General features: G+C 52.7%; 4 protein-coding genes, 2 long non-coding RNA genes and 1 pseudogene across 17 annotated transcripts; 4 read left to right on the top strand and 3 right to left on the bottom strand.

The window, feature by feature from the left end:
• The first annotated feature begins 5865 nt into the window (after positions 1 to 5865).
• On the top strand, positions 5866 to 11111 carry LOC127482598 (FXYD domain-containing ion transport regulator 6). Of its 2 annotated transcripts, none has more exons than XM_051837718.2 (7): positions 5866 to 6030; positions 6570 to 6608; positions 6712 to 6786; positions 7274 to 7310; positions 7988 to 8037; positions 8451 to 8501; positions 9932 to 11111. In XM_051837718.2, the coding sequence occupies exons 1-6, from the start codon at positions 5907 to 5909 to the stop codon at positions 8477 to 8479; spliced, it is 354 nt and encodes a 117-aa protein (XP_051693678.1). In that variant the 5' UTR covers positions 5866 to 5906; the 3' UTR covers positions 8480 to 8501; positions 9932 to 11111. The 2 variants fall into 2 exon arrangements, with proteins under 2 accessions (XP_051693678.1, XP_051693680.1); XM_051837720.2 differs by having other exon boundaries at positions 5882 to 6030; positions 6573 to 6608.
• A 4039-nt stretch (positions 11112 to 15150) lies between these two features.
• Positions 15151 to 24274, top strand: LOC103349229 (sodium/potassium-transporting ATPase subunit gamma). 4 transcript variants are annotated; one of them, XM_089313515.1, is made up of 6 exons: positions 15151 to 15380; positions 22437 to 22475; positions 22653 to 22727; positions 23722 to 23758; positions 23900 to 23930; positions 24111 to 24274. In XM_089313515.1, exons 1-5 carry the CDS (start codon positions 15233 to 15235, stop codon positions 23922 to 23924), a joined length of 324 nt encoding a protein of 107 aa, XP_089169641.1. In that variant the 5' UTR covers positions 15151 to 15232; the 3' UTR covers positions 23925 to 23930; positions 24111 to 24274. The 4 variants fall into 4 exon arrangements, with proteins under 4 accessions (XP_089169641.1, XP_089169632.1, XP_008258930.1 ...); XM_089313506.1 differs by having other exon boundaries at positions 15215 to 15380; positions 24137 to 24274; XM_008260708.5 differs by lacking the exon at positions 15151 to 15380 and adding an exon at positions 17678 to 17889 and having other exon boundaries at positions 24137 to 24274.
• On the bottom strand, positions 19071 to 23734 carry LOC149128556 (uncharacterized). Its single transcript, XR_016220998.1, has 3 exons — positions 23493 to 23734; positions 19509 to 19650; positions 19071 to 19389 (listed from the first exon to the last, which is right to left on the bottom strand). It is a non-coding gene; the product is annotated as an uncharacterized LOC149128556 (long non-coding RNA).
• Positions 24275 to 43087, bottom strand: LOC138847219 (ubiquitin conjugation factor E4 A). 3 transcript variants are annotated; one of them, XM_070065253.2, is made up of 5 exons: positions 42944 to 43087; positions 35357 to 35518; positions 32432 to 32605; positions 31727 to 31839; positions 24275 to 24346 (listed from the first exon to the last, which is right to left on the bottom strand). In XM_070065253.2, exons 2-5 carry the CDS (start codon positions 35475 to 35477, stop codon positions 24335 to 24337), a joined length of 420 nt encoding a protein of 139 aa, XP_069921354.1. In that variant the 5' UTR covers positions 35478 to 35518; positions 42944 to 43087; the 3' UTR covers positions 24275 to 24334. The 3 variants fall into 3 exon arrangements, 2 of the variants coding, with proteins under 2 accessions (XP_069921354.1, XP_069921356.1); XR_016220969.1 differs by lacking the exon at positions 24275 to 24346 and having other exon boundaries at positions 31143 to 31839; positions 42944 to 43078; XM_070065255.2 differs by lacking the exons at positions 24275 to 24346; positions 31727 to 31839 and adding an exon at positions 31143 to 31705 and having other exon boundaries at positions 42944 to 43078.
• LOC127488157 (uncharacterized) lies at positions 43055 to 44464 on the top strand. The gene is made up of 2 exons (XR_007915609.3): positions 43055 to 43240; positions 44132 to 44464. It is a non-coding gene; the product is annotated as an uncharacterized LOC127488157 (long non-coding RNA).
• A 3112-nt stretch (positions 44465 to 47576) lies between these two features.
• On the bottom strand, positions 47577 to 59196 carry LOC100355340 (T-cell surface glycoprotein CD3 gamma chain). 5 transcript variants are annotated; one of them, XR_016220961.1, is made up of 8 exons: positions 59083 to 59196; positions 53214 to 53237; positions 52585 to 52812; positions 51506 to 51637; positions 50824 to 50867; positions 50345 to 50426; positions 49250 to 49381; positions 47577 to 47843 (listed from the first exon to the last, which is right to left on the bottom strand). XR_016220961.1 is itself a non-coding variant. In XM_002722697.6 (7 exons), the coding sequence occupies exons 1-6, from the start codon at positions 59135 to 59137 to the stop codon at positions 50361 to 50363; spliced, it is 549 nt and encodes a 182-aa protein (XP_002722743.1). In that variant the 5' UTR covers positions 59138 to 59196; the 3' UTR covers positions 49143 to 49381; positions 50345 to 50360. The 5 variants fall into 5 exon arrangements, 4 of the variants coding, with proteins under 4 accessions (XP_002722743.1, XP_017194159.1, XP_008248667.1 ...); XM_002722697.6 differs by lacking the exon at positions 47577 to 47843 and having other exon boundaries at positions 49143 to 49381; XM_008250445.5 differs by lacking the exons at positions 47577 to 47843; positions 49250 to 49381 and adding an exon at positions 49542 to 49764.
• Positions 59197 to 61116: 1920 nt separating this feature from the next.
• Positions 61117 to 64267, top strand: LOC100355748 (T-cell surface glycoprotein CD3 delta chain-like; annotated as a pseudogene). Its single transcript, XR_016220970.1, has 4 exons — positions 61117 to 61314; positions 62796 to 63014; positions 63873 to 63916; positions 64121 to 64267. The product of XR_016220970.1 is annotated as a T-cell surface glycoprotein CD3 delta chain-like (transcript).
• The last annotated feature ends 2350 nt before the right edge of the window (positions 64268 to 66617 follow it).

The following is a 66617-nucleotide window of genomic DNA, read 5'->3' as shown; positions in this document are numbered from 1 at the left end:
CTACATGGAGCTTCTCTCCCCATTTGCTGGCAAACCCTGCCCGCCTCTCCTTGGCAGCCGAGGCTGTGTCTTCGTTCCTGGTTAGCCCCTGCAGACCCAGAGTAGCATGGCCTGTTCTGGGAATTTGGTGTTTGTGGAATTGACTTGAACCTGGGCGGCTCTGGAGGTGACTGGGGGTGGGGAGCCTGAGGGGTGGGTACAGCAGTGATGTCAGCTGCTGGCCACTGTGCCACATGGAATCCTCGACTTGTGTCTTTCCTGCTTCCTCTGCATGATAACCCTTCCCCTGGCTAGAGCTGGACAGGAGGCCACTGTGGGAAGCCTGGCCCTGTTCACCCTGCCCACTGTCACCTTGGGCCCAGTACTCACAGGAAGGCCCCTCAGGTTTGAAGGCCTATAATGTGCAGTTCGCCCCCTTCCAGGTCCTGAGCCCAGCCTCCCCACTGGCTGAGCTTGGAGTAGGTGTAATTTGGAGGTGGGGCTTGGTCTGGAAAGTAGCAGAAAGTGTGACCCCCACCCCCACCCCAGACTCACACACACAGACACACATATTGGGTGAAACAAAGATTTTACAAGCAGCAAGGGCTCAAGATGTATGTGATTTAATACTTTGTTTTTTTTTTTTAAAGATTTATTTGTATTTATTTGAAAGACAGAGGTAGAGAGAGAGAGAGAGAGAGAGAGAGAGGTCTTCCATCCACTGGTCCACACCGGAGTTGTACTGATCCGAAGCCAGAAGCTTCCTCTAGGTCTCCCATGTGGGTGCAGGGGCCCAAGGACTTGGGCCATCTCTACTGCTTTCCCAGGTCGTAGCAGAGAACTGGATCGGAAGAAGAGCAGCTGGGACTAGAACCAGCACCCATATGGGATGCCGGTGCTTCAGGCCAGGGCTTTAACCTGCTGTGCCACAGTGCCGGCCCCTGATTTAATACTTTGAATAATGCATTTAAGACATTCTGACTGCCTGAAGCCTTGGAGGGATTTTCCAGCAGAAAATCTCTGATCCCAGACTTGGTTTTTGAGAAGAAGGGAGAGCGACCCAGTGATGGCTCACAGCTCCTCGCCTCACAGCACACATGGCCTACACACTGGAAAAAGCCAAAAAGCCGAACCTGGATACCCCCCGGGCCAAACTGGACTGTGGGACGAGTAACCAGGGTGAAGCCAGAGTAGGCCTTGCAGTGGGTTCTGGAGACAGTCCGTGTCGGAGGGGAAGCCAAACCCGAGACCCCGAGCTAAGCCCAGCGCCCTTGAGATGGGCTGAAGTGCTCTCAAGTTGGTATCTGCCACTCTCGTTCTCCATAAAAGCTCAAAATAAATGCTCTCTGGGGGAAAGCATCCCGTTGTAAGATCAGAAGAGGGAGAAAGAATAAGGGGAAAAATCAACAAGAGCAAGAGTAAAATGAGCAGAAGAAAAGCTGGGTGGTGGAGGGGGGGCAGAAACCAAACCAAATCTATCACCAGCGATAGTTAACTGAGTGATTTGGAGTAAATTTGCCAATTAATTAACAGGGATTATCTGGTTGAGTTTGAAAAATCAGCCCTTTGCTAGTTATAAAATGATCACACACCAAAGAGCACAGGAAAGTAGGAAGTGAAATGGAATTTAAGACCAAGAGTCCCTGTGTCCTCCTAAGGGACCCGACCCACCCACAGAACAATAGAACAGGATTTTTTTTTTTAAAGATTTATTTATTTATTTGAAAGGCGGAGTTACAGAGAGGCAGAGGCAGAGAGAGAGAGAGAGAGGGAGGTCTTCCATCTGCTGGTTCACTCCCCAGTTGGCCACAATGGCCAAAGCTGTGCTGATCCAAAGCCAGGAGCCAGGAGCTTCTTCTGGGTCTCCCACATGGATGCAGGGACCCAAGGACTTGGGCCATTTTTCACTGCTTTCCCAGGCCATAATGGAGAGCCGGATCAGAAGTGGGGTATCTGGGACTCCAAACAGCACCCATATGGGATGCCAAACAGTACCGATATGGGATGCCGGCACTACATGCGACGGCTTTACCTATACACCACAACACTGGCCCCAAGTAGAGCAGTTTTGTTAACTCTTATATTACAGTAAGAACCACAGGAATAAAGCTAAAAACTTCTCATTGTGATAAATTTTAAACCACATAACAATTTGTAATTGGTTAATCAAAAAATGAAAAAAAAAAAGAATGCTAAAATACAGGCAATGTAATGGGCATATAAGAGCTTCTTCCCCAAAATGAAGGAGTCCTGAACATGCATGAAATCGGTTTTTGAAATACCTGACCAGGTAGTAAGTCCTGGAGCAGAACATTTCCAGGCATCTGTAGGCCACACATCGTGTTCTCTGAGTATAGTGCACTTGAGTTAGAAGTTGGTAAGAAAAGCAGACTAAAAATCAGGTGAGAAATGGAACGGAAGTTTAATGTGCTGAGAACTGAAGGGCCAGGAAGCCGCGTTTTACAGAGGCTATGGCGGAGGGAAAGTGGCCCTCAGTAGGGAGTTTCATGTGGAGTAGCAGGTAAGGTTAACACCTGCAGTGCCGGCATCCCACATGGGCACCGGTTCGAGTCCCGGCTGCTTCACTTCCGATCCAGCTCTCTGCTATGGCCTGGGAAAGCAGCAGAAGATGGCCCAAGTCCTGGGACCCCTGCACCTGCATGGGAGAGCCAGAGGAAGCTCCTGGTTCCGGGCTTTAGATCAGCTCAGCTCTGGCTGTTGTGGCCATCTGGGGAGTGAACCAGTGGATGGAAGACCTCTCTCTCTGGCTCTACCGCTCTAACTCTTTCAAAAATAAATAAATAAATAAATAAATATTAAAAAAAAAAAAACGGGAGTTTTATAATGGTCTCAGGTGCTTATGTGAGAGAAGACACACAGCTGAGTGCCGGCGGACTGGGTTCCCTGCACGGGCAGGCAGACACACACTGCAGACCACAGCAGGAACCCGGGCAGGGGGCAAGGGCAGAATTCAGAGAACTTCCAGTCAGCATCAACAGAACCAAGAGATGCTTTGAAAAGACTGCGAAGGCTCCGGTGAGACTGAGCCGGGAGGAAGGGAGCCGTCAATCACATGAGGGAAGAAAATGGAGATAGCGACAGACCCAGCAGAAACCAAAGGACAGCAAGAAAATGCTAGAAACCACGCTGTGGCATTGCATCTGAAAACAAAAATCTTTTAATAAGAATGGTAGTGCAGGTGCGCCTTGTGGAGCAGCCATGAAGGTGCCCCTCGGAATGCCCTAGCCCATGGAGTGCCGGAGCTCAAGCCCTGTGTCTGTTCCCAGTCCAGTCTCCTGCTACTGCGCACCCGGGAGGCAGCGGGTAATGGCTGGGAGTCCTTAGGTTCCTGCCACCCAGACAGAGCTCCTGGCTGCGGACTCCTTCCTGCTGCAGGCATTTGGGGAGTGAGCCGGAAGATGGAAGCTTGCTCTCTCGCTCTCTCTCTCTCTCTCTCTCTCTCTGTTTCTCTCTGTCACTCTGCCTTTCAAATCAACAGATACACCTAAACAAATTAGAATTCATGAAAAGCTTCACATAGATACCTAAAGAGTGCCACAGCCAGTAATGAATTGAACAGGAGATTTGAAGTCTCCCTACAAGCCCAGGTGGCTCTGCAGGTCAGTTTTAGCAAACATTCAAGCACAGGTGATTCCGAGGGAATGCCAAGAGCACAGAGGCTCGTTCTGCGAGGCCAGCACTGCCACACCAGACCAGGCAGGGCCACTGCAGTGAGACTGAAATTGCAGCCCAGTCGCACAGGTGCACATAGATGCAAAAACCCGAAACAGAATACCAGCAAACCAAATCCATCTGTCACTGAAAAGATACTACCTTGTTGTTGACCTGGGAAATGCTAGGAGGGGGTAACATTCTATACGAGGAATTTACTTCATTGATAGATCAAAGGAGGAGAGTTAACTCATTCATAAGTAACATAAAACAGAAACACCTTGGAAAGCCTGGTAGAGTGGAACTTTCAAAACATTAAAAGAACTCCATTTAAAACCAGCGATAAGATGGTGTGTGCGTGCGTGAGTCTGCTTGTGTGAGTGTGTGTCCCCATCATCATCATTTCTGCCCTTCCCTGGGATTCCAGCCAGTGCACTCAGGTAACAACAGGATAAAGAAGAAACAGTACTGCCTCCTGTACAGATGGCGTGTCTCAGGAGAAAACCCAGACAGCTGTGGGAGCAGTAGTCAAAACAGTGAGAGTTTAACACAGTTATTGGATTCAAGATCAATATACAAAAATCAACCATTTTTCTCTATACCTGCAAAACAAGGTAACATTTTAATTAGCAATAAAATCTGGAAGGATTCCAGGAATGAATCTAACTGAAGATGTGAGACTTCTGTCAAAGCACATATAAAGCATTATTAGAAAACAATGAAAACGACGTAAACCAATGAAAAGATTTATTATTTGTAGGAGACTCAAGATCAGAAATATGCCAGTTATCCCCAAGTTGTTCTGTAGACAGACCTGATGCTCTTCTTCATCTTCTTTTTGGATTACTTATTTACTTATTTGAAAGGCAGAGTTACAGAGAGAGAGGAGAGGCAGAGAGAGAGAGGTCTTCTGTCTGCTGGTTCACTCCCCAAATGACCGTAACAGCTAGAGCTGGGCCAATCCATAGCCAGGAGCCAGGAGCTTCTGCTGGGTCTCCCACGTGAGTGCAGGGGCCCAAGCACTCAGGCCATCCTCTGCTGCTTTCCCAGGTGCATTAGCAGGGACCTGGATGGATGGGAAGTGGAGCAGCCAGGACAGAACCGGTGCCCACAGGAGATGCTGACACTGCGGGTGGCGGCTTTACCTGCTACGTCACAGCACCAGCCTCCACGTGTACCGTTTTACACACAACATGTAATGCAATCTTTGGAAGAAGTATGAATATGAAATGAGACAGTTTAGAAGGGGCATTTCTGTCTTTTAATGAAGACTTTGAATCTCTTTTGGGTTCAAAGTTGGGCTTTGCCGAGGCCCTGGATGCGGTTGCTCTGACCCCTGGTGGCCGAGAGCTGCAGTGCAGCTGGGTTTGCTTGCTCCGGGACAGGCACAGGAGGTGCCTGTGTGAGACAAGGGGTGGGAGGTCCCGGCCACCCCCGGTCTCACTCCCATGGAAAGGAGCACACGCCCTGGGCTTTCTTGATTCAGGTTCCTTTGCCTTCTCTGGCTCTTTACCTCTTTAAGCCCAGCAGTGGGTATGGGGCTGTACTGAAATTTATCCCTGGGTGGAACTAGCTGGCCCTGCTCTCTGCCTCTGTCCATCCTGGGGCCACACCCCAGAGACCAGGACTCCGTGAGCTCCTGAGCAGGGCCTCAGCATGTTCTTGGGCAGGAGGGCGTGACACGGACATGCACACTGCCTGTGTCCAGGGAAGACCTCCTTCTGGGGGGAGTGTGGGTGAGGAGCCACCCAGGGCAGGTGCAGCATCTCAGGGTTCCCGTGGGGCATCCAGTCAGCAGCCTGCCCACCCACCCAGCAGGCTGGCCCTCGGGCCGCTGGCTTACCTGCCCCTTTTAATCTGATTCCCACGAGAATTTCTGATGTGTGGGGTGGGGTGGTGCTGGCTGTGGGAATTAGGCCAGGAAGCCCCCATCAGAATACTAGAGATGCCCAAGAAGGGTGGACTGGGGGAGGAACTCGGATGAGATTTCCCCAAAGTCCTTTTACCACTCCAGCCCAGAGACCACGTGGCCTGGTTGGGAGTGGGCTGAGGATCCGGGCCCTGCACCTGCTGTGGCGGGAGTCCACGGGCCTCTTGGCCTGTGACACACGGTAATCACCGAGCCTGCTGAGTGCGCTAACGGATTAATACAGAGCTCTCTGCAGCAGCTGATAAAGGTCAGCTCTCCACTCAGGTTGCTTGGCCTTGCGCCTGTAGTGAGTGCTGAGGCAGGAACCGCTGGGCAGGGCAGACTGATGGCCGCGGTGGGGCTCTCCTCCCCAGGGACTCCTGTGATCCTCCCTCTGTCTGCAGACGCCATGGAGGTGGTGCTGATCTTCCTGTGTAGCCTGCTGGCCCCCCGCTTGGTCCTGGCCAGTGGTAAGTGCCCCCCACTGCGCCCCCAGACTTGGAGGCGTAGGTTCTTCCTGTCTGGTCAGGTCCCCTCCCATTAGTCGGCAGAGAAAGTCCTGGAAGGAGACAGCAGGTCATGGCCGAATCCCATTGCCCGTCTCCCCACAGCGGGGCCCGCAGGGTCTGCCATCGCGCTTTCCATGCCCTGTACTTCTGGCTTTGAGCTCTGGGGGTCAGAGCTGCATGTTGGTTTCTACGCCCTTCCTATCCAGTGTGCTGTTTGTTGCCATGACGCCTTCCTTGGTCAGTTTCCCCATCTGTCACCAGAGGAGAGCAGTGCCTGCCTCCAGGGGGTGATGTTAGAATGAGAAGGAGCAAGGACTTCACTGGCCTCTGAGCCCTCCAGGCCCTGGCCCCCTGGCTGAGCCTCACTTACCGGCAGGTCTGCCCCTCCCTGCCCTGCAGGGGAACCCCTGTGGGGCCCGAGATGTGCGAGCCCTGGTCAGACCCTTGGGAACCAGGACAGGCGCCGGCTGCCTCCTGACAGCGTCTCTCTGTGTTCGCAGCAGCTGAGCAGGAGAAGGAGAAGGACCCTTTCCATTATGGTGAGCAGTGACACCAGCCCTGGGTGCTGGGAGAGGGCGGCTGTGTCACAGGGCCTGCCCGGTCCTGGCCCCACTCCGTCTCTCACCTCCATTCCCTCCGCAGACTACCAGACCCTGAGGATCGGGGGATTGGTGTTTGCCGTCGTCCTTTTCTCCGTGGGGATCCTGCTTATCCTAAGTAAGTGTGTCCCTCTGTCCCCCGGGGCTGCCATGCGTGGATGCTGCACACGAGCCTGGCCGTCTTCCCTGCGCCCAGTGCAGTGCTGGGCGCGTAGTCAGTGCTCAGCAAAGCAGCGAGGCAGGGATGCGGGAGGGGAGACCCCGCAGAGGGGGAGGGGCAGAGAGGCTCTCCCGGTGCCGGGGCTGGCCGTCACAGGAGGCGGGAGACAGATGCTGTGTTCCTTGATGTGAGCCTGGTCTGCACGGAGCTCCTGCCAGCGGTGCCGCCGTCCCATCTGTTGAGTGTGCTGCCTTGGGCTCAGAAGGCCCCACCCCTCCTGGCAGGGCTGCTGCACACAGGTGTGCGTGCAATGCACCCCACCCCCCAGATCCAGGGGGCGCTTCCACCTGTACGGGCTCAGGGTAGCCTGGCCAGGGCTGAGCCAGCAGCATGAGCTGGGACTCACGCCACGAGCCTAACCTGGGACGCTTTGCTTGCCTTTCAGGTCGCAGGTGCAAGTGCAGTTTCGCTCAGAAGCCCCGGTGAGGATGCTGTGACGGTGGACGTGGGCGGGGAGGGGCTCGTGCGTGGCCCCAGAGGGGTGTGCCAGGGACCCTTGTCTCACAAAGGCCCTGTGTGCATAGTGGAAGTTGGAGGCTCGTCAGGGGACCTTGGGGGAAGAGGAGAGGTTGAAACGTGAAGTTAGCACATCCCTCCCTCTCCTGATGGCAAGAACGTGCAGAGCCTTGGCCGGAGCCCTCCAGACAGTTGGACCTGCTGGGAAGAGAAGGAGACCCCGTGGCCTCTCCGGGGCCCCTCCATGCAGGACCTGAGATGCTGTCCCTACTTGTCCCCTCTTCTGAAGCCCTTTTAACTGAGGGGACTCTCGGCCTCCCTCTCCACCCCCACACAGGGGTCGCACTCCACTAATCCGGAACAGAAACCAGGGGTGCCCCTGGACCCCTGAAGCCCAGGGCCTGCATCAGGACACCCCCAAGGCCCCACGTGGCCGTCCCCAGTGCCTCTGGGGCTGACACACAGGGCGCCTGCAAATTTCCTGTCCCGACTGCTCTGTGTGTCCCGGGCACCTGTGGTACAGAGCACGTGGACTGCTCAGAGCCGCTGCAGGAGACCCATCCCACGCGGCCCTGGCCAGCAGGGGGCAGCTGTGAGTTCTCCCTGGAGACCTGTGACGGGGCTGTGTGTCTTCCTCCCACAGGGCCCCCGGGGACGAGGAAGCCCAGGTGGAGAACCTCATCACCGCCAATGGTAACTGTCCCCGACCCCCCTCCCAGGTGGAAGAGAGGGGGCTGCAGGGGCCCCGCGGGAGGCCAGGGAACTACCCGGCACCAGCTGGGGCCGCCCTTGAACTATAGCCAGCCAGGCCTTGCCGTGCCAGGTGGGGGCTGCCTGGGGCTTGTACAGTGCCTCTCGCTGCCACTGCCACCACCACCACCACCACCACCACCACCACCATGCTGCTTATAGCCCTGGGAGGGAGGCCATGGGGCCCTCGTTTTCCAACCCAGGGGTTCAGGGAGCATGCCCGAGCTCCTGGGAGCAGCAGCCACAGGGCAAGGACCTTGCGTGTCCCCTTCAGACTGTCCGGAGGCAGGCACGGGCAGGACAGCCACAGGGGTGGGGTCCCCACTCACTGCAGCCCCTTCTGGTTTTCTCGGCAGCGACAGAGCCCCAGAAGGCAGAGAACTGAGGTGCAGCCCTCCGGCGGGGAGGTGAGCCGCTCATGGGGGTCTGGGCGGGGGAGGCCGGCGCAGGGAACGGGGCTGGCTGCTGCAGCGGACACAGCTCTTCTAGTCCACCTGGTCTGCGGTGCCTTCAGGAGTCGAAAGGGACAGCGAGCATCCTGCCTGCACACCGTGGGCATCAGAAATGGGGCCTCCAACCGTGCCCGAGGGTCAGCCCCGCAGGCCTCGTCCCAGCCTCCACGTGGGCACGGCCTGGCGAGGAGTTGGGGTTTGCACAGTGCCACTGGTGTCAAAGTAGCCTCGATGACATCATCATGAGTCACAAAGACCATTTCTGGAGAGCCACTTAAAAAAAATGTGTAAAATTTCCAACCCTGTGCAGAACTAGCTCCAAGAGAAGTAGCGCCCCCTCCTATCCTGGTGCTACCAGTCGCTAAGATTGCAGGGTCCTGTCTTTAGGATCAGTTTCCAGTGTGTGCTCAGGGGACACAGAAGTCACCACAGGTCCCTGCATCCCGGTGTCCAGAGTGCAGCCCCTCCCAGGCCCTCGCCAGCCTGCCAGAAGCAGCAGAGTAGGACAGCTGGGGTTGGGCCCATTCTGTGGCTGCAGAAACTGAGGCCAGTGGGCATAGCTACACAGACCGGATGTGACAGGCCCGGCTTGGAGCTCAGGTCCCTGGCTGGCTGTCGGTGGGTGCCATTTCCACAATGGCCCCTGTCCTGCCTGTCCCACATGGGGACCCCCTGGGCCATGCCAGAGCATCGGGCTTCCATCAGCTCACTTTGGCCTCTCCTTCCTCTACAAGTGAGGTATGAGAGCCCCCAGCCTCCACCACCCTGCTGCCTGGGGATCTGGTGCCTGACACACAGGTTCTCCTGGGATCCTAAGGGCCCAGTGTGCTTGAGTGGCACCTGGACCCATTCCCTAGTGCCTCTGTGTCCCCCTGAACAGCCCGCAGGTGGGCTCAGGACGTCCATCTTCTGGGTGGGGCTCTGCAAGGTAGTGGTGGCCCCGGCTGGAGAGGGCCACTGGTCCCCGTCTAGGAGGTGGGCGTCCTGCTGGGTAGTGTGGTGTCCTGTGCACTGCCGCTCCCCTGGCCAGCCAGGCTGTGCCTCCATGGCAATGGCATGGAAAGGCTCCAGGCAGGCAGCCTCCAAATGAGCGGGCTTCTCCTTGAGTTTTATTTCTCCCATGTGTCAGCACTGGGGGCACTTGCTGAGTGTGTCTTGGGTTCACGGCTGCCGGGCCCTGGCCGGCCTGGGAGCCCCCTTCCCCTGAGGCCCCTGCTGTCTCGGGCCCCTGCCTCGCTTCTCTGCAGCCCAGGCGTGTCCTTCGTGCTTAGCCGGGGACCTGGGGCTTTGAAAGGCCTCGCTCAGGGCGGGGAGGGGAACAGATCAGGAGCTCCCGCGGGAGCCGCAGCTGGGCTGTGACTGAAGTTCCCTCGCTCCCTCCCCAGCCTCCGGAACCTGCAGGCAGCTGCCCGGACTGCGACGTTGACACTCGAGAGAAGCAGCCACTCCGGTAGCAGACCTTTTCCCCTGGAGAAGCCGAGAACTTGTGTGTGCCCTGCTCCCCAGTCCCCTCTAACGTCTCCCTAATGATGCAGCCTCCGCCCGCGGTCCCGGCCCCCTCCCGTGACGTGTCCATGTGTCCATGTGTGTTTGCTGCCTGTGGTCTCGTGGCTACTTGTTTGTGGGTGACACCGTGTTAGTGAACTGTGGACTCGCTCCCCTGGGCAGGAGCTGTGCTCTGGCACTGCCGGCTCCTCCCTGCTCCTACTGCCCCCCCAGCACCTCCCACTCTTCCCGGTCTTCCCCCACCAGAGACCAGCCCTTGTCTTGATTGGGGGGTGGGGGGCAAGGTCAGAGTCGGAGCCTGGGCCAGAGACCCCAGCTGTTGCGGGAGCCGGGAAGGCTTGGCCTCACCCTCACCGTCACCCTTCATGGTTCTCTGCTCCTTTCACAAGTACCTGGCTCCTGTCCCGCCCCCGCCCCCCCCCCCACGCACACGCACAGGCTCACACATGCCAGGTCTGGTCTGAAGGTCACTCAGCCGTCGCAGATTCAGAGCGAGCAGCCCGAGAGCCTGGTGCAGCCTTCAGGCAGCCTCACACGGCCATCTTCCTCTGGGGGGCTTCCACCAGGAGCACCCAAGGATGCCAGGCCCAGGGCTTCCAGCCTGTCCCCCTGCATGTCTTAGCAATAACCCCATGGGCTCTGGGGCCCCCTGCGTCCTGCTTCCCAGACCTCCACCTGCAGCCCGGCTCGTCCCTGATGTTGGGTCTCCAGCAGGAGATGCTGAGGGTCTCCTGCCCTGTTGAGGACGCTGCTGGGGTGGGCAGCAGCGGGTGGGGAGGTGCCGGGGTGGGCGGTGGGTTTGGCTACTCTGACTGCATCTCTTCTCTGCCCGGCCATAGCCGGAGCGGTGAGGGCTGAGGGAGACCCTGGGCTCCGTGCAGCCCTGCTGCAGAGGGCTCAGCTGCACGGTGCAGGTCCCAGGAATGGAAATGCAGAGTGGATCCCGGTGCCCTCGTGGAGCCCCCACACCATGCCGCCGCGCCCAGGGCTGCCCCTCTGTCTTGTGCTCTCTCCTCGCGATAACATCAGAAACAGGAATAAAATATCACTTGTTTCCTAGCGGCTCTGGGGCGCTTTGCTTTCTGTACAAGAACTTAACCATCAGGAAGGCCTGTGAGCTTAAAGGGCCAAACCGTGGCCGTCCTTGGCCAGGGGAGGAAGTGAGGTCCAAGGAGGTAGCCGGGCAGGTGCGTGTTCATCTCCGCTGCTTTGGCAGACTCTCCCACCCCCACCCCGCCCACTTCTCTCCCTGTCCCTTCTCTGCCCTCCTCCCGCTGCCCTACTGGCCCTCACCCCCCACACCCCAGCCTGGGTCCCCACAGTGGCGGGGCTCCATCCCATCACAGCGCTGGTGCGCTCTGCACCTCAGAGAAAGGAAGTCACTGTGGCTTCTGCGAGGGTCAGTGGCCTGGTTAAAGCTTCTGACTTTTATTTCTGCTCAGGTCTGGGGCTGCAACCAAAGGCCTTGTGAAAGATGGATGTGGGTGGTCGCTTGGGTTATGCTCAAAGCCCTTACCAGTCAGGTGCCCCCTCCTCTGGGAAGCCTTCCTGGCCTTAGGTGCAGTGAGTCCCCTGTATTCTGGTAGCACTTGGTCCCTGGCTGTCTGCACAGTCGGTGCTCTGTGCCTGGATCCACACTGTAGGGAGCGGCCGGATCATGTCCCTGTGCAAATCGGCCTTTGTGGCACTGGAAAGGGGGGCTCTGGGGTTACCTAGGACATCTTCCCAAGGACAGTGCTAAAATTTTAAAATTTAAGTGTCAACTTTACTTGCTTGAGAGGCAGAAGGTCAGAGAGAGGAAAGGCAGTGGGGGAGAGCTCCTGTTGACCAGTTTACTCTCCAGAGACCCTCAACCCAGGCTTCCCACACAATTGGCAGGTTCCAGTCCCTGGAACCATTCACTGCTGCCTCCCAGGGTCTGCATTAGCAGGAAGCTGGGGCCAGGGCCAGGGATGGAACCCGGGTACTCTGATGTGGGACACAGGTGGCCTATGCCTGACACGGCACCCCACCCCACACACAGACACACACACACACAAGACATTTCAGTTGAGTTTCTGAAAAAGTACTGTTAGGCCGCATTGTGGTGCAGTGGATTCAGTTCAAGTCCCGGCTGTTCTGCTTCCAAATCCATCTCCCTGTTAATGTGCCTGGCACTGCAGAAGGTTATAGCCCATGTACTTGGGTGCCTGCCACCCACATGGGAGACCTGGATGGAGCTCCTGGCTTCTGACTTCTGCCTGGCCCAGCCCCAGTCACTGGGGCCGTTGGGGGAGTGAACTGGCAGATGGAAGATCTCTCTCACTGTCTCTGTTCCTCTGAGTTTCAAATAGACGGGTAGATAAAGCTGGAGGGGGCCCAGCTTCCTCCTTCCGGAGCACTGGTGTTCACATGCAGGGAGGAGTGGTCCCATGACCCGGGCGGTCCTACCCAGAGCACAGCTGTCCCTGCAGGGCACTGACCCGCGCCACATTCTCCAGGCAGGCTCCGGTGGGAGGTGAGTGGCCTGGGAACAGGACACATGGAGGTCAAAATAGGGAATAGCAGCAGCAACAAAAGGAATTAGAGCAGCGATGTCTATGAAGCACTCACTGTGTGAGCATGAGACACTGTGCTAACCCCGGGAGGGCGTGGCCGTGTCTGCTTCCCCAGCCTCCAGGCATGGTCCCATGTTCCTACTGGTGATCTGGCTGAGAGGGAAAGCTGCCGTGTCCCCGAGGGAATGCCCTGGTCTCTGCAACCTCCCGTGTCCTGCCCCTTTCGCCTCCCAGCGACACCCCCTGTTCCTGCAGGTCCTGGGTCTGCAAAGGCTGCTGCAAGAAGGCAGTCTGCCTTCTGGGTCCTGGGCACCGTGGCCCGGCTCCCCCTGGGGTTTCGCAGGTTATAGGTTAGAGCTCGGCCGGTTGTTCTTGGAAGAGAGAGGCAGAGCACAAGCAGCTAGGGGGATGCCAGGCTGGAGCCACGCCAAGGTCACTGGTCCCCTCCTCTGCCTGCCCCAGGACCGCAGGCCGGCGGGGTGGCTGGGCAGAGCCGGGGTAAGAGAGCTCGCCAGCTCCGTCTGGTTCACCCCACCTTGTCCCTGGCTGCTTTGCCTCACCAAGGACAGGTGTGTCGGCCTGAGCTGGGGGAGGAGCTTTGGAAATACCTGTCTCCAGGCCACAGAGAGGAGGACTGGCCCCCTCTCGCCATTAGTGTGATTCATGGCTGTCACAGCTAAGCTGCGGGGGGCAGAATTAGCCAGCTCAGGCCAACTGCTTGTTGATTCTGTGGGGCCAGCCTCAGCCCCGTGGCAGGTTGCACAATAGTAGGGCACCTGCCAGGGCAGGTGATGCTGTGATCGGATGTCCGGAGGACTTGGGGTGGGAGGGGCAGGCGGCGAGGCCCCCTGCACAGCCAGAAGAGTGGGTTCCTGCCCTGAGCCAGGCAGGAGGTGCAGGGCACCTCCTGAGTCCCATGGTGTCTCTAGCTGTGAGAGCATGGGCAGACCCAAGCTTCTCTGTCAGTTTCCCTAGGGTGGGCTGGGCTTCCTGCCACCTAAGCCTCAGTCTCCCCAAGTGGAGAAGGGCCATTCGTCCATCTCTTCCCCATTACCTCGTGGGGTCAAAGGAGTAGAAGGGCCGGAAAGCACTGGAAGGCGTGTGTGCTGGGACTGTCACTGGTGTCGGGGCTGCCACGTGTGCCCTGCCTCATGTTGGGGAGCAGGGCCCCCTTTCATCTGTAGGTCTGGGTGCGCGTTCTCACTTGTCCACCACTCGCCGTTTCATCCTCTGTGAAGCCGGTGTCCCGACACCCGCCTGGCTGAGTGGGGCGGGGGTGGAGCAGACACTCAGGGGTACCCAGAGCTGTGATGTGCACACCACTGTGGTCAGGAGAGGAGACCATGCCAGGCTGGGAGCAGACGTGACCTGGGCCGAGGCCTCACGGAGGCCAGGGTGGGCTCGGCAAGCTGTGAAGAACACGAGTGGTTGCAAAGCCACCCGTGAGCCATGTGAGCCACCTCAGAGGAGTCCAGAAGCCTGGGGGGCGGGGAGCAGGGAGAGGTGGCTTGCCCCTGGAGGCCTTCCTGGAGGCAGGGAGCCTCCAGATGCTCTCTGGAGGCAGGAGGAGTGTGGGTACCAGGAGACGAACAGTCCCTGCTCCAGTTCAGGCTCAGCCGGAAATTCTGGGAGAAGCCAAAAATGTATTTCTCCCAGGGGACTATGGGAGAAGTGGGTCCAATGGGTTTGTCCTTGTCACCAGCTGGTGACCTTGACTCCGAGTACATTGGCCCTTGGCAGTTCCCAGGACCTCCGTGCCCCACACTCGGGCTGTCTTAAAGCCAGCACTTGAGGAATGGACCTCCGGGGCCCACCTCCTCCCAGCCGTGCTGTATAAGACCCCAGGGCCCTGGCATCTGGAGCCGCAGCCGGAGCCAGTGCTGTTCGGGGTCCAGGACCTGTGGGTGGCGCAGATGGCATCCCGAAGGACTACCTGCCCTGCCCGGTGGCCACGGTTCCAGGCTTCTGAGGGCTGGAGTCAGGCTGTCTCGGGGCTTCTGGCTTCTGCCTCATCGAAGCCCCCTTCCAGCCGCAAACCAACACCAGGAAGAGCTGACTTGGAGCCTGGAGTTCAAGGCCATGGCTGATGTGCAGAGACCAGGGCTGGTGTGGAGAGCGCTGTCTGGGCGGCTGAGAGTACAGGCAGGCCTCTGCGCTGTGGCTGCCAGCACCGGGGGCGCAAAGGTAGCTGGAAGTCTCTGCGAGGGCCCTCCTTACCCCACCAGCCTGCCAGAGACCACCTCAGGTTTCTGCTCTGAGTCTAACGGGGCAGACAGAGGCCTGTGTGGGGACGCTGAAGCACAGTAGCTGAGGGCACTGCCTGCTGGGACAGTGCTGAAAGGTGGAAGACCCCAAACCCAGAGCAGGAGCACGTTGATGCCCCCTTTGGCTCCAGCCTGGAACAGACAGGCAAGGGGGCTGGACGTGGCAGACGGGGGGCTCTCCTGCCTACATCCCTTCTGGGACAGCAGAGTGATGTTCCCATGCCTGTCGGCTCCACGTGGCAGGGAAGATGCAGAGCAGGAACTGGGGCCAGACACGCCGGGGTAGCTGCGCTGCTTGGGTCTGTTTGGGGAGGAGAGGGAGGTGGTGGCAGAGACCCGAGGCTCCTGGACGGGAGGCGCTCCCAGGAGTCTGCTGTGGATGGTGCCCCGCTGGGGCCTGAGCCAGGGGAAGGGGTTGTGTCTCCCGGGCTGGTTCAGGCCGAGAAGAACGAAGCTGCCACTCATCAAGACCCCTTTGGCCTTGCACTTCACAAACATCATCCCTACTCCTACAGCGACCCCCCAAGGTAGGTGTTAAAGATGGAAGCAGGCGGCGACCTCCGGGGCCATGCAGTCCCAGAGCCAGGGTGCAAAGTGGCTTACTCCAGGTGGCCTGGCCCCTGGCACCCCTGCTGGAGGAGGGAGGGGCCACCCTGGAGCTGTCCTGGGGGACATGGCAGCCACAGGTCAGGCCTCTGAGGGAGGGTGGGACAGCTCCTTGCCCCAGTGCCAGCCAGGCCCTGTCACTGACCTCAGTCCGCTGGGGTGGGGCGGGGGACAAGGAAGATGACTGAGGAAAGCCAGGGACATAAGCTAGGTAAAGGGACGGGACCACAACTTTGAAGCCCTGGAAAGGACAAATGGGCAGCAGGCTTGGGAGGGGCCCTGGACGGAGGCAGGGGTGGGAACAGGAGTAGTGAGAGAACCCCCCCAAGAAGGGTCTGGGGGCAGCGGGGGTGCTGACCCCCTGATGCCCCTGAGACACGGTGACTTGTGTGCCCAGGCCGGTGGCGACACAAGAGGGCGGCCCTGGACCAGCTGGGCCTGCCTGTGCCCCAGCTGGACCGCTGTACCTCCCTGGGGCTGATAGAGCCATGGAACAACGCCAGGGTCCACACCGTGCTGCCCCAGACTCTGGGGTCCAGGACCGAACCAACAAAGAGAACTTCTCACTCTCTCGGAGCTTAAATTCTACCTGGGAGAAAGACAAACAAGATAGGAAAGCCCATGCCCCGTGGGACAGTGGTGCGTGTGCACAGCAGAGGTAACTGAGAAGGGGCTTGAGGTGCTGCATCTGAGTGGATCTGACGAGGAAGACCTGAGGACAGTGGGAGCTGAGCCTGGAGCCTGCGTTCAGGATGGGAGGCCAACAGTCTGTGCAAAGGCCCTGAGGCAGGGCTGTGCGCTGGAGGGTTAGAAGCTGGTCAGAGACCAGCGTGGCTGCAGTGAGGAGAGGGGCAGGGGAGTCACAGGTCAGTTCCCACGAGAGGTCGCTGGTGCAGACTGAAAGGGGCCTTTTAGGACACACAAGGCCCTTGGCTTATCCTCGGAGCTCTCAGGGTTAGCAGGGGGGTGAACCACGTGAATGGCGCAGGCGTTGGAGGGGGCAGCCAAGGACGCCCTTTCCAGCCTCTTGGTCTACAACTCCAGGAGGGAGGTGTCTTCCCTCACAGCACGAGGGCTGGGTGGGGAATGCAGGCGGGGTGTGTGTGTGTGTGTGTGTGAGCGAGAGAGAGATTGTGTGAATGCGAGTGTGCAAGAGTAACAGAGAGTGTGTAGGGGCAGGGGCGGTCCGGCTGAGACCGCCACCTCCCTGGACCGCAGGTCACGTGTGTGTTTGCAGCAGGTCCCCCGCCCGGAGGCTCATGCACCTGTCACAGCGCCCCGCGGTCTGGGCTGTCGCAGCAGGCAGGTTCCCACTTGGGACATGTGACAGGGCCCCTGGGCAGCCTTGCCCGTGCCAGCCTCACTGGGGGCAGGGAGAGGCACAAGGAGCCTGGGGTCAGGGCTGCCGGCTCAGGAGAGACAGAGGCTGAGGCCAGACCCAGCATCTCCCCAGCGCTGTGGCTCGGTGGCTGGTGCCAGGGCGACCCTGAGGGAGACCCCAGACCCAGGTCAGCCCCACAGAGGCCGTGAGTCTCGGCCTGCCCTGGGCCCACGGGAGGCCTTGGTGACCTGGGAGCAGGGGCTGCCACAAGGCTCTCCAGGTTGCATCCCGGCCCCGGGACCAGAGGATGGGCTGCCTTCCGGCCATCCCCTGCTGGCCCCAACCAGCAGCCGGCAGAGGCCTCATTAGGCTGCAGGCAACTCTGGCTCGATCCTCGGTTCTGCCGTCACAGCCTGCGCAAGTCCCTGGGGGTGGCCATGGGAGCGGCCCCCGTACCAGGCTTGACTCCAGTCCCACGGCCACTCTTACTCTCTGGAGTCTCAGGCCCTAGGCCCAGGCCCTGAAGACCATTCCCACCCCACAGAGGCACAGTCTCAGGGGACACAGGGCTACAGGATGGGGCGCTGGGGCAGATACATCAGGCACAGGACAGAGGGACCTGCAGGATGGCAGTGCGACCTCCCACCCCCACCCCCAGTAAAAGCTCAAGGGGCTCCGCCCACAAATGCCCGTTACGTCTCCTTCAGGGGCCTGGAGGAAAAAGGGGGCTCTGATTCCGCCGGCTCCAGGCAACCTTTTTGTGCACCCTGGCTGCCCTCCTTGAGCCCTTGTGAGGGCTGTGGGTAGCGTCCCCTTCCTCTGGTGCAGGGGAGGTCAGACCCTCCCCGCCGCCCCCCCCCCGCCCCGGCCCCAGCTGGCTCTCACGTGGCTCCCTTGCCCCAACCCGTCCTGGCAGCCGGGCAGGAGCTGAGGGCTCTCTTCCAGCCCCTCCTATCCGCCCCTGTCTCTTCCTGGCTCTGGGCTCAGCTGAGGTGTGCGGGCAGGCAGTGCCACTCCGTGCATCTGGGCCCCAGGCGACAGACACGTCCCGCCTGTGTCGCGCCCCTGGACACGGCCAGCAGCTCCTGCCATGGACAGGTGGTACCCGGGTGAGTCCCCCGAGGCCAGTCCCGCCCGCCCCAGGTGTCCTCCATCACTTTCAAGTGCACCCCCAGGCTCCCCAGAGGGGCAGGAGAGCAGAAACCAGGAGCAACAAGGGCGTCTCAGCGTGCAGTCCTGGCCTGCTGGGTACGCGTGCCAAGTGCCCAGCACAGCCTCCTGGGCCTGCTGGCTGTGCAGACACGATCTACCGGAACTCTGAAGGCGGGCCGTGCTGCAAATCCTGGCTCCCCACTTCCCAGCTGCTGGTCTCTGCAGATTATTTGACTTCCTGTGACTGGGCTGTTCTGTGTTGTTTCCCTGTTTTATCAAACAGAGACACTAAAAACACTTCCCTTCCTTCGCAGAGCCGTGGTGGCAACGAAAGACTGTTTTTGTAAAGCACAGCTGTGCCTTGCACATAAAGGCTCCGCATGCGGCCGTCGGCTTGCTCTCCTGTTGTCACCTCTCGGTCATCTGTCTCTGGCTAGCATCTACCCAGCTATCTTCATCATCTGTCATCATCACCCATCATCTGTGTCATCACCAATCCATCTGCACCTGTTAGCATCTATCTCAATCTGTCTGCCTGTCACCTGTATTGATCATGAATCTATCACCATCATCAATGTGTCTCCATCTAGTGGTTATCTCTCCGTATCTACTATCTATCATCGGTCACCATCATCATCTATCCATCGTGCCTATCATCTCTCAGTCCATATCTACCTATGATCTGGCATGTCTGTCTGTCTGTCTACATCTTTCATCTAACTTTCCACCTGTGCTTCCCTCCTTGTTATTCCAGGAAGCCTCTGTGGTGGCTCCCAGGACAGATGATGCCCACTGAGCTAACGGGATGGCAGGTGACAGGGGCGCCACTGTCAGAGCTCATGGGATGGTGGGTGACAGGGGCGCCACTGTCAGAGCTCATGGGATGGCGGGTGACAGGGGCACCACAGTCAGAGCTCATGGGATGGCGGGTGACTGGGGTGCTCTACCCACGTGAAAAGTGGCAGTAGCTTGAGCTGCGTGGCCTGGAGGAGCCGGGCTTTCTAGCTCGGGGTTTGGTGCTAATCATGGGTTCCAAGCGGGTCCCTCAGCCTCCTGCCTTCGGTTCCTCAGGTTTCCCAGGGGAGCGCGGGCCACCTCCAGGGGCGGCTGCAGGCAGCCAAGGATTAGCCTCAGCTTCTTTTTTAAAATTTTATTTTTAAATATTTATTTATTTTACTTGAAAGAGTTAGAGAGAGGCAGAGGCAGAGGCAGAGGCAGAGGCAGAGGCAGAGGCAGAGGCAGAGGCAGGCAGAGAGAGAGAGAGAGAGAGAGAGAGAGAGAGAGAGAGAGAGAGAGAGGTCTTCCATCTGCTGGTCCACTCCCCAGATGGCTGCAACAGCCAGAGCTGGGCCCATCTGAAGCCAGGAGCCAGGAGCTTCTGCATTCTCTACGCAGGAGCAGGGGTTCCCCAAGGACTTGGGCCATCTTCCACTGCTTTCCCAGGCCATAGCAGAGGGCTGGATCGGAAGTGGAGCGGCCGGGAATTGAACCGGCACCCACATGGGATGCCAGCAGTGCAGGTGACGGCTTTACCCGCTACGCCACAGCGCTGGCCCCCAGCCTCAGCTTTCTTTACCTGCCAATGGCCCCCCAGGGCTAGGGAGCTCTCTGTGGATGTACGAGGGGGCTCCAGATAGACCATAGAGGAAACGGTATCCTAAGATGGTGCGGGTTTTCTGTTGCCTTTTGAAGCCCCCTTGTGCTGCTGACCACCGGCTCTGAAAGCAGAAGAGAGGCGCAGGGGTGTGACAGCCGCCGGCGAGGTCATAGGGTGGTGACCTCCCTCCCTCTGTCTCGCTCACTTATGCTCGTTTTCAGCGGGGAGGGGCTGGGTGTTCGCTGTCCAATGCTTTTGGTGCCTGTGGTTTTTCTGATCAACGCAAGAACAACACTTCCCGTTCCAGCCCCATGCTACACCCTTCACATGCCTTATCTCACTCTTCACAACCCAAGGAGCCAGGACTGTGCCCATTGTACAGGTGAGGAGACTGAGGCACAGAGAGCTTTGGCAAGTGCAGGAGTCTTGAAGTCACAGATGGAGCGGCTCCCTTTGGAAGGAGCAAGCTGCCCCAGGTGGACGCTGCCCACTGGCCTCAGCCCTTTGGGTGCCACTGGGCGTCAGTCTCTTCTGGAGACCAATTCAGATGGTTCAAACGGAACAAGGTCTCTGCGGTGCTCACCAAGTCCTGGGCACTGGAGTCCCCGAGGAGAGGGAGGTCATGGGAGACAGCTGGGAGGGTCGGGGACAGCCCCTGATTTCTGAAGCCCAAGGTCTCTTCATCAGTCTCCCCATTGCTCCTCACGGGCTGTGTGACCTTGGGCAGGGTCCCCAACATCTCTGTGCCTCTGCTGCACAGGCGCCAACAGTGCCCCAAGGGGAGGGGAGCAGAGCCAGGCTCTGAGGTGTGCAGGGAGGCACTGGGACAGGCAGGGAGACCCTGGGGGGCTCTGGTGGGGCATCTCTGGGAGCCCCTCAGGGAAGCCTTGAGTGCCGGGTAAGGTGCCCCAGTGGTGCAGTCCCGTCCACGGGGTGGGGGGGCTGAGGGGCCTCCCTGGGATCCCCGCCTCTGCCCCCAGAGCTCCAAGTGCAGCACAGGCTGAGCCTTGCGCTTCCCCTTTCCCACAGCTGGCGAGGTGACCCCCGCTGACCCATCCCTGGCCCTTCTCTCTGGAAATTTCCTTTGGGAGGGTTTGGAAACCCAGCCGGCCCCTCCCTCCCCGCGCACCTCCTCCCGGCTCTGCGGGAGCCCCTGCATCCCCTGCGTCTCCACCACAGCTTTTCTTGTGACCAGGGTAAATATTACCTGGCACTGTTAATGTTTAATGCCAGCACCTCGTCCCGGCCACCTGCGGCACACGCAGAGGCGGCAGGAAGCAGCGGAGGAGCCCGGTGGGCTGGGGAGATGGCAGGGGACGATGGTGAGTGCGTGCCTGCCTCGGTGGCGGCAGCCACCCTGAGGACCCCCTCTTCCCTCCACGTGCCAGCCCCCTCCCCAAGAACATCTCCTAGCCTGCCTTCACCCCAAAGCCATAGAGCGCGAGTGGCAGAACTGGGGGCAGCAGGTAGAAGCCGGTGTGCACGCAGGCAACGGGAACAGGGAGGGCTGGCTGGGGGAGGGGCAGGCCCTCTGGTTAGCCCAGTCCCAGCCCTTCAGGTTCAGGACACACTCCCCAAAGGCATCCCGTGATGAGAAATGACTCAGGCCTGTGCAGACCAAGCGGACACCTGCTGACTGGGTGGCGGGGCAGGGGGGACCGGGCGGGAAGGTCAGCTGTTCTAGAAAAGCCTAGGGTGTGGGGTGGGGGAGGGGCTCTTCAAATGGCTTGAGCAGGGAGTGGTTTCTTGTGGCAGGGAGGGGTGTCCTGGCTTGGGTCTGACTGTGGCTTTGATGTGAACTCTCGATGTGACCTTGAAAAAGACTTGACCTAGTCTGGGACGATGCCCTTGAGGGGGAAGAGGGCTCCGCAGCCCCCACGGCCTGGCCCTGGCCTCTGGTCCTCCTGACCTGTCAGGCCCTTCAGGACTGGGCACTGACCCCTGCCGGGCGGCTCTCTCTTAGTCCTAAGATGGGCTGCTGGGGACACAGCACAGCCCAGGAGGTGCCCACTGGAGCGGAAGAGCTGGCCAAGGGCGAGCGTGCACCTCGCAGGGTTGGGGGCAGGCCTGCGACCCCTACTGGCTGTGAGTGGCTCTGAGGCGGGGTGGGGAGGCCACAGGGCCAGGGCCAGGCGCCTTTACCTTGAGAGGCCTCCTTCCAGCCTGCCAGGAGGGCTTCTGCTCCTGGGTGCTTTGCCACCTCCTGGTTCAAATCCCAGCCCCACCCCTTGCTCGCTGTGTGACTGCGGGTGAGTCACATGCCCTCTCTGTGCCTCTGTGCTCCTGTGGGTTACAGTGGAGTAGCGGTGAGGCCTCGAGGGGTTGTCAGGGGTTAAACAAGTGGCAAGGACCACCCACGGCTGTCAACATTTCTGACAGCGGTGTGCTGGCTCCGAGCAAGCGGAGCGAGCAAGCAAGCGCGGTGACAAAGGACAGCAGCTCTGACACTAACTGGAAACAGCTCAAGACTCCTGGCTCCACCTGCCCCGGGGACGTTGGCTCGCTTTCCTCCTCTGGGCCTCAGTTTCCTGTTTCTGCTCCATGAACTTGGAGGTTCTGCTTCATTCAGTGATCCTCAGATAGCTGCAGCTTCCTGAGAGACAGGCTGCAGGCAGATGGGCGGGCGGGCGTCTTTCTCAGCCTCGAATCGCCACGCACAAGGAGCAGGAGACCCGGCCCCTCCCTGACGTGCTGCCGGCCCTGCAGCCCCCGTGGATGGGGGTGGCCAGCTGTGTGCCGGGGGAAGGGCACGCGCAGACCCGCTGGCCTCCTCTGCTGGGAGCCTGCCTTTGCCCTCTGCAGGCTTCCGCGGCTGGGAAGGGGAGGACCGGAAATTCCAAGTTCCCATGCTGGTCACTGCGTAGACTCCCTGCCCCCGCCCCAGCACACCTGTGGCTCTCTTCTCAGGTGGAAGCCCCAAAGGGGAAGAGGACCCATTCCACTATGGTAAGCCTGGGGACCCCACCTCCCCTGCCAGCTGGCTCACAGCCCCTCCCCCTGCCTGTGTCAATGCCCCTTTGCCCCCCATCCCCGCCCCGTTGCCCTGCGGCTGCTGTGGGTGGGTGGCCAGGCGGGCTGCAGGGACAGACTCCATCCCGCCTCTCTTGCCCTCTCTTTGCCCAGACTACGAGACTGTCCGCCAGGGAGGCCTGATCTTCGCTGGCCTGGCCTTCGTCATAGGGCTCATCATCCTCCTCAGTGAGTGGAGGGGGGTGCTGGATGGGGGCGGGTCTCCCCCCAGAGCCACTGAGCACAGCACTGGCTTCCCAGGTCCACTCCCGCCCCAGCACGGCAGGGGGTGTCCAGTGGGATGCCAGGCTGCTTGGACCTTGGACCACAGAGCAAGGTCCACTCTGACTCCTGTGCGCCCTCTAGTGGACCCAGGAGGCGCCGCCGAGATGGGAGGGCTTGAACCTGAGGCATAATGGGGGCGGGGGGGGGGCACCAGCCTGCACCTGGGCCACATCTTAGCCCATTCAGTCCTCTGGGCACCACTGAGGGAGGCCCGACCGCCAGCCTTTTACGATGACAAGGCAGGCCCACCTGAGAGGTACACTAACTGGCCCAGGTGTGTCTGCCTTCTTGCAGCCGGGGGCCAGACCCTGCATTGCAAACCCCCAGGGCCCCACTCTGCTAAGTCAGGCTGACCCCTGCTGCCATCCAGAGACTTGGGGGGCCCAACAGCACCTCAGCAAGGGCCATGCGTACATGGGGGCTGTGACAGAGGGTCCCCCAACCTCAGCAGGCACAGGGCAGGAGCTTACTAAATGCTGCTGACTTGTTCTGGCACACCCAAAAGACAAATACACAGACACGTAGCCAAAGGCAAGGAGATGCTGCACACAGCACACACAGCCTTGTGTCCCAGAATCCTAACGCACTTCGGCCACGGCATGGGGGTGGAGGGCACACGAACCCAAGCAGGGGTCCGAGCAGGGCTCGGAGGGGCTTCCTGCCACGTACCTCCCAGTGCTCTGTGCCCGGTGCTGTGAGCGCCCGCACTGTTCCCCGTGGGTCCACTGCAGTGAGCGTTCGAGGGTTCCTTAAATGTTCTGGGTCCGGCCCTATGTGAGGTGACCCCAAGCCCTAAGCCAGTGACGCCGGTGGGTGGTCAGGAGGATGGGGAGAACAGAGGCTGATGACCCCATCTTTCAGAAGTCTGCGAACTTGAATCCCTTTTTCTCCTTTCAAGGCAAAAGATTCCGCTGTGGGGGGCATAAGAAACGCAGGTGAGTGTTCCCGGGGAACCATGGGGGCGGGCGGGGGTGGGATGAGGATTTTGTCTCTGGGGCTGGGAAAGGGTCCTCAACCTGAGAGTCCCAGCCCCAGCCCTCCCGCCGGCCTCTGACCTGTCTCTGCCCCCAACCCAGGCAACTCGGTGAAGACGAGCTGTGACAGCAGGTGCGTCGGGGAGGCGGGGGGCTGGGACTGGGCTGGGAGGAAGTCTAGGGCTCATGGTGGGTCGTGGGGTCTGCCACCCGCCATGGGTTTCTGAATGATTGACAAGTGCCTGGGGTGCAGCGCATGACCTAGGGAAGCTGACCGGGGCGGGGGGGGGGGGAAACAAACCCCAGCTCCCAGTCCCTCTCCTGCCTCCCTCTTTTCAGACTCAGCTGAGGACCCCCATCTAGGCCGGACCGCCGACCCACCTCCTGTCTGCCAGGCTCAGCCTGATCAATCGTGGTGGGCTTTGCCTCCTGCCCGCACCACCTCCTGCCCGTAATAAAGCTGGCTTCAGAAATGGCCCTTCCCCCGCCTACCTTGTTCCGTAACTGTCTCCAAGCTGGATACAAACACAGCCTCCATCATCCCTGTGCCTGTAAAAGCAGTAGCTTGGTGTCACCTGGACCGACAGCAGCCGGGGGGGGGGGGGGGGGCCCTGCGGGGACAGAGGCCCTGGGCGGCTTCCAGGGCCTGGGGCTTCCCTGAGAGGAGTGACCCAGCCCACCAACCTTGTAGCTGCCTGAGGCCACCACCTATGTTGGGTGCTGCCAGTTCGCCCAGGGTGCCCCAGGGTGGGGCGCCCCAGGGCGGGGGGCCGGGGGGCCCTGAACCGGATTCTCCCCGCCACCCCCACCCCTCGGGGCCAGGCAACCCCAGCTGAACCCACTCACACCCACCTGTGCCCCCCCCCCCGTTAAGCTTAGCACCAGAGGCCCAGCAATGGGCACCGAGGGCGAGCCCGTTGTTCCCACGTCTTCCAGGGCCTTGTCCATTCAGGCATCCTCAACCAGCCTCCCCGCCCGGGCCACCCCGCCCTCCAGCCTCCCTCCCTGCCCGCAGTGGTCGTCCGGGGACCCGCGGCGTGGCGGATCCGGGCGCCACCTAGCGTCTGGTTTGCTCACCTGCGTCTGCAGGCATCCGAAGGAAGAGCCCAGGGAAGTTTCTGGGGTTCAAACTTTGCAGGGTGAGTGGGGAAGGGCAGGTGGGCCACCTTTCCTCTTACGAATTACACTCGTGATCCAAGCCCACTGCCCCTGAGCCCTGAAGCCCAGCAACCCACAGAAGGGACACCGGGGAACCCAGGGAGGCCCCAAAGCCATCAGAGCCAGAGCTGGACCGAGTCTGTGGCTCCCCTCATGTGCTCTTCCCAGCACCTTGGCACCGAGGGGCCGGCGGGGGGAGGTGGACTTCCTGGCAGACCACCTGTGCCCCAGGAAGCCTGGGCCAGCAGGGGCCAGCAGGGCAGAGCCTGGCAAGGTCTGTGACGCTTGCTCTGAAGATGGGCTCCCAGATAACACCAATGCCACCGGTCACCCCCAGGCAGTGTTCAGTATTTCTGTATGGGGGACAGATGCACACAGGAGCAGCCGCCAGGGGAGATCAGGAGGGAGGTGGTTCCTCTCCCAGAAACGGGAGGAGCTGCGTCGCAGGCCTGCAGTCCACGTGGGCAAACGTGAGATGGCCGTTCTGGAATGTTCTATTCACCAGCCCACGGAGCCGCCCGCACTCAGAGGGAATTCCAGGGGCTCTGGAGGGGAATGGGTCCTGGGTGAGTCACTTCCCGTGGGTGACCCTGATGCAAACCCCCTGCTGGAGAAACGTGAGACTGCATCGGGTCCTTTTCAAACCTCCAGACCTGCTGGAGAGGCCCCTTGAGGTGGGGTTCGCACAGGAGGAAGCCTGACACGCCCCTAGGGGACCCCTGGGGACAGGTGGGGGGAGGTGTGGCTGACCCCCTCCCCCCAGGACGCTAGGGAACAGTTCCCCTTCTCCCTCCAGGAAGGTCAGGTCGCCTGCAGCTGCTGAACTTTCACTTCCCTTCGGGATTTTCCACAGTTCAGATCTGTACTGAGTCACACTGCGAAGTGATTACGTGAATTGGTCTTAATCATCCAAGAGTTGACAAAAGCAGCCTGGGCCTGAGAGTGCAGTTCCACCTATTGCCACCAGAGGGAGCATGAGGCTTAGTCCGAGTCCCTTCCATGGCCGGTTTTCAGCCTGGCCTTGGCCACGGTCGGGGCAGAGGGGTTCCTGCTTGGTCTTCCCAGCGCCCACATTTCCTGGGACAGCCCTGAGTTCTTCTCCTTCCACACGCACAGCCCCTCCCCGCCAAGTCGCAGAACCGTCCACCCCTTAGGTGCAGAGAGGTGCAGGGTGGGAAGGGGAGGCGGGGCCTGGCTGGGGTCTGTGTGCAGATTTGGCCTGAGCTGAGGGGCATTGGTGAGTATCACTCCGGCCCTGGGGGAGACTGGTGTGGAGCCAGAATTGAAAGTCACAGCCTAGCAGGTGGGCATGGCCCGGCAGAGCAGGAGGACAGCTCCACCGTGTCCCTGCCCACTGCCCAAGAGAGTGCTCTCAGGAGACTAAAGGCAAAAATATGGCTGCATCAGAGGGCAGCTGGGGGAGGGGAGCAACTGGGAGCAACTCGGACTAGACTAAGTTACTGGAATTAAGACTTATTCTTTGCATCTGCTCTCCCACAATATGGCGCTGGGAGAGGAGGAAACAGCTTCTACACAGCTGCCTCCAGTTCAACCAATAAACAGCAGGACCTGCTCCTGATTGGAGGAGAGCAGCGTACTCAGCGTGTGGGTAGCAGAGTTGGGATTGGTGGAAGAGGACTATAAAGGAGGAGAGAGACAACATGCACCGGGAACATCTATCTGAAGGAACACCTGTGCAGCCCCCGAGAGAGCTGGCCGGCGGTGTACCGCTCCCCCATGGAAGTGGGGAAAGTGGCAGGGGGAACCGCCCTTCCACGGAGGTGGAAGGGACGGTAGCCAACCCGGGAAGAACCAGCAGCAAACCCGGGGAGGGCCGAGCAGACAAAAGAACAGCGCAGGGTCCTGTGTCGTTCCTCCACGAAGAGGGGGAGCGACATAATGGTGCCGTGACTCGGATAGGAAACCTAGGAGGGAAGAAACGGGAAGAAGTGGGAAAATACCGGAGAGAGAGACTAGCAAAGAGCCTAGGGAAAAGCCGGACGGAAAAGGTGCCGGAAGAAGCTATCGAAAGCCTAGGCATAGACTCGGATACGGACTACGGGGGGAAGCTGGGAGAAATCTCTAAGGTTGAAAGCGAAAATGAAACCTAGAAGAAACTTAGACTCGGATACGGACTGTGGGGAGAAGCCAGGAGAAATGAGAGGGGAATATTGTTGGAAGAAAAGTTAGGAAACATACCAGGTAGAGAAAAATATGTTAGGGAGGATGAAGCCGCGGGGGCAGGCCAAGGCGGAGACGAAAGCCAGGTTGGAATTCTTCAAGTCAGCCCGGGAAACAAAAGGCGAAAAGCAAAACCAGAGGCGGAGACGTGGGCCGCCAGGTTGGAATCCATCAGATTAGCCCAGGGAGCAAAAGACGGGAAGCCAAACCGAAAGGTGCAGACGTGAGCTAGGTTGAATTCGCCAGGTTAGCCCGGGGAACTTAGACTGAATACCGGTGGTGGAAACATAAGCTAGGCTGTGTGACTCTCGGAAGCCGCTGCGCGCAGAGAGCGCGCAGGGCACGAACGGGGAGAGCGCACGGGGCACTAATAGAACGCAGGGCTGGCGCGAAGGCCATGGTGCGGGTGCGAAGGGCACAGAGACCGCGGAGCGCACGTGAAGCCGGGAAGCCGCGCAGATGAGAGAAGCGCGGGCTGAAGCGGCGCAGAGCCGAGAAGCCGCTGCGGGGTGAGGCGCTGAGAAGCTGCCTCGGGGCGGGCGCCGGGAAGCCGCGGGGATAAGAGAAACAGAAGTTTAGAAATAAAATGAGAGAAATAGGAATGCTGGTAGATAGAAGTAAAATAGGAGAAATAGGAATGCCCGGAGATAGAGAAATAGGGAAAAATAAGGCCTCCCCACAACATGGCAATGAGAGGGCTCGGATTCGGTCTGCCTGATTAGTAAGACGATAAGCACCTGTGGGCGGCTGCAGGTCACCGAAGACAGGCATGTTATCAACACCAATAAGTCTCCCCACAATACGGCAATGAGAAGGCTTGGATTCGGTTTGCCTGATTGATAGGGCTTGTAAGCACCTGCAGGCAGTTCTAGCAGAGCAGAGCATGCGCTGCAGGGCACCGAACACAGGCACGCATCAGCGCCTAAAAACCTCCTCACAACATGGCAAAGAGAGGACCCGGATTCGGTTTGCCTGATTGGTAGGGCTTGTAAGCACCTGTGGGCAACTCTAGCAAGCAGAGCAGAGTGTGTGCCACGGGGCACCGAAGACAGGCGCGTATCAACACCAAAAAATAAAAAGAAAGGGGGATCTGTGGGGAGCAACTCGGACTAGACTGTTACTCGAATTAAGACTTATTCTATGCATCTGCTCTCCCACAATATGGCGCTGGGAGAGGAGGAAACAGCTTCTACACAGCTGCCTCCAGTTCAACCAATAAACAGCAGGACCTGCTCCTGATTGGAGGAGAGCAGCATACTCGGCGTGTGGGCAGCAGAGTTGGGATTGGTGGAAGAGGATTATAAAGGAGGAGAGAGACAACATGCACCAGGAACATCTGAGGGAACACCTGTGCAGCCCCCGAGAGAGCCGGCCGGCGGTGTACCGCTCCCCCGCAGAAGTGGGGAAAGTGGCAGGGGGCCCGCCCCTCCACGGAGGTGGAAGGGACGGTAGCCAACCCGGGAAGAACCAGCAGCAAACCCGGGGAGGGCCGAGCAGACAAAAGAACAGCGCAGGGTCCTGTGTCGTTCCTCCACGAAGAGGGGGAGCGACATAATGGTGCCGTGACTCAGATATGAAGCCTAGGCAGGGTTTTGTGTCGTTCCTCCATGAAGAGGGGGAGCGACACGTGTCTAATATGAGATCTGTACACGGATCCGCATGATATGCTTATTCAAATAGCTAAGCATTGGAAAAGCTGCCAGTCATTGGCACAGTACAGAAACAAATGCGGTGTACTTTACAATTGAATAGAATTCATCTATAGACAAGAACAAACCAAGCTAAATGTAATAGCGTGGAAGAATCTATAGATACGATGAAGAAAAGAAACTAGACACAGAAAGGTACGCTCTGTATGATTCTGTTTGTGAACTTTAAGAGGCAAAGTTAAGGTTAAGTTGGAACAGTGGTTACTGCTCGGGGAGGTGGGACCAATATGGCATGGAGCCCTCTGGGATACTGGACAGCGTCCACTCTACATGAACGGTGGGTGTTTGTATGTGCAGGCACTCACTGAGCAGTCTGCTTCAGATATAACTGCTTTACTCAATGAACGTTATACCAATAAAACAGACAAGCAAAAGCACCACCAAGAAGCTACCCGAACAAGACGATGTATCTGGGAGAGCGGTGCTGGGCCGCCATGACACATGAGCGCAAATGCACACAACGGCACTTCTTGGACTTCTCACACCCCTGCCTGACACACACAGACACACAGATTGCCTGCAGGAGCTGCACACACGCAGGCTCACACAGCCAGACAAAGGTTAAAGGAGGAAGCTACCCACGTCCACAGCTTCTGAACCCTTCCCTCACTCTCTGTGCCTCCCAGGAAACTCTGCTCCCCTGTCCCTTTCCTGGGCAGGCCCAGGCTCTGGCGTGCCTGCACTCAGCTCACCGTGCAGGGCTGCAGCCAGGGACTTGCCTACCCGGCTGTGCTGAGGACAGGACGACCTGGGCGGGGGCTGGAGGGGCTGCATGACCCTGTACTTTGCTCAGTGGGAAGTTTTCTGGTCTCACCCAGAGTGAGAAGGCCTCTGCTAACCACTGGGCGGGTACCCCAGGTTGGGGAAGGGGGGCCCCTGGGTGCTGCCTGCTGCATGACTAAGCATGGTGGACCCAGCAGTCGGTTGGAGGAAGACATGCCCCTTCCTCTCTTCCCTGGCCCCAGTCGGTCTGCTGGGGCACTCACAGTAGGTCCCACTGCAGGCTCTGGTGGAGCAGACGGCCAGGTGCTGGAGCCTGCTGGGCTGGGATGCGGGCTCTGTGTCCTGCTAACTGTGTGCCTTTGGGCGAGATCCTCAACCTCTCTGAGCTTTCAGGTGCACCCTCTGGACAACAGGGAACTCGCACCTGCTCCTAAGGGCTCCAGGGAGTAAGTGGAAAGAGCCAGTGCCCCCCAGAGTGCTCCCTTCCCGCTGCCCTTGCATCTTCTGTGTGTCCGCAGGGTCTGGCATAGAGGAAGAGAGGTCTTCCATCTGCTGGTTCACTCCGCAGATGGCTACAACAGTCGGAGCTGTGCTGATCCGGAGCCAGGAGCCAGGAGCTTCTTTCAGGTCTTCTGTGCAGGTGCAGGGGCCCAAGCACTTTGGGCCATCTTCTACTGCTTTCCCAGGCCATAGCAGAGAGCTGGGTTGGAAGTGGAGCAGCTGGGACTCAAAACAGCACCCATATGGATGCTGGCACTGCAGGCAGTGGCTGTACCTACTATGCCACAGTGCTGGCCCCCTGGCTCGGGTTTTTTCACAGCTCTGCTCACGTCTCCTGTCGGCAGTCCCGTTTCTAGTCCTTCTTTCTTCTTAGTGCCTTTGTATCCTCAGAGTTTAGCACTGGGCTTCTACCTGGTAAGCACTCAAATGAACTGAACTGGACCCTGGGCTCTGCCCTGAGCGAGGTTCTCCCCAGCCGTCATCACCAGGGCTGGACAGAGGGGACCGCCTCCGGGCTGCGGATGAGGACACGCTGGACTTTGCGCTGCACGTTCAGGTAATGGCGATGCCAGTGGTGACTTACACACAGTTGGGAGGCAGCCGTTTACCAAGTCCTTTCACCTAACTCAGTCAGGTCAGAGGTAAAAAGGATCGCTGTAACCATCTGGTAGTCAAGTGGTGTGGCATTAAGTCGTTACTAAACTAAGGAACTGCACAGTGGTGACATTGTGTGTGTGTCACTCCTAGAGCTATGCCTTGGCCTGGGAAAGCAGTAGAAGATGGCTCAAGTCCTTGGGCCCCTGCACCTGCATGGGAGACCTGGAAGAAGCTCCTGGCTCCTGGATTTAGATTGGTGCAGCTCCAGCCATTGCGGCCAATGGGGGAGTGAATCAGCAGATGGAAGACCTCTCTCTTTCTCTGGGTAACTTTGACTTTCAAATAAATAAATAAATCTTAAAAAAAAAAAAAAAAAAAGGCTATTTGTTGAAAGGTATTGAGAATCAATAATTAAACCTGTATGTAAAAATCTGTGGGATTGCTGACCTCACTCAGACTTTAAGATACTTTTAAGCTTTATTTTTAAATTTTTATTTATTTACAAAGAAGAGTGACAGAGACAGACACACACAGATCACTCTTCAAACTGCTGGTTCCTTACAGATACTTCAAATGTGCAAAGTTAGACTGCAAGTTGTTAAGTGTTTTCCCTACCCAACTTTTACTCCTCTGGTAGTAATGACGCACCTGCAAGGTACGATGCACTGCTGTGATTTTTGAAAGGATATAAAGACAAAAAATGAGATAGGTCTTGCCCTAAAGAACTTCAAGAATGTAAAAGGGGAGATGAGACAGGTACATAAAAAGCTGTTACATGAGACAGAAAGTCACAATTCCCTTTAGAGATTACTCTAGGATCTTGGAGGAGGGAGTAACAACTCCTACGTACAAGGCTTTGTAAATAAGATGGCATTATAACTGATTCTTAAAAGATGGGTAACTCTGGAAACGTGGTAGATGAGAAGACCCCAAAAGAGGAATACCATACACGTTGTAAGGGAAAGAGGTAAGCAGGATCTCAGCGGGAGAAGGGTGAGCAGAGCTCAGCAGCAGGGCTCGTTTTTGCTGAGGGCACACACTAGGAACAGAAGAACAGTACCTGCTCAACATTGCTCATGTCAAGCCAATCTTGATCTTCCAGTTCTACTGCCATTTCTTCCAAATACACACAACGGCTGGGGATACCATTCCCACTTTTCAAGCTTGGATCACCTGGGAAATGATTATAATCTGATAGGTTAAGGATAATGTTCCTGTTTATATTATATAGACAACTGATCTTACATAGACACCAGCACTTTTCCTGAACTCCAAGTTTGACTCAGGAGTGATCCTGATATACAAAGTAGTATGTCAAGATTTAAATCTTTTTCTTCCAGTCACAGAGCATGGGCTTTGTTATAAACCTGACATCATAACATTTAAAGAGCAAATCCCAGACATTAGTTCTAACTTTGGGATTTAGCTACAGATAGGGCACACAGGGAAAACACTGATATCTCTCAAGGCTTCCATCTGAGAAAAACTGGATTTGACACCATTCCCATTTCCCTTTCAGGTAGTAAAGCTGAGTGGCTATATGGCCCAGTTAGTATCAAAATGGGGACAAAAGTTAGACCTGTGTTTAAACATCATTTGTGGGTCACAGCCAAAGTTTCACTGAACTATAAACCCTGTATTCCAGGGGGCACAGTGGGTTTGTCTGACCATCAGATGCAACATATTTCTAAGAACAAGTCTCTGGCGCACGCTCAAGTAGGAAAGGTAGAATAATGACCAGGTTGGCCACAAGTCTTTAACTCACTGTTGTCCAGAGTAATGAGGAAGATTCTTTGGATCATGTGATTGATGTTGAGTTGCTCACATATTTCCTGTTGTGATCGGAATGAGCGGCTAATCTCGGCCACAGAGTAATCAAATTCATCCAGGCTCTCTGACACACTATTATCCGAGTCATCTGGGCTAGCTGGGAGTTCATCTGCCAGAACACGTACAATGTTCAATGTCACATCCTTCTCTTTAAGAAACCAATTTACTACCCAAAGTGATAAATGTAACCAAGAGGAGGGTAATTTTACTGTGGAACAAGTCAATCATCTAACCAGTAAATATCTTAAGTCTGGCAGGTTAAATGTTTGATTCTAAAATCCACAGCTATAATCTCATCACATTTTACATGGGGCAAGTTTTATTACTTCTACTCATAACTGTGTTCCATACTGCCAAAAATAGAAATGTTATCTTCCCAACAGAATGCTTGTAAACAAAGAATTACCTAACAGTCAAAATGCCTGGCTTTCTCCTGGAGGAGACATTTGTTTGAATAATTCCAAACTGTTCAGGGAAGTGCAGTGCAGAAAGTCTCTGCTGAACCAGTTCCCTGCAGACAAGCACTTAATTCCGCAGTGTTCCAGATTTTTTCCCCTTTATTCCAGTGCTCATGCTCAGTCCTTGATTTTATTGATTTAAAAAATGGGATTATATTTTACACAGCCCTTTTCAGCTGGCTTTTACAATTAACCAGCACCAACACCTTTCCCGCTAGGTCATTTAGAAACATACTTCATTTTTTTTGATGACTGTACTGTGCACTGTATTTTTGGCACACACTGTTTTATGTAGGTACTTAAACTCCAAGCTGGTTCAACAAATGATGAACAATACAGTTGTTCCAATTTTTCATGACTTTAAGTAAGACTGCACTGAATATAATTTTTTGTTCACTTGTATTTCTATAGGATAAATTCATAGAAGTAGAACTGCTTGCTCCAAGGACTTGAACATTTAAAAAATTCGCATATACTACCAATACCCTCAGAAAGACTAATTTACATGCCTACCCACCGGTATATGTGAGAATATGTCTGTTGCAATCTTCACAAATTTCACAGATTAAAAACAAGCTAACTGTTGCTGTAACTGGCATTTCTCTAGTGACTAGCAAGATTGGACTTTTTAATCTCTGGATTATCATATATAAATTGCTTATCTCCTTTTCTGTTCTGTCCTTCTCTCTAGTTACCTTTTTCTTACTGACTGAATCCCTCTTGTTTCTTTCAAAGCCTTTCAGAATGACACTCGTAATGAATGACTACAAACACTGCTGTTCACAAAAAGTCACACAGGAGTCTCCATCTGCTTTTCTCTGTTGACAAGGTGGCTACTCTGCAAGCCTAAACGCCACCCAGAAGGAAGAGCTGCCTCAGTGCGGTGAGCTTAGTACCAAGTAAAGCTCAATACAGGAGGCCAAAGGTTTCAACAGAGTGCTAACTGCTAATGGCAAACAGGTTGGACCTGGTGGCGTGATAAACTCCGTGTAAACAAGCTACGATGACGAGGTGCCAAAATAGTAACAGCAGAGCAGTGCTGGCCTTGTTCCCACTGCCTGCAGTACTCCCGAGTCCAGCCAGCCTTATGTCTGTTTACAGCCAGCTAAAAAGTCAGCATTGTGTTGATTTTTTCTTTGCTTTATCCGTCACCCTAACACACATCCATCTTGCCTTTAACTCCTTTTTGTTTAATCTTAATCAAAAGAAAGGCCACATCTCAGCTATGCATCTGAACTTAAAAAAAAAAAAAATAAAAAAAATAAAGAGAAAATGTAAACACTTTTCTATTTCTCAAGAAAAAACTATTCTTCCTTTTGGAAATAGGAGAAGGCATGCAATTTTTAGTTTGAAAGACTGTGAATGTTGGGGCCAGCATTGTGGTATAGCAGGTAAAGCCACTGCTTGCAGTGCTGGCTTTCCACATGTGCACCAGTTCAAGTCCCGGCTGCTCCACTTCTGATCCAGCGCCCTGCTAATGCACCTGGGAAAGCAATGGAAGATGATCCAAGTGCTTGGGTGCCTGCACCCTTGTGGGAGACCTAGATGGAGCTCCTGGCACCTGGCTTCGGCCTGGCCTAGCCCCTGCCTTTATCATCATTTGGGTAGTAAATCAGCAGACAGAAGATCTCTAACTCTGCCTTTCAAATAAATAAATACATCTTAAAAAAAAAAAAAAAGAAGAAAGAAAGAAAGAAAAGAAAAGGAAAGACTGTTAATGTTCTCAGGAGTCTAGCATGTCTGAGGAACCCCACCAAGTTCTTCTAGGCCATATGTCTCCTGATTGGAGGAAGCTGGACTTGATCTTAACTTTGTTTCCACATAAAGACAAACCTTTTTCTGATTAGTGAGATATTCAGATTTTTTTTCACATTAAGGCTAAAGGTCAGATTTTCCCAGGGGTCGGTTCTAACAGCAGTAGGCTATAAAAGAGGCCACTGAGAAGCACTTTACTGGAGAGGGCCTTTTAAACTCTGAGCTTAGGAACAAATCTCATTTATCCACAATCTTCCTTTTACACTTGCTTTCTATAGCTGCATATGACTTGCTTTCCAAACTTTCACTTACTTCGTCAGTTTACTATGTTAAAAATATGTACGTAAATAGCTTTAACACAGTGATTTTTTTCTTTTTAAAAATAAAACAGCACGGCAGCTTTGAGATCACAATAGACACCCATTCCTATGGAACCACCTATTTTCCAGTTTCTTTATACGCAGGTGTGGAGGCTAAGGGAGAATCCCAAAACAAAAACCAACAAAAACAACTTCTGCCCTAAATGAACACAAACAATTTCTGCCTCAAACTTAAATTCCAATTGCAATTAAAGGACCCAGGGAATACTTAATTGGGAAGACCCCATTCTAGGTCAGCTCATTCACGCGACTGGCTCCTTCACTTACCAGATTGCTGCTTCAGCTGCTCTTTTTGGATTGCTGCAAACTGCTTGGCATCAGCCAGGGAGCCAAAAAGAGCAGCAAAGGGGTTACTTGAGATGTTGTTGTTATTCTCCTGGTCTGTCATTTCACTTTAAGTTATCCTCCATCCAGACCTAGGGGGAGGGGCTGTACAAGGGACAGGTATCAGACAGAGAAGGGCAGATAACAGAACAGTTGTAAGACCCTCACAGCAATTCTTTTTCCCACTTCTCAGATATAATACATTTCAAAAGGCTTTGGGTTAAGAATTTGCAAATTTCTGTTCCAAAACACAATACTATTTTGGCAAAATCAATATAAACCCATCAAGTGGACATAATGGCCTAATTTGGGGACAGTGAAACACCAAAAAGCCTAAAAAGAGCATTCAATTGTATTTATCTGTAGTCAAGTTCTTACTTCAACATTTTCTATTGCTATTACTTCAGGAAAGGCTAAGCATAAAGAAGTCAGAGATAGGGCCGGTGCTGTGGCTCAATAGGCTAATCCTCCACCTTGCAGCGCCGGCACACCGGGTTCTAGTCCCGGTAGGGGCACCGGATTCTGTCCCGGTTGCTCCTCTTCCAGGCCAGCTCTCTGCCGTGGCCAGGGAGCGCAGTGAAGGAAGTACTTGGGCCCTGCACCCCATGGGAGACCAGGAGAAGCACCTGGTTCCTGGCTTCAGATCAGTGCGGTGCGCCGGCCTTGGTGGCCACTGGAGGGTGAACCAACGGCAAAAAAGAAAACCTTTCTCTCTCTCTCTCTCTCACTGTCCACTCTGCCTGTCAAAAAAAAAAAAAAGAAGAAGTCAGAGATCTCATCTGCTAAGTCTCGAGGCTGGCAGGCTAGTTTTCATTCACTATGGGAAAGAAAAAGTGGCACCTGCTCAGACCCCTATGATCTAGGGTTGGAACTGAGACTTCCCTCAGTTACATACAAAATAAACATAACCCCATAGCTTAGGGTTAGAACAGCAAATCATGACCAGAACTAGACTAGCTGTATGTTGTATATCTTTAATATATGTTCAGCAATCTTTCTCTATTTGTAGGCTTAAAACTACTGACATTTCTTGAACTGAGAACTAAGTGGCTTTTGTTTAATTCTATATCTAAGTTTCACTGCTTATCTGATTTTTTTTTTCATTACAAAAACTGAAGAAACATAAAAATTGTCAGGTTTACAGTGTAACATAAAATAGATAAATACCTCAAAGGTATTTGGTGGAGCTGACTGAGCCTGCGTATGCACTCCTGTGGCTACACTTCGTTTTTCAAAGCCAAGCAGACGTAAGAGTTACAATAGGATGAGCAGAGCCCCCTGAAAGGCTGTCTCCCATTTCTGAGATTTTTAAGGCCACTGCATAAAAACAGACCCCAGAAAAATGTGGGAAGAGACACAGGGTATAAATAATCCACTTAAAGGATGTTGAACTGCTGCAAGAACAAAGGCCTTAGAAAGAGCAGGGGTAGAGACACAAGGGAAGGTGAAAAAAAAAATCTACCTTAGTATATTGAGGTAAGCTTCCTTACAGAATGACATTAACACAAGCTAGCGCCAAGCTGGGAAAGTTACAGGAAGAGACGGTAACACTTCTCAATAATCTGAGCTACCTCCACCAGTTATTTCACATTCCTCTGCTATGTCTTCTGGTTAAGTATTAATGGCTAAGGGCCAGCGTTGTGGCCTAGTGGGTAAAGCTGCCGCTTGTGATGCCGGCATCCCATACGGTCGCTGGTTCCAGTCCCGGCTGCTCCACTTCTGCTCCAGCTCCCTGCTGATGCACTTCTGAGGGCAGTGGCGGATGGTCCAATTCCTTGGGCCTCTATACCCATGTGGGAGACCCAGATGGAGTTCCAGGTTCCTGTCTTCGGCGTGGCCCAGCCCTGGCCATTGTGGTCAATGGAGAATGAACCAGCGGATGGAAGATCACTCTCTCTGTCTCTCCCCCTGCCTGGTAACTGTGCCTTTCAAATAAATAAAATAAATCTTTAAAAAAAAATAGTTAATGATTAGGGGCCTGCTTTGTGGCATAGTGGGTAAAGCTGTCGCCTGTGACACTAGCATCTTATTCAGGTGCCAGTTCGAGTCCTGGCTGCGGCACTTCTTTTTTAAAGATTTATTTATTTTTATTTGAAGGTCAGTTACACAGAGAGAGAAGGAGAGGCAGAGAGAAAGAGAGAGAGAGAGGGAGAAAGAAAGTCTTCCATTCGTTGGTTCACTCCCCAGTTGGCCGCAATGGCCGGAGCTGAGCTGATCCAAAGCAGAAGCCAGGAGCCAGAAGCCAGGAGCCAGGAGCTTCTTCCGGGTCTCTCACATGGGTACAGGGGCACTAGCACTTGGGTCATCTTATTGCTTTCCCAGGCCATAGCAGAGAGCTGGATTGGAAGTAGAGCAGCCGGGACACGAACCAGCACCCATATGGTATGCCAGCACTGCAGGCGGTGGATTTACCTGCTATACCACAGTGCCGGCCCCTGCTCAACTTCTGATCCAGCTCTCTGCTAATGTGCCTGAGAAAGCAGTGGAAGATGGCTCAAGTGTCTGGACCTTTGCCATCCACGTGGAGGAGCTGGAAGAAGCTCCTGGCTCCTGGCTTTGGACTGACCCGGCTCGGGGTGTTGAGTTGGGGAGTGAACCAGTGGATGGAAGACCTCTCTCTCTGTCTCTCATCCGCTTCTGTGTAACTCTGCACATCAAATAAATAAAAGTAAATTCTGAAAAAGTTAATGGCTAATTAGTTCTAATGGCTTATACAGACAGTATAGTCTCTCAGTGTAAGTCTTTACTGCTTCAAGAAATAGAATTCCTTTTAGAAATTTTTCATTTTTTTTTTGTTTTATCTGAAAGGTATGCATGCACACACACAAAGAGTGAGAGAGAGGGAGAGGTAGAGAGGGAGAGAGAGAGAGATTGATCTTCCATCCGTATTGGTTCACTCTTCAAATACATATAATATACAGGGCTGAGCAAGGAGCCTAGAAGGCCATGCAGCTCTCCCATGTGGATGGCAGGGACCCAAGTACTTGAGCCAACATCTGTAGCTTCCCAGGGTGCCATTGTCAGAAAGCTGGATCCCTTGTGGAGTAGCTGGGACTTGAACTTGAACCAGACACTCCAATATGGGATGGGGCATCTGTGGATGGCTTAACTGCTGTACCAAAGGCCCACCATAGGTTTCATTTTTTCTTTTTATTAAAGATGTATTTTATTTATTTGAAAGACAGAGTTACAGATGTGGGGGGGAGAGAGAGAGAGAGGGAGAAAGAGAGGTCTTCCATCTGCTGGTTCATTCCCCAGATGGCTGCGATGGTCAGAGCTGAGCAGATACCAAGCCAGGAGCCAGGAGCTTCTTCTCAGTTTCCCACATGGGTGCAGGGGCCCAAGCACTTGGACCATTTTCCACTGCTTTCGCAGGTGCATTAGCAGGGAGCTGGATCAGAAGTGGAGCAGCAGGGACTTGAACTAGTGCCAATATGGGATGCTGGCGCTGCAGGCTAGGGTTTTATCCCATTGCACCACAGCACCAGCCCCAGGAATTAGACTCTTAGATGGTGCTCTATCCATTTTATTTTTTGCCCTGTATGACATGTCTCCAAAAGTTAATGGTTAACATGTATTATGAAAAAACTATGCAAGGATTTAAAAAATATTTTGTACAAAATAACATCTGTTAATTCAATTTTCATGAACTTTTTAAACTATCATAAATTTGAGTTGAGTTTAATAATGCAAAAATGGAAGCTATTTTATGTAGTGTTAGAATTAACAAGAATTCTTGAGAGGGCTTTCCCCTACATAACTAACACATCAGCTTACTAATTACCTCTAATTCACATACAGGCCCCAAGAAGTGCTTCCCTGTCTGGTGACCACTACTCTTCATCCATCATAAGGTGTTGAATTCAAGGAATGCAAAAAAGTATAGTGAGTTCTTGTTATTTTCTGTTTCTAAAACACCATCATGTTATTCCAACATGACATCCTACATTTTTCCTTTAGGTATCCACACCTCTCAGTCCAGGTGTTCAGATGGGGCTGATATCACCCACTAGATCCAGGAAGGGGCAAATGACTATGCCCAGAACAGAAAGAACGTCGTATTTTCTGGCCAAAGCTGTTAACCGAGGATGGGGCACAAGACCCTACTGAGGCCTATGAGAGTTAACGAATACAAGCTTCAGGGCTTGGGCTGAATCGAAACAGAACTCTGTTCTCCTGCTTGGGTTGCCTGGCTGGCAAGATAAAGACCTAGACTTGCCATCTTTACAGCATCTAGAAAACACCTAACCAAAAACTAAGCCAACATTTAGAAAAATAAAAATTGAGAGATGGAAAGACTTCTGGATTTTTCAGTTATAAAAGTCAATAAATTCGCCGGCACCACGGCTCACTAGGCTAATCCTCAGCCTTGTGGCGCCGGCACACCGGGTTCTAGTCCCAGTCGGGGCGCCGGATTCTGTCCCAGTTGCCCCTCTTCCAGGCCAGCTCTCTGCTGTGGCCCGGGAGTGCAGTGGAGGATGGCCCAAGTGCTTGGGCCCTGCACCCCATGGGAGACCAGGAGAAGCACCTGGCTCCTGCCACCGGATCAGCGCGGTGCACTGGCCGCAGGACGCCCGCCGCGGTGGCCATTGGAGGGTGAACCAACGGCAAAGGAAAACCTTTCTCTCTGTCTCTCTCTCTCCCTGTCCACTCTGCCTGTCAAAAAAAAAAAAAAAAAAAAAGTCAATAAATTCGACCGGTGCCGCAGCTCACTAGGCTAATCCTCCACCTATGGCGCTGGCACCCCAGGTCTAGTCCCGGTTGGGGGCGCTGGGTACTAGTCCTGGTTGCTCCTCTTCCAGTCCAGCTCTCTGCTGTGGCCTGGGAGGGCAGTGGAGGATGGCCCAAGTGCTTGGACCCTGCACCCGCATGGGAGACCAGGGGGAGGCACCTGGCTCCTGGCTTCGGATTGGCACAGTGCGCCGGCCGTAGTGGCCATTCCGGGGGTGAACCAACAGAAGGAAGACCTTTCTCTCTGTCTCTCTCTCACTGTCTAACTCTGCCTGGCAAAAAAAAAAAAAGTCAATAAATTCTCTTAAGTGTAGAAGCCAGCTTTTTTTTTTAGAAATATATCTGAAAAGAGTCTAGGTTATTATAAAGGAGATACATCTCCTGTACCCCATGTACTGAAAGGAGGCTGTGGGCTAGCAAGCACAGCATATGGCAGACAAGCTCTTAAGATTACTGAGAAAGACACAGAGAACTCATCAACAATAAATGGCACCACGTCCTCCCTTCTCAACAATGCATAAAGAAGCTGGTTTTCTCATACAGCTAGTTTGTAATTGTGCTAGGATTTTTATCTTCCCCCATTGCTTTCCTAAGCAGATCTACTTTGCTAGATGATAAGCTCTTTGAGCACAGGTTCAAATCTGATCTTTCTTGTTCAGCATTATATATCACAGTCATGAAATCCTAGATAAATATCTATGAATGACTCAATCTTACTTAAGCTGTTCCTGAACTCCTTGTCATCAAGAGCATCAGTCCTGAGCCTACTTCAAAGTAAGGGCTTTCCTATTTGTGTTGAGTTGCAGGGGAAGGTCAAATTTCCAGGCCAGACACTGTGGCTCTTTGGTATCTCAGCATGTACAAACCGAAGAGTAGAAATAGATCTGTGTTGTCATTGCAAATGTCTGTGGAAAACAAGAAACTTTTTTTCTACCTCATTAAGTGAATCTTTCACATGTACTTCAAATCTGCACACAACTGTTTTCAAATAAAAAGTTGAAACTTGACAGTCACTCATAAAAAAGTTACAGGAAAAAGGAGAGCTGGTTGCTTGATGAGAATCTTCGTGGAAATGCCAGTTTAGATTTTTTTCAATGAACTTACAAATGTGGATGTAAGTATCTAGGTACTGCCCACTCCAAAACAAAGACCTGATAAAACAGAACCTTGATATTCTGTTTTAATGTTCAATAATGTCACTAGCAACATATTATTTCCTATTTTCAAAGGCCATATGGAGATACACATGACACCGTTGTCAGCCTTTGGGACAGTGTAACCAACAATCCTTAGAAGCTACTGGACTTGATTCTCTTAGAATACCTGTCTTTGAAAACAAGTTTCTTTCTTTATATTTTTTTATTTTTTGACAGGCAGAGTAGACAGTGAGAGAGAGAGAAACAGATTGAAAGGTCTTCCAGTTGGTTCACCCTCCAATGGCTGCCGCGGCCAGTGCGCTGCAGCCGGCGCACCGCAGTGATCCGAAGGCAGGAGCCAGGTGCTTCTCCTGGTCTCCCATGCGGGTGCAGGGCCTACGCACTTGGGCCATCCTCCACTGCACTCCCGGGCCACAGCAGAGAGCTGGCCTGGAAGAGGGGCAACTGGGACAGAACCCGGCGCCCTGACCGGGACTAGAACCCGGTGTGCCAGCGCCACAAGGCGGAGGAATTGCCTATTGAGCCATGGCGCCGACCCGCAAGTTTCACTCTAATACAATTGCTGCATTGGTCTACATTTCCTAATAGCTGTGCACCTCAAGTCCTACAAAATTCTCTCACCCTTCTGTAACTGAAGCTTTTGTTTATGAACAGTACTGCTAAGCCTGTAAGGGCCATTCTCAACTCAGGAGCACATAAATGTTTTAACATCACATCTGTAACTGTTTTAAACAGAAATATTTGAACCACTTTGTAAAACTGAGATTGTTTAAAATCGAGTTCTATTAAATTATACTCCGTGAGTTCTCTCTCATGGAAATACCTGCATCAAATTAAAACAGGAAATTTTAAAATGCTCTCGTTGTATATTTCGCCCAATAATTTTTTCAGGCCAGCCTAACATGGCAACAAACCTCTTCACCACATCTATCCACAAGCTAAAAGGCTCTTATCAAGTAAAAAAGGCAGACAGCTTTTATTTTTTTCCCTTCTTGGGTCCCTTTTTATCTCAGGTGGACTGCCACGTGGGCCCATGGCAAGCAATGACACAGACACAACACATCCTTGCTCCCCGAGCGAAAAACTGATCCCCACAGCAAGACCCTTCAACATGAGCTCCCGAGCTGTGGCCACTCCATTTTAAGGAAGCACGACGCAGAGTTCCACGAGCTACGGGTGGTGAACCCATCACTCGCCGTGAGAACACTCTGACACAGGCATCCAATCGGTTTGATTACTATGGCTCGTGCTTATTTGTATCTTTCCGGCGTCTTCCTATTTGTCGTCTACTTTCCACACTGTATCCCCCCAGGTTCCATAAGGGAAAGAGGCAGACCCACCAGCTCGGCGCATGTTCTAGAAAAGAAAGTCAAAAGATAAAGCAAAGCAGTATTCCAGCCCTCCCAGGAAGGGCACAGCCACGAACAGGGCAGAGAAACGTACAGGGACAGCAAAGGCTGGGGTCCTGTAAGGGTTCCTAAATCAGGGTGGAAGTTCGCGAGGAAGGTCCCAAGGCAGGGAAGCACAAGAGAAGCAGTGTGCGAGTTAGCACGAGTGCAGAGGCCTGGACTGGCATTTCACTAGGAGAAAAATCCGTTCCAGACTCAACGATCCCCTCCCGTCAGGCTGCCTTCTCTCTTACCAGAGCCTGAAGGGCCAGCAGCGACACGACAGAGTCTCAGCGGCCGAAGGGTTCCCACTTCCGACTCAGCACGGCGACCGGAGATTACATCATCACTCAGCGCCGGAGCCTGGGAAGTCTCACCTTCGCGCCGGAAGCCAGGCGTCTCAGCCCGCGCCGGTCAGGGCGCGCGGACACCGCCACAGCGCGCGCGCTAGCTCCCTCGCAGCCGGCGGGCATGGGGCGGAAGTGCCCTGAAGTAGTCTTGGGATTCCGCTGGGGCCCGGGAGGGGTTTGGAGTTTGGAACTTGGTGCAGTGTGAGTGTGGGTTTTGGAAACTTGTATGGAGGGCAGCTCTAACATTGTGAACCCAAGCTATGGTCGCAATATCTGTGGATCTCTGCTTTCTATATTCCCACCGGTCCTATACCTTTTTTAAAAATTATTTTTCATTTATTTGAAAGGCAGTGTTACAGAGAGGCAGAGAAAGAGAGCTGGCTTCCATCGGCTGTTTCACTCCCTAGATGGCCGCCACGGCCAGAGCGAGCTGATCCGAAGCCAGGAGCCAGGAGCTTCTTCCTGGTCTCCTGTGCGGGTTCAGGGGCCCAAGGACTTGGGCCATCTTGCACTGCTATCTCAGGCCACAGCAGAGGGCTGGATTGGAAATGGAGCAGCCAGTACTGGAACCAGCGTCCATATGGGATGCTGGCAGTGCAGGGTGCTTTACCCCCTGCCACAGCGCGGACCCCTCTATGCCTTTTTGAAGCAGCTTCTGTTACTCTTGATAGATGATTTTATCAATGAAATCAGCTATGATTGAGTTTCAGTTCTCTTATCTGTGGAGACAATTTCCATTTTTTAAAGATATATTTATTTGAAAGGTGGAGTTACAGAGAAGGAGAGGCAGAGGTAGAGAGAGTAAGTGAGCTTCCCTCTGCTGGTTCACTGCCCAAATGGCTGCTAAGGCCAGAGATGGGGTGGGCCAGTGTGAAGCCAGGAGCTTTTTCTGAGTCTCCCACATGGGTGTGGGGCCCAAGTACTTGGGGTATCTTCCTCTGCTTTCCCAAGTGCATTAGCAGGGAGCTGGTTGGGAAGTGGAGTCGCCATATGGGGTACCAGCGCTGTAGGTGTGGGGCTCAATGGGATGCGCAGCCATGGAGCCCCCACGTCAAGGTCTGTCTGATAGCTGTTGCTGTGTCTTTATCACAGGGCGAATGTTGCTAGTTTCGGTTAGGGCAATGCTTTCCCATGGTCGGGACTTTCCAGAGGAGTTGAGAATGTTGTAAACAACAAGATGGCACCGAGGACCGCGCGGTGAGCCTGCCTGCTGCGTGACACCTCATCTGAGGACGCGTGCACACTGCGTGAACAGACAGCGGATTGGAGTGTTCCATGGATGGACTTGAGCCTGCTTGCAATTGGCCGGATTTTGTATATAAGCTGTGTGCTGAGGAAGGAGGGGGCTTTTCTGTCCACTCTCCTCCCTTCATTCTTTCTCTGTCACTGTTATTTTCTTATTAAAAGTCTGCTGAAGACCGATAAGCTGCAAACAGTGTCGTTCCTTTGCGGGCAAGGGAGCAACAGTAGGCGGCAGCTTAACCCACTTTGCCAGCAGCGTCAGCCATGACAATTTAGATCTTACAAGGTTGTTTTTTTAGAGTACACAAAGGTGACTGGAAACAGCATAGTTCTACAGAATTAAAAGCAGTGTACAAGTGGTAAGACAGTTCACAGAATTACAGAAAGGACTTGCAAGTCATCTCTCTGATAAAGGATTATTATCCAGAATATATAAAGAACTCTTGGAGTGTAACCAAAAAACCCAAATAATCCAAGAATGGGCCAAGTGGGCCAGGCATTGTGGCCCAGTGGGTTAAGCTGTTGCTCGGGACTCCTGCATCCCATATCTGAATGGCTAGTTGGAGTCCTGCAACTCTACATGGAATCCAGTTTCCTGCTGATGATCATCCTAGTAGCTGCAGGTCACGACTCAAGTGTGTGGGTTGCTGCCAAACAAGTGGGAGACTTGGATGGAGTCCAAGTTGGGTAGAGGCCTGGTGAGTGGGAGTCCTGTCTTTCTGCTTCCCAAATTAAAAACAATTTTTTAAAAAAATCCACAACCATGATGAGATTTTACTTCACACTGCAGTGGCTGTTTCAAGCAAAATGAAAGTAATTGTTGCTGAGAATGTGGAGAAATCTGAACTTTAAGGCATTACTGGTGAGAATGTAGAATACCCACTTGAAAAAAACATTTTGATAGTTTCTCAGAAATAGAAGCATAATATTACTGTATGATCCAGCAATTCTACTTTGTGACTGATACACAAAAGAACTGAAAGCAGCAATTCAGATACTTGTACATCAATATTCATAGCAGCTATTCATAATAGCCAAAAGGCAGAAACAACCTAGAATGTCCATCAACAGATGAATGGATAAACAAAATATGGTATGTAGGTATATTTGACTATACAGCCTTAAAAAAGAATGAAGTTCTAGGGAAAACAGACACCAAAGATGATTGAAAAGAAAAACAATGAAGTTCTGATACATGTGACAGCATGGGTGAACCTTCCAAATGTAACACTAAGTTAAATAAACGTAGTACAAAGGGACATATGATGTGTGATTCCATGTACACACACACACACACACAAATAGGAATGTAAAATAGTGCAGCTAGTTTGGAAAGCAGTTTGGCAGTTTCTTAAAAAGTTACACATACATTCACAATATGACACAATAATTCTTCACTCCTGGAAGAATGAAAGCATATTTGTATGCTCATACAAAGACTTGTATGAGAATGTTCATGCAAAGATACTAGAAAAAAAATTTGTGGGAAAATGGAATTAAAATATAAGTTTGTTTTGGTGCAAAAAATTTTGGAAATCTTATATAAGGCAATCTTCAAAACGTTCAATGACAGGGCCTGGTGCTATGGCACAGCATGTTGAGCTAACTGCCTGTGATGCCAGCATCCCATGTTGATGCTGGTTTGAGTTCAGGCTGCTCCACTTTTGATGCAGTTCCCTGCTAATGTTCCTGGGAAAGCAGTGGAGGATGGTCCAAGGGCCTGGGCCCCTGCATCTAGGTGGGAGACCTGGAAGAAGCTCCTGGCTTCATCCTGACCCAGCCCTGACCATTGTGGCCATTTGGGGAGTGAATCAGTGGATGGGAGATTCTCTCTCTGCCTTTCAAATAAATAAATCTTTAAAAAAAAGTTTGTGGACACATGTAAAAACTATGTGTGGACATATGTAAAAACTATGCATGGATTTCAAATTTTTCCACATGAAACATCTTTTGATTTTGCTTTTCCATGAACCTTTAAAAAAATTATTTGAAAGGCAGAACATCAGAGAGAGAGAAATCTATCTGCTGGGTCACTCCTCAAATGGCTGTAACAGCCAGGGCTGGGCCAGGCTAATGCCAGGTACCAGTAACTTTCCCATATGGGTGGCAGGGACCTAAGTGCTTGGGTCATCTTCCACTGCTTTCTCAAGTTCATCAGCAGGGAGCTGGATCAGGAGCTGTGCTCTGACATGGGATGCTGACCTTGTAAGCAGCAGCTTAACCAACTGCACCACAATGCTGGCCCTGCCATCAGCTTTTTGGCATATCCTTTTAGCAATCCTATTTGTTGCCCCCCAAATGGGAACAATCCCATAGACAAGTAAAATGTGGGGTAGCCATACAATGGGACACCACTCAGCAACAAAACAAAACATTGGTATTTGCTACAACTTAGATGCCCCTGAAAACATGCTCAGTGATAGAAGCTGCATACAAAATACCCCATGTAGTATGATTCTGTTTCATAAAATGTCCAGAAAAGGCAAATCTAGAGACAGAGAGAGATTAGTGGTTACCTGGGGTTGAGGATGGGAACATGGAGCAAGTGCAGCCAGCACAAGGAATCTTTTTTTTTTTTAAAGATTTTATTTATTTATTTGAGAGGTAGAGTTACAGGCAGTGTGAGGAAGAGACAGAGAGAAAGGTCTTCCATCCGCTGGTTTACTCCCCAAATTTCCGCAATGGCCGGAACTATGCTGGTCTGAAGCCGGGAGCCAGGATCTTCTTCCTTCCTGGTCTCCCACATGGGTGTAGGGGCCCAAGCACTTGGGCCATCCTCCACTGCTTTTCCAGGCCATAGCAGAGAGCTGGATTGGAAGAGGAGCAGCCAGAACTAGAACTGGTGCCCGTATGGGATGCAGGTGCTGCAGGCAGAGGATTAATCCACTGTGCCACAGCACCAGCCACACAAAGAATCTTGAGAGTCATTGAAATGTTTTTTTTTTTTTAGATTTGTTTAATTTTATTTGAAAGGCAGAGTTAGAGAGAGGGAGAGATCTTCCATCTACTGGTTTACTCCCCAAATGACTGCAATAGCAGGGGGCTGGGCCAGGCCAAAGCTAGGAGCCTGGAACTCCATCCAGGTCTCCCACATGGGTTCAGGGGCCCAGGGACTTGAGACATCCTGCTGTTTTCCCAGATGCATTAGCAATACTAATGCATTAGTATGGATTGGAAATAGCAGGAGCAGCAGGGACTTGAACTGTTCTGTTGCCCATATGAGATGGTGGTATCACAGATGGTGGCTTACCCTGCTGTGCCACAGCGCTGGCCCCAAGAATGGTCTAAAACTGGATTTTTTAAAGACTTATTTATTTATTTGAAAGTCAGAGTTACACATAGAGAGAGGAGAGTCAGAGAGAGAGAGAGAGAGAGAGAGAGAGAGAGAGAGAGAAGTCTTCCATCCAATGATTCACTCCCCAGTTGGCTGTAACTACCGGTGCTGTGCTGATCTGAAGCCAGGAGCCAAGAGCCAGGAGCTTCTTCCAAATCTCCTACGTGGTGCAGGGGCCCAAGGACTTGGGCCATCTTCTGCTTTCCCAGGGCACAGCAGAGAGCTGGACTGGAAGTGGAGCAGCTGAGACTGGAACCGGCGCCCATATGGGACGCCGGTGCTTCAGGCCAGGATGTTAACCCACTGCGCCAGCCCCTAAAACTGGATTCTGAAGATGGTTCTACCACTGGATAAGTTTACTAAAAACTATTGAGAACAGGTAGAATTCTTAAAAATGATGGACTTTTATGGCATGTAAATTATATTTCAATGCAGTTGTTTTAAAAAAATAGTATCTATACTTTTTTTTTTTTTTTTTTTTTTTTTTTTTTTTTTTTTTTTGACAGGCAGAGTGGACAGTGAGAGAGAGAGACAGAGAGAAAGGTCTTCCTTTGCCGTTGGTTCACCCTCCAATGGCCGCCGCGGTTGGCGCGCTGCGGCCGGCGCACCGCGCTGATCCGATGGCAGGAGCCAGGAGCCAGGTGCTTTTCCTGGTCTCCCATGGGGTGCAGGGCCCAAGCACCTGGGCCATGCTCCACTGCACTCCCTGGCCACAGCAGAGGGCTGGCCTGGAAGAGGGGCAACCGGGACAGAATCCGGCGCCCCGACCGGGACTAGAACCCGGTGTGCCGGCGCCGCTAGGCGGAGGATTAGCCTAGTGAGCCGCGGCGCCGGCCTATACATTTATACAACATTGTTGTTAAAGCAAATGATTGAAATCAACTTAAGTAGATGACTGATAAAATACATTCAAGTGGGAGACTGGTGTGGCACAGCAGGTTAAGCTGCACGGGTTTAGTTCAAGTTCTGGCTGTTCCACTTCCTATTCAGCTCCCTGCTAATGCATCTGGGAAAGCAGTGAGGATGGCCCAAGTGCTTGGGCCCTGCACCCACATGGGAGATCTGGGTTAAGTCCAGGCTCCAGGCTTCAGCTTGATCCAGCCTCAACCGTTGTGGCCATTTGGGGAATGAATTGGTGATTGGAAGATCTCTCTCTCTTGTATCTCCCCACCCCCATCTGCTTTTTTTTTTTTAATTGTTAAAAAAAAAATACTCAAGTTGATTTACATAATGTCACTGTATGTTTGGCAAAGGAGTTCCTTATATACTTACGCGAAACAATCTTCAAGGGAAAAGTGCCAGATGTACAGTATAATACCGTTTGTGTGAAAAATAGAGGATGATAGAATACATACTTGGGAATTCGCTCATATATGCTGAAAAGACCTCCAGAAAGATATCTAAGAAACCAGTTTGCCTCTTTAGAGGGCAACTGGATGGCTGGGGATGGAGGTGGAGGGTTAATATTTAAACCATGTGAACTATGACCTATACCAAAATGAAATAAGAATTAAAGCAAAACAACTATTCAAACAGAGGGGGTTATTTGATCTTTTCCTTTTAAAAACTTTCCCGATAGGTGGCGCTCTCAAAACACCATATTTATTTTTACTTTGAAGAAAGCCGAAATTAACCTTGATGGCCTTGCTTCTCCATTTGTCACCGTGGGGAACCTTGAGTTTGGATTCAAGGCTGAAGCTATCCCTGCTAGGAGCTCTCTAGAATGTATTGCCTTGATTCTGAGAACAGGATGGAAGGGAGAACACCTGGATTGGGAAAAAGAAAATCAAAATTAGTTCAGAAAATCAATTAATACTTTCAGTCCTGTCTTTCTGATTGAAACTTCCAATAAATGTTTTGATCCAGAACTTCTGATTGGTTGATTTATCAGTTAATTGAAAAGTTAGTAATATAGACCAGTGGTTCTTTTTTTTTTTTTTTAAGATTTATCTTTATTTATTTGAAAGACAGAGTTACAGAGAGAGGTAGAGTCAGAGAGAGAAGTCTTCCATTCGCTGGTTCACTCTCCAAATGGCTGCAATGGCTAGAGCTGAACTGATCCAAAGTCAGGAGCCAGGTTTCCCATGTGGGTGCAGGGGCCCAAGGATTTGGGCCATCTTATACTGCTTTCTCAGGTCATAGCAGGGAGCTGGATTGGAAGTGGAGCAGCCGGGACTAGAACCAGCACCCATATGGGATGCCGATGCTTCAGCCCAGGGCGTTAACCTGCTGCACCACAGCGCTGGCCCCAGGCCAATGGTTCTTAAATAAAGGTGACTTTGCCCCCAGGGGGAGTTTGACAATGTTCTGGACTGGTTTTGGTTGTCACACCTGGGGTACTACTGTCGTCTGGTGGACAGAGGCCAGAGATGCTGCTTCAAGTCCTACAATGCACAGGACCATCCTTCATCATGAAGAATTAACTAGAAACCCTAACATAGGTTAAGATTAACACTCAGCACCTCTATGGCTTGAGGTCGTGTTCTGAGAGATTTGCAGCATCCATATTCTCTTAGGCCAGTCAGTACTAGCCCCTGTGATTTCAGAAAAAAGCATCCATAATCCACCCCTCCGCTGCCACATGCACACATGCGCACACACATGCACACATACACATGCACACACACAGTGTGATCCTACTGGCTGTTTGGGGCAGGAAGACAGACTTGGCAGTTGGGAGTGCAGGTGATGCCATGGTACTTCCTCAGGAGTAGTGTTGAAGAGCCCACCTGCCATGTCCTGAGCTCAGTGCTTCCTCAAGTTGTTTCCTTGAAGATGGCTGTACTGGTCATCTTCCCGATCCTTGAGGGGCTGAAAGGGACAGTACAGTCAATAGCTCCTGTTTTTCCATCGCCTATTCATTAATTTGATGCATAGTCATGGAAAGCTTTTTATATGCGAGGCACTGGAGTGTGTGTTTTGCAGCCCTAGAGGTGGGAGCAGGACAAGAACATGGAGGCTTTGCATAGCATTGCTTTTGGGTTCCTCCCAGTGTGCGCTCCCCCTTTTCCTCACTAGGTCCTGACCTCTGCCTCTCACAGTCCTTTTCATTTCATTTGTTCTACCTAAAGGACTAACCATCCCAGCTTCCGGTATGCTCTCTATAGTATCTTATCTCTATAGTGGCTTCCAAATAGTGTGTCCCCCAATCCCAGAGTTTTATATCCGCTAATTGTAGCCAGGCCTCTTTCTTGTCTCATTCTCTTACCTGGTAGAGCTGGTCATTGGGCAACAGAGTCTGCTTATCTGAAGCTGAACAACAACAACAAAAAATAGACAAAATAACACATACACAAGAGAGAATGGATAATATGTTGGGTTATATTTACACTAAACAATACTAATAGCGATAAGAATCATCTCCACACAAGAATATGGATAAATCTAACACGCATGTTGATGAGCAAAATAAGCTGTATTGCAAGAATGCTCACTACAGGAATCCACACACATCAAAAAAAGAAACAGGCGAAATGAATTCCTGTTGTTAGAAGCCAGGAGAGTGTTTAGTCCTGGGGATGGGTGGTGGCTGGAAGTGAGCAGGAGAGGGGTCCACAGGGTGCTGACAATAGTCTGTTTCTGAACCTAGTACTGAATACATGAATGCATTTGCTTTGCTAAATTGTTTTTTTTGAACTGTGTGCTTGTGATTCACCTTTCTGTATATGGAATTTATGTAGAGTTTTTTAAAAGTGTGGGGACACTTGGACATTGAGATCAGTAAATAAGCCGTGACCAAGTTTTGCTTTTTTTCCCGCCCCATAGAAGCAGAGCCTTACCTAGCCATGCACCTGCCAACTCAGTCTCTTCTACTGGGACTATTTTGGTAGAAAGGAAGCTGAGGGGCTCAGATGGTCCCATCTGTTATCTAGAAATATTTTTATTTTTACCCCTTGACTGGCGAACTCCATCTTGTCCTGCAATGAAGTAGACTCCAACAGCAAGGAAGAAAATGCTGATGATTTCAGTGAAGACAAAGCCGGAAACAGTGGCTGCATTTAACTCAATGCAGTTCTGACACACTGTGGGAAAAGGAGAAATATGCCTCCTTCAGGGTGCGAAGGTTGTTTTTCCTAGACCCTTTTCTCCTGCCTACCAGCAATAATACCACTGTCTAAGGCAGCAGCTTCCTCCTTCTGTGGGTGGTGTGGCAAGAGCAGATTGTGGGAGCAAGAACTCAATACTTCTGGATGTTCCTCCACCCCCAGGTGTCCCTGGGAAGCCCATGTGGTCTTATTATTAGGGAACATATGTAATTAAAGGAAGACCAGCTTCCCTCCTCCAGGCTCAACTGCCCTCCACTCCATTCTTAATGCTGCCCAGCTTGTAATTTCCTCTGTCTCACTTTCCCCCAATTCAATTCACAGGAGTTGCAGAACTGCTCCAATCCATGGGGCCCACCCAAAGGTAACCAAGGCTTTATAGGACTGGCTATGCTTTTTCAAGAAGCTGTCTTGTCATATTAAAAGGGGAGGGGGCAAGCTGAGATTAAGAAAGTTGGCTAGGGGCTGGCACTGTGGCATAGCGGGTAAAGCTGCTGTCTGCAGTATTGGCATCCCAAATGGCTGCCGGTTCGAGACCCGGCTGCTCCACTTTCGATCCAGCTCTCTGCTATAGCCTGGGAAAGCAGTGGAAGATGGCCCAAGTCCTTGGACCCCTGCATCCACATGGGAGACCCAGAGGAAGCTCCTGGCTCCTGACTTTGGATTGGTGCAGCTCTGGCTGTTGAGGCCAATTGAGGAGTGAACCAATGGATGGAAGACCTCTCTCTCTCTCTCTCTGCCTCTCCTACTCTTTCTGTGTAACTCTTGACTTTCAAATAAATAAATAAATCTTTAAAAAGAGAGAGAGAGCTGGCTAACATACCACTGTTCAGCACCTATCCCCCCCTTCACCTGGGGCAGAAAGCCCACCCAGCACAGCAGATACTGCTTCATTTCACAACAGCAGACCAAAGGAGATTACATACTTCTGAAATACACGTGGAGTGATTCCGAACTTTTCGTTGCTCCTTTACACGAATATATTCCTTGAGGGTCTTTGGTACTACTTCCCAGGTTCCACTTATTTCCACTTACATTTCGGAACTTCACTTCCTGCCCATCTTTTAACCACTTGATATTTTTGTCTGGCAATTTACAAGTCAGAAGCACTGAGCCATCATCTCGATTGTCATCCACTTCTATCATAAGATTTTCTGAAAAAGGAAAAGCCAGAGTTCCGTTATAGATGCTACCTCTGAAATTCTCCCTGCCCCCAGGAGCCAAGAGAAGACACTAGAGTACATGGGGATCTTGCTGGCGCTCCAGGCTCTATTCAGCAGTGCTTGGGAGGGGGTGATTCTGCACTTCTAACGTGCTCTCAGGTGATGCCAATGCTGCTGGTCCAGGGGTCCCAACTTGCAGAAGTGCCTTGCTGCTAGGGTTTTGTTTCTCCTGCAAGGACGAGGCAGTTAAGGCCACTGCTTTGATTGACAATGGGAACACCACCTATCATCCCTACTTTTCTAAACTGTTCTGGTAGCACTACTGTTATAGGAAGTTGTATTTCTATGAATATCCTCAGAGCTTGAGGATTCAAATCAGCCATTTCCCTTACCTTTTTTAATCTGGGCCATAGTACCTGTAGAGACAGAAGAAAGAGGGTCAGCTGGGCATGGAGTTGTTCAGATGCCTGGAAGGGCCCTCATGGTCATTTGAGACCAAGGTCAGGAGAGCTCTTAGTCCTTGGGCAGATAGTCTCTGTATCTACTTCCTTGGATCATAGCCTAAGAGGAATTTTGTGTGATAACAAAGGCGCTGTTTGGCCTCTCTCCTAACATCCTGGGAGGAAGTTTCTAAGCCCTTGGAATTTCATGAGTGATAGCAGCACCTTTGTTAAGGATGGTGGACCCTGGGACCCCACCTGAGTTTGTGCTAAGGAGGTGACTCAAGATGAGGCTGGTCAAGACCAACCATGTAGTTAGAGGATCAGGGATTTGAAGCCAGTGATATCAGTCCTGAGAGTGGGGTGGGGAGGAAGAAGCTCGAGATCGGGTGCAATCAAGTGGCCAACCATCCAATCAATCATGCCAATGTAAGGATACTTCATAAAAACCTTGGTTGGTGGACACATTAAGGTGCCGGGATGGCTCCCAGACCTTGCTTCATGGGTCTCTTCATTTGGCTGGACCCGATTTCATTTATTAAAAAATTTATTTATTGTGAAAGTCAGAGTTAGAGACAGACACAGAGAGAGATCACATGTGAGAGATCTTCCATCTGCTGATTCACTTCGCAGATAGCTACAAAGGCCCAGTACTGGGCCAGGCCAAAGCCAGGAGGTGGGGCTTCTTCTGGGTCTCCAGTGTGGGTGGCAGGGCCAAAAACATTTGGGCCATCTTCCGCTGCTTTTCCCAGGCCATTAGCAGGGGGCTGGATCAAAAGTGGAACAGCCAGGACATGAACCAGTGCCCATGTGGGATGCCAGCATTGCAGGCAGCGGCTTTATCCACTATGCCACAATGCCAACCCCCAGATTTTATTTTTTATAGTAAAACTGTGATAGTAGATAAAGTGCTTTCCTGAGTTCTTTGAGTCATTCTAGTGAATTATCAAACATGAGAGGGTTATGGGAACCCTCTGGATTTGTGGCCAGTTTGTCAGAAGTATGAACAGTCTAGAAATGCCTGCTCTTGTGCCTGGCATTTAAAGTGAGGGCAATCTTTTGGGGGCCATCCCTGGCCTGGTGGGGTCTGACACAACTCTGAGGGGTTCAATTTTCAGAACTGTATTGCAGTATACATACTGGTATTGCCCATATGGTCCAGAAAGGTCTGCTCCTTTAGCAGTCGAGGCCCTGGCTAGGAGTGAGTGTACTCTAGCTAAAGTCTTCTAAACTTTTTGAAATCACTCTTTTGAGGGGCTAGCATTTTAGCACAGTGGGTTAAGCTGCTGCTTATAATGCTAGCATCCCATATTGGAGTGACAATTTGATTCTCTGCTGCTCTGCTTCTGATCCAACTTCCTGCTAATGTGCTTGTGAAAGCAGTGGAAGATGGACCAAGTGTTTTGGCTCCTGTCACCCATATGGGAAACCAGGATGGAGTTCCTGGCTCTTGGCTTCAGTGCAGGCAAGAACTGACTGTCATGGTCATTTGTGAGGTGAACCAACAGATGGAATATTTCTCTATTAAATAATATTTTGTGGAATATTCCTCTCATGAGTCATTATTTACTGTCTTCCAGGATGCACCAGAAGGAAGCTGAATCAGAAGCAGAGGAGGCAGAGTTCCAATTGGCACTCTGATATGGGATGTTGGAGTCCCAAGTGGCAGCTTAGCCCTCTCTGTTACAATGTCTAAAAGCCTATTAGAGATGAGTTATTTCCAAAATCTCCATCCCTGGTGATCCATTTCTGGTAGAAACCCAGGATGTCCCAGGGAAAGCTAGCTATTCAATTAGCTCTCAAATCTGTCTCCAAACTTGTAGTAGTAGAGTTGCATGGTAGAAATACTACAGGACCTAGCACTGCAATTCAGTACAGTTGGATTCAGTCCACACATTCACGGGGCCCTGTTGTGACCTGCTATGATCAAGCATTGTGGGATAAAAGGGTGGTGATGTGAAGAGCGAGGTGCTGCTTCCAAAGGGTTTGTGACAAAGTGGACCTTGAGGAAGAGTAGAGACTCACCAGACACGCAGTCATTCTAAGCAGAAAGAATAGCCAAGCAAAGAGACGCACTTGGAAAAGGACAAAGAGGTGGTGTGGCTAGAGGCCGAGTGTGTGGTAGGAGAGGTAGGCATGAGTCAAAGGGTGCTGCAAATAGTTGGAAGGAGTTAACTGACTCAGAACTTGTGCAAGGCTAAGCTTTCATGAATGGTACCCAGCACAGCACCCGGAACATGGTAGGAGCTTTATGTTTGTTGAATGAATGCATGAGCAAAGAAATGAGTGAGTGGGGGAGAAAAGTCAAGCTAACAGTTAAAACAGATTTCTTGCTAGCCCTTTTCTCTGACCACCTGGCTGCCAGGGGAGGGTACAGAGACTCTTCCTCCGAACTTTCCATAAGAAAGGAAATCTAGGGGCCAGCACTGTGGCATAGCAGGTAAAGCCACCGCTTGCAGTGCTGCCATCCCATATGGGTGCTGGTTTGAGTCCCGGCTGCTCCACTTCCAATCCAGCTCTCTGCTATGGCCTGGGAAAGCAGTAGAAGATGGCCCAAATGCTTGGGCCCCTGCATCTGCATGGGGCACCTAGAAGAAGCTCCCAGATCCTGGCTTCAGATCCACCCAGCTATGGCCATTGCAGCCATCTGGGGAGTGAACCAGTGGATGGAAGACATCTCTCTCTCTCTCTCTCTCTCTCCCTCCCTCTTTACCTCTGTCTCTCTGTAACTCTGCCTTTCAAATAAATAAATAAGTCTTTTAAAAAAGAAAACAAAATGATATGGCAAAAAAGGACCCATACTTTATTTAAAAAAAAAAAAAAGAGGAAATCAAATTGCTCAGTGACATCTAATTTTGCTTACCTGAGTGCAACTCCCTCGTAGGACTGAGATCTCTTCTAGTGGAGTTTCTGGGTTAACTGGTGTGAGAACTGAGCCCAGAGGGTCACACAATGCAGTGGTGGCTGAGCTGAGGCTGGAGCCCTGAGTCTCTGTTCCTCGGCCCAATGCTCTTTCCACTACTCCAGCTGCCCCACCCAGCATCCGGCATTGCCCCCCACTGGCTCTCCTTCCCTCTTTTCTCAGAAATAATTCTAGGGCCAGCGCTGTGGTGTAGCCCGTTAAGCTACTGCCTGCAGGGCCGGCATCCCATATGAGCACCAGTTTGAGTCCTGGCTGCTCCACATTTGATCCAGTTCCCTTCTGATGAGCTGGGGACGCAGTGGAAGATGACCCAAATGCTTGGGCCCCTGTACCCATGTGGGAGACCTGGATGAAACTCCTGGATCCTGGCTTTGGTCTGGCCAAGCCCTGGCTGTGCTGGCAATAGGGGAGTGAACCAATGGATGGAAGACTTTTCTCTCTCTCCCTCCCTATAACTCTTTCAAATAAATATTTTTTTCTAAAAAAAAAAAAAAAGAAAGAAAGAATTCTAAATGCTCATTGCCTCCTTCAGGTCTCCTACTCGGCCATCAGCCAGCTGTGTTTCAGGAAGTAGCATTGCCTCCGGTCCATCTTTATAAGAACGTGGATGCTTTCTTCTACAGCTCTTTCTCCCTTAGCTGACTTTCCCCCGCTTAGACTCAGAGGGTATAATTATCACCCTCCCTTCTCTACCCTTGGCTCTGCTCTCAACTCCAACATCAGCTCCAGGAGCTTGCTCCTCACTCTCTTCTCTTAGTCTAGAAATGTGCTCAAGTTTTCCTCCCTCTCAAAAACACTCTCCGCAGACTCTACTTCCCCCTTCACCTACCACCGCATCTCTTCTCCCTTCCCATCCAGTTTTTCTAAAGAACAGTCTGCACTTGCTGCTCTTCAACACCTGACCTGCACCTGCTGCTCATTTCCATTTGACTCCCATTCACACTCCTGCCAAAATTGTTCTAAATTACCCATGCCCTTTATTTTGCCAAATCCTACAGATTTAACTTTTCTATATATTCTTGTATTAGTAGACTCTCTTTGACATTTCAAGTTATTTTTAAAATTTACTTTATTTATTTTAAAGTCAGAGTTACAGAGAGAGTAGAAGGGAGAGAGAGAGACAGATCTTCCATTCTTTGGCTCTCTCCTCAAATGGTCATAACAGCCAGGGCTGGGCCAGGCTGAAGCCAGGAGCCAAGTGCTTCATCCAGGTATCCACATCAATGCAGGAACCCAAGCATGTAGACCATCTTCCACTGCTTTCTCAGGTGCATTAGCAGGGAGTGGGATCAGAAGTGGAGCAGCTGGGACAAGAACCAGCACTCAGCTGGGATGCTGGCATTGCAGGTAGTAGCTTAAACTGCTGTGCCACAATGCCAGCCCTTTTGTCATTCTTTTATCACTCTCCAGAGATTCTATCCTCCTCCCAACTGCTCGTTAAAAGTTGGAAACCTAGGGCAGGTATTTGGCCCAAGGGTTAATGTCCCACATTCGAGTGCTGGTGTTTGACATCAGTCTCTCACTCCTACCTCCAGCTTTCTGATAACGTGGGACCTGGGAGGCAGCAATGATGCCTCACATAATTGGGTCCTACCACCCTTGTGGGAGATGTGGGTTGAGTTCTCAGCTCCTGGTTTCTGCCTGGCCCAGCCCCAGCCATTATAGACATTTTAGAAAAGATTTGTTTGTTTGCTGGTTTTAAAGGGAGGGAGGGAGGGAAAAGGGGAGAGAGAGGTACAGAGGAGGACAGGGGGGAGAGAGGGGGAGAGAGGGGGAGAGAGGGGGAGAGAGGGGGAGAGAGGGGGAGAGAGGGGGAGAGAGGGGGAGAGAGAGATCAATCTTCCATCTGCTGATTCACTCCCTAAATGGCTGCAATAGCCAGATCTGGATCATGCTGAAACCAAGAGCCAGAAACCAGGAATTCCAGGCTGGTTTCCCACCCAGGTGGCAGGGACTCAAGTATTTGAGTCATTATCTGCTGCCTTCCCAGGCACATTAGCAGGAAGCTGGATCCGAAGTGGAACAGCCAGGACTTGAACCAGCGTTCCCATATTGGATACATAGGGTGGCTTGACCGGCTGTCCCCAGTGTTGGCATTTGCAAAGTGAATCAGCTGGTGGGAGCACTCCCTTCTTGTCTGTCACTTCTCAAAAAACAAACAAACAAACAAACAGGAAGAAAACAAGTTGGAGTCCTCACAGTTCCACTCCCAGCCCCATCTTCCTCACATCTCACACAGTGTTTGTGGTATTTCATCAACTTCATGAGTTCAGTTTCCCCCAGCAGGTCCAGACTCCAGACCCCAACCCACTCCATCTACTTCCCGTTGGATATGTCCAATTGAGTATTCACACTGGCACCTTATAGTGTGCCCTACACTCAGTCCGGCGACGTTGAAACTTGGCTCTTCAATTAGACAGTGAGCTTGTCCGAGCAGCAGCTTTTTATACATCTTTACGTGCCCCTGGCCACACGTTGGGATCTCACCCATATTTGCTGACCAGTTGACCGACTGAGCAAGTGAGCAGATGAGTGCTTCTGAGGCCTACTGCCGACCCCAGCCCTGGGAGAGGGAACACACACCTGCTCCTCTCAGTTTCCCGACTCCCTGCCCTTTTGGGCTACATCAAAACCTAAGATGGCGGCAGCAGGGTCCTCTCTCTGATTCAAGTCCCCTGTTTTGATCTCTTAGACAAAAGGATCGTATCTCCCCTCTGAGACACTGCTTCTGCTTTCTCTGGCACAGAACAGTCAGAGGCTTCATTTTTGCCCTTGCTTCCTTGAACCCTGAGATGACAATTGAGGCGGGCTCAAGGCTGGATCTCCATGTTGCTGTCTCTGTGATGGCCTCTACCCTATTGCCCTTCCCCGGCTGCCAAGCCCCTAGAAGGCCCTTACCTTGAAGGAGAAAGACAGTCAGGATGAGGCCAGCCAGACCCTTCTGCTGCTCCATGTCCGTCTCCCTCCTGCTGTTGAAGCGTGGCGCAGCCCTAGCCGCCAGCCAGCCTGTGCAGCAGCTAGGAAGGCTCCACCCAGCCCACTGCGGGCTGCGGCCTCTGCGAGAAGGCAAGGGCCCGGGGCCTCCACCCTCTGGCCCCAGCGTGGGCAACCAGGGCTTCAGCTGGGCTGCAGGTGCAGATGTCTCTTGCTTTTCCGTTTAGGAGGGCAGGTGGAGGTGGTGGGGAGGAAGTGGGAGAGTGCTGGATTCCCACACAGAGATTCTGCTTGCACAGCCCGCTGCTTTGATGCTGGGAGGGTGGTGGCCCTGGGCTGCTTTGTTCATGAGGAAGATCAACGTCCCTGCCACCTGTTGCTGCTTATTGCTGATTGTTGCTGCCTGAATTAATGAACTTAGGCAAGATCCAGGTGCTTGGGGCTGGAGCTCTGAATGAAACCTGCCTGAGTCCAGGTTTTCATCCAAGAGTTTTTAAAAAAACAGATTTATTTATTTTAAAGGCATCCATTGATTTACTACCCAACTGGCTGCAACAGCTGGGGCTGGGCCAAGCCAAAGCGAGGAGCCAGGAACTCCATTTGGATCTCCCACATGGGTGGCAGGGACCCAAGTACTTGGACCATCTTCTGCTGCCTTTCCCAGGAGCACCAGCAGGAAGCTGGATAAGAAGCTGAGCAACTGAGACTCCAAGCAGCGCTCCAGTATGAGATCCTATTGCACCACAATACCAGCCTCTCATCCAGGAACTTTTTCAAAGTTCTTTTGAGGTCATCAAAGAGGTATCCATCTGGGAAGGAGTAGGTGGACAGTTCCCACAAGACAGACCAGTAGTGCATGTCCAGGGGCCAGGGCAGGACTGAGTCTTCAGGATCTTACGCCCCCATGCTCTCAGCACACCAGTTAGCAAGGCCACAAGAACCGGCAGAGACTTCTTGCCACGCTGCAGGCACAGAGATGGTGACGAGCAGCACAGACATGGTTCTGTGCTCAGGGATATCGCAGTCCAACTACAGCAGCATGGAGAGTTTGGGATCTGCACAGGTCCTTGGGGAAGAAGTCCAAGCTTTTCAGGGAGGCTCAATTCTGCTTGTAAATAACATATTTTTCTTTGTTTATTTATTTGTTTGTTTGAAAGGCAGAGCAAAAGCAAGCAAGTGAGCAAGTGAGAGATCTTCCACCTGTTGGTTAACTCCCCGAAATGCCCACAATGGCAGCACTGGCCCAGGATCAAAGCCAGGATCCAGCAGCTCCATCCAGGTTTCCCATGTGGTTGGCCGGGGCCCAGGAACTTGGGCCATTATCTATGACTTCCCAGGATGTATTAGCAGGAAGTTACATCAGAAGTGGAGAGGCTGGAGCTCAAACCAGGCATTCCAATATGGGATGTGGGTATCCCAAGTGGTGGCTTAACCTGCCACAATGCCTGCCCCAATGATATGTTGTTAATAATAACTACCTCTTATTGGGCACATACGCTGTGTCAGGAGCCATGCAAATAATTTGTTCAAATCCTATTAATACTGGGTGAGTGAAGTTTTGAAGAATTCCCTGACTGGCCCAAGACTTTTGGGAAGGCAGTATTGGGGCCAGTATTGAAGTCTGCGGGTGGAGACGGGAGGGCACTAATGCCTGGCTTGCTCTGACCAGAAGCTGCTTGATCTGGCATCTCAGGTGGCCCGGTCAAGGATCCTGAGAAAGACCAGGAGCAGGAGGCACCCAGCTTTATGCAACAGGCCCACTGCTTCCTTCAGCAAGGTGGGGAGGTGGCAGTTTTTCAGTGGTGAGTAAATGCCATGTTGTCAGTAAATGCCTGGAAGTCCTCGCTGAAGATCCCAAATCCCTGTCACTTCCTGGAAGTCCAGGCAAGCTTGTCCACATTCTCTGTTCTCCCTTCTTTCCCCTCCCCGCCAGGCCCCCTGCTCGGAGAGAGCAATTTGCACCTGCTTCCTTCCTAGCCCTGATGACAGCCCCGATCACTGTGGCAGACAGCAGAGAGGCAGGCGTCTTCTAGTTCCTCCCCCACTCTCGGCTCTCCGTCAGTCAGCTGGGGAGGGCAGCTCTCACTCTGGCTGATGGTTCCGTGACCTGGCTCTCTCTACTGGATGAATTCCCCCGGAAGATGGAACACGGCGGGCTTCTGGCTGGCTTCATACTGGTTATCCTTCTTCCTCAAGGTACAAGAGGCTTCTGCGGGGCAGGGACTGAGAGGGACAGTACCATGTGAAGGTGGTTCTCATCTCTAGCTGCAATTCACCCGGCACCCCAGGGTGTCAGGAGGGCAAGGCTGGATGGAGCACACGGTTGGGGAAACAGCCATTTGTCTTTGACCGACTCTGGCTAGGAACACGTATTGACTTTGGTGTCTCTCTAAGACCATAAGCCAGGGAGCTCTAGGAAATGATTCAGTATATGTGTATGCCTGAGCCAAGGGCTGCTTAGAGGAGCAGAGTTGTGTGCACTTGCTCCGTCTAGGGCACACGGACTCTGGGTTGGGACTCCTGGCCATTGAGGCTATCATTGTGTTACCACATGGAGCCAGGAACCAGCACTCACAAATGTTTTAAAAGAAAAATGAACTCTAGGTCGAGCAGGAGGGGAAGGGTATGTTATTGCATACTCAGTAGGATGCCAAGTCATCCCAGTTTGCCTGCTTTTAAAACTGGAAGTCCTGGGGCCAGCACTATGGCATAGTGGGTAAAGCCACCGCCTGTAGTGCCAGCATCCCATATGGGTGCGATTCGAGTCCCAACTGCTCCACTTCTGATCCACGGCTCTGGCCTGGCAGAGCAGTAGAAGATGGCCCAAATCTTTGGGTGCCTGCACCCGCGTGGGAGACCCGGAAGAAGCTCCTGTCTCCTGGCTTCAGATCAGCGCAGCTCTGGCCGTTGTAGCCATCTGGGGAGTAGACCAACAAATGGAAGATCTCTCTCTCTGCCTCTGCCTCTCTGTATCTCTGCCTTTCAAATAAATAAATCTTAAAAAGAAAAGAAAAGAAAAGAAAAGAAAAGAAAAGAAAAGAAAAGAAAAGAAAAGAAAAGAAAAGAAAAGAAAAGAAAAGAAAAAAGAAGTCACAGGGAGAGAGATTTTTCATCTGTGGCTCACTCCCCAGATGGCCACAATGGCCAGTGCTGGGCCAGGCCGATGCTAGGAGTCAGGATCTTTATCCGGGTCTCTCACATGGATGGCTAGGGTCCAAACACTTGGGCCAATCCTCTGTTGATTTCCCTCAGCCATTGGCAGAGAGCTGGATTGGAAGTGGAGCAGCAGGGACACAAACCAACACCCATATGGGCTGCCGACATCACAGGAGGCAGCATTACCTGTTATGCCACAGCACCGCTCCTCCTCCCACTTCTAATCAGTGGTCTGAACTCAGTTCCAAGAAGGTTCTTGGGTCAAGCCAGCTCCATGGCTCTTTCTTTTGCCCCAAATCCCTCAAGACCTGTCATTTCCTTGCTCTGCAGCCTCGGGTCCTCCCTGGTCCCAGCAGTTCATGGCGAGCTTCCCAAAGCCTTTCTCTTGTGACTTCTGTCCCTCTCACTGGAGCCAAAAGCTGTCCTGGACTGGGAAAGCGGTCCTTAAGTATGAGCCTGAACAGGACAAGGGGTTCAGTGCGGCCACAGAACTTCTTCAGCTGTTGTATTTCTTCCCTTAGTGAGCCCCGACCACATACACGTCGAGGAGCTGGAAGACAGTGTGTTTTTGAGTTGCAATACCAGCATCAAGTGGATGGAGGGAACAGAGGGAATACTGTTAGCAGACAATAAGACACTGAACTTGGGAAAACGCATCTTGGATCCATGAGGAAAGTATTCGTGCGAAACTGCAGGTGATTCGGCCAAAAAAGTCCCCGCTCTGCAAGTCTATTATCGAAGTATGTGCCTTCGGGACCCTTGGGTTGGAAAGGAAGGGGCCTCTGGGTGTGATGCTTTCTGGCTGGAGTGGGCTGTGGTGAATCAATGCTATTTGTGAACTGGGGTCCCTCTTGTAACAGTACTATCTGGATTTGGGGGGCCTCAGAGTGGGAGAGAGAGCAGCAGGGATCTTGTTTGGGACACAGGATGGACCCACCACCTTGTTTAAGGTCCCACAAAGCTAAGGTGATTTCTTGGCTCTGCTCTGGGAACCCTGGGGTTGAAGTGCAGAGACAGCGGCAGCGAGACCATCAGCAGGCCTTTGTCCCGAGTTCTTACCGAAGCTTGGATCTGGGCATGAGAGATCCTAGGGCTGCCCTGGGAAGCAGAGATGATTGCCTGGCCTTGAAGACCCTCTCCATCGCCTGCCTCCCTGCTTCCCCCACAGTGTGCCAGAACTGTGTGGAGCTGGACTCGGCCACCCTGGCTGGCATCGTCATCACTGATATCATTGCCACTCTGCTCCTCGCTTTGGGAGTCTACTGCTTTTCTGGACATGAGACTGGAAGACTCTCTGGGGGTTAGTGGAGGGGCAGTGTGTGTGTGTATGTGTGTGTGCGCGCATGAATGCATACCAATGAGCTTACTCATCAGCCAAGGAATGGGGCTGGTGGGAAGCTCAATCTCATCTGGGAGTCACTTTTGCAATCCCCTGAAGACTCCTACAACTGGTTGTTGAAAAAACACAAGCCAGAATTGCTCCTGTGGGTTTCTCTGAGCTGGGGGTTGTGATCAGCTGCAGGCCCCCTGCACTGTGCAGGGGGCCTGCTGTCCCCACCTCCCAGGCCCTTGGTGACTATGTCCCCTGCTTCTTCCAGCTGCAGACACTCAAGCTCTGTTGAGGAACGACCAGCTCTATCAGGTGAGCCCTGGGCCTGGAGGGGGGTCGGAGGCAGACCTGGGAGGAGGGTGAGTGGGGACAGGCAGGCTGACACCAGGTGTGTTGGGTGCATGTGGGAAGGGTCCTGTAGGGGCTTCATTCCCAGGGGTGTCTAGAGAGGTCAGCCTTGGCTCTCCCCAGGAGGGTTTTGACCCTGCCTCTGTGTCTCCCCCTCTTATCTCTTAGACTCTCCAAGATCGGGATGATGCTCAGTACAGCCGCATTGGAGGCAACTGGGCTCGGAACAAGTGAACACGAGATTGGGGCTTCTGAAGACATCATTTATCAACATTTTCCTCATCGCTCAGCCAATAAAATGTCCTCTTTCACACAGCAAGTGCCTGGCTTTTTTTTTTAAAGCTTTATTTATTTATTTGAGAGACAGAGTTATAGACAGAGAGAGGGAGAGACAGAGAGAAGTCTTCCATCCGCTGGTTCACTCCCCAAATGGCTGCAATGGCAGAAGCTGTGCTGATCTGAAGCCAGGAGCCAGGAGCTTCTTCCAGGTCTCTCAAGCGAATGCAGGGACCCAAACACTTGGGCCATCTTCCACTGCTTTCCCAGGCCACAGCAGAGAGCTGGATTGGAAGTGGGGCAGCCAGGACATGAACAGCACTCATATGGGATGCTGGCACTGCAGGCAGAGGCTTAGCCCACTACACCACAGCACTGGCCCCTGTCCTGACTTGGCTGGGGCCTTGCCCCTCTGAGTCCCTGTGTCCTTCCTTTGCTTCTGCCCTGCATGGACACTGTGATGGAGAGTTTATCTGTTGTGACTCTAGTCCCTTGTCATGGTCCTTCTAAGGCTGTGGCTGCCTCACCATGGCAGAGGATAGGCTGCTGTGTTCTGGAGCCCAGCCACACAGAATTTTCCGTGACATCATGAGCGGGGGTGGCAGAGACATCAAGCGGCCCTGGGGATCACTTCTCACCAAGCTTCAGAGCGTGTGTGTTACAAAGTCCCTCTGTGTCGGGGGCTGGCGCTGTGGTGAAGTGGGTTAAAGCCCTGGCCTGCAGCACCCACATCCCAAATGGACTCTGGTTTGTGTCCTGGCTGCTCCTCTTACAATCCAGCTCTCTGCTTACAGCCTGGGAAAGCAAGAGAAGGTGGCCCAAGTCCTTGGCTTCTGCACCCGCTTGGGAGACCTGGAGAAAGCTCCTGGCTCCTGGCTTTGGATTGGCTCAGCTCTGGCTGTGCGGCCAACTGTGGAGTGAACCAGCGGATGGAAAATCTCTCTCTCTCTTTGCCTCTCCTTCTCTCTCTGTAGAACTTTGATTTCCAAGTTAGGGGCTGGCACCGTGTTGCATTGGGTTATTCCTCCGCCTGCGGCGCCGGCATCCCATATGGGCACCGGTTCTAGTCCTGGTTGCTCCTCTTCCGGTCCAGCTCTCTGCTGTGGCCTGGGATAGCAGTAGAAGATGGCCCAAGTCCTTGGGCCCCTGCACCCACGTGGGAGACCAGGAAGGGGCACCTGGCTCCTGGCTTCAGATTGGCGCAGCTCCAGCCGTTGCAGCCATTTGGGGAGTGAACCAACGGAGGGAAGACCTCTCTCTCACTATCTGTGGCTCTACCTGTCAAATAAATAACTAAATAAATAAAATCTACCTGTCTAATAAATAAATAAAATCTTTAAAATTCATAAATACAAAATAAATACAAAAATAAATAAATCTTTAAAAACAACAAAACAGAGTCCCTCTGTGCTAAAGGCTGGCCTCAGCTTGTGGCCCTTCCTAGCGCATAAGTATCACCAGCTGTGAAGGGGTCTCCGCCTCAGCCCCACTCAGCGCTTCTTTCCACCTGTATAGAAGGTATCATTCGGGCCAGTGCTAAGTGCTGCTCCTCCGCACGCAGAGGAGCCACACTGGACCAGACGCTTGTTGTTCCCCTTTTTACAAGTCTTTTCTATAGTAAAGTAAGAATGAGCAAACAGCAAACTCCCAAAACAAGAATGAGTAGAGAGAAATGAGAAAGAACGAAGCAACGAACTTCCCCACGAACTCTCCAGCCAACCCACCCCACCGTGCCGTCTCTCTTCTCCTTTATAGTCCTCTCCACCAATCCACGCTCCACCTGTCCACGTGTCGAGCATGCTGTTCTCTTCTACTCAGAGGATGAATCGGCTTCTGCGGCTCCTAGTAGTCAAGATGAATCAGCTGTGTAAAAGCTGGTTACTCCTTATCAGCGCCATATTATGGGAGGCGGGCTTTGCCTCCCGCAGGAGACGGATTCTGCCTCCCACAGATCCCCCTTCTTTTTATTTTTTAAGGCGTGGATACGTGCCTGCCCCGCGGCACACACTCTGATCACCCGCCATCAAGGATACAGGAAGCATGTCCTGTCCTCTGTTTTAGGCTGCCCGAGTTGCCCGCAGGTGCTTACCCGTCTTTTGACTATCGGTTCAACATGCTCATCACCTGTTTGATGACAACCTCTGACTGCCATTGTTGTTGAAGCAGCTTCAACATTACACGTTCGCAGCCTGTATAAAGTTCGGTGTGATCTTCATGCTATTGACTGTTTTGTTTATCATGGTACTTCAGGGTTCGTTGAAAATGTCCCATATTCCAAGGATCCCAGGGATTGGTTATTCATTGTTTCCTTCCTCAAATGGAGTTTTTTCTTCTAGCTCCTCCACTGGTAGGTTCACCAAGCGAATTCTTCTCTCGGGGGTCCATATTG

This window comes from Oryctolagus cuniculus, chromosome 1, assembly GCF_051225735.1.
Source record: "Oryctolagus cuniculus isolate XC-2025 breed Fujian yellow rabbit chromosome 1, ASM5122573v1, whole genome shotgun sequence".
NCBI classification, from domain to species: Eukaryota; Metazoa; Chordata; class Mammalia; order Lagomorpha; family Leporidae; genus Oryctolagus; species Oryctolagus cuniculus.
This window is presented reverse-complemented; position numbering and strand designations above follow the sequence as displayed.

What these genes read in the sequence shown, in the direction of transcription:
- LOC127482598 (XM_051837718.2), top strand. Translation starts at nt 5,907, where the DNA reads ATGGCCGCGGTGGGGCTCTCCTCCCCAGGGACTCCTGTGATCCTCCCT. An exon ending in GAAGGACCCTTTCCATTATG is followed by an intron (nt 6,609 to 6,711) that starts GTGAGCAGTGAC and finishes TTCCCTCCGCAG; the next exon opens with ACTACCAGACCCTGAGGATC. An exon ending in GAACCTCATCACCGCCAATG is followed by an intron (nt 8,038 to 8,450) that starts GTAACTGTCCCC and finishes TTTTCTCGGCAG; the next exon opens with CGACAGAGCCCCAGAAGGCA.
- LOC103349229 (XM_089313515.1), top strand. Translation starts at nt 15,233, where the DNA reads ATGGTGCCCCGCTGGGGCCTGAGCCAGGGGAAGGGGTTGTGTCTCCCG. An exon ending in TCCTACAGCGACCCCCCAAG is followed by an intron (nt 15,381 to 22,436) that starts GTAGGTGTTAAA and finishes CTCTCTTCTCAG; the next exon opens with GTGGAAGCCCCAAAGGGGAA. An exon ending in GGGGGGCATAAGAAACGCAG is followed by an intron (nt 23,759 to 23,899) that starts GTGAGTGTTCCC and finishes CCCCCAACCCAG; the next exon opens with GCAACTCGGTGAAGACGAGC.
- LOC138847219 (XM_070065253.2), bottom strand. Translation starts at nt 35,477, where the DNA reads ATGACAGACCAGGAGAATAACAACAACATCTCAAGTAACCCCTTTGCT. An exon ending in GCAGCTGAAGCAGCAATCTG is followed by an intron (nt 32,606 to 35,356) that starts GTAAGTGAAGGA and finishes GTGTTCTGGCAG; the next exon opens with ATGAACTCCCAGCTAGCCCA. An exon ending in CCTCATTACTCTGGACAACA is followed by an intron (nt 31,840 to 32,431) that starts GTGAGTTAAAGA and finishes ATCATTTCCCAG; the next exon opens with GTGATCCAAGCTTGAAAAGT.
- LOC100355340 (XM_002722697.6), bottom strand. Translation starts at nt 59,137, where the DNA reads ATGGAGCAGCAGAAGGGTCTGGCTGGCCTCATCCTGACTGTCTTTCTC. An exon ending in ACTCCACGTGTATTTCAGAA is followed by an intron (nt 51,638 to 52,584) that starts GTATGTAATCTC and finishes CTTTTCCCACAG; the next exon opens with TGTGTCAGAACTGCATTGAG. An exon ending in TGGAGTTCGCCAGTCAAGGG is followed by an intron (nt 50,868 to 51,505) that starts GTAAAAATAAAA and finishes GTTGTTGTTCAG; the next exon opens with CTTCAGATAAGCAGACTCTG.